Raw genomic sequence first — 71,752 nt, forward strand, 5'->3', positions numbered from 1 at the left:
TGTTTCAGGTACATGAATATGTTTTGGGCTTAAATACATCTTTTAGTCACTGGGCTTCCTGCACGTTTGCTTGTCATTCAGTGATGTCCAACCAAGATCAGTGGGATGTGGAGAGAAGCTAAAGCAGCTGATGTAGCTCCTTAATCCACAGGCCACCTGATCTGAAACTCACATGGCTAGTTTACAGAGCCAAAGCAGCTGTGGTGGCATCCAGCAGGGACTCTCCAGTCATGATTCAAGAAGATATTTTCTCCTTCCTCGCATGAAGAGAATACTTTCCTTCTTGTACCTTTCCTAATGCACCTCCCTGAGGTGCTGTATATTCAGGAGTTTGCATTCAGCTCCATTATAGAATGTAACCCTGGAGCTACTTCCTTTTGTTAAACATGCGCTGTACTTGTTTTCTTGTGAGAAAATGTGTGTGCAGATCACATCCATCTTACAGTTTCTATGTCCCATTTTCCTGGCTACATACTCATTTAACAGGCAGCTGAAAGAAGGAAAAGGCTATGGCTGAATATTGTCAAAACAAATTCTCCCTGGTTATCCAGATAGAGTTACAGAATAACAAATCAATGCTGCCTTTGTGTGATGCCGGCATGACTCTTAGTAATACAGGAGTCATAACTGTGGAATGGAGTCTGTGGAGATAGAAGATAATCCATCCATAATGTCAAGGGACCTTAATGTATATTGCCAATTGCCAAATACTTCAGCCTTTTCCCTCTACTTTTCTTTCTTTTTTTTTTTTTTTCAGTGCCTGAGCTTTTAAATGTGTCTGGCTCCAACTGAAGTAATACTATGTGTTTGCAATGTGATTAATGTAGGCTCAGTTTAATTGCCTGAGACTTTTTCTGAGAAACATCCCTGCTAGCTGGTTACTTTTATAATATTTGCAAACCTCCCAGTCCCCACATGACAACCTGATCCTTTTGTATTTGTATATTTAGGAAGCATCATTCTGTTGGCACAAGACACAAGTACTAGCTGAGGATACTTGGTGTCTCTGAGCCAAGCTCTTCCTTTTCCATGTATTTTATAAGACCTGGAGGCAGACAGCACCTCTGAGGTCAAAAATGAGGAATATTCAGAAACTGAATCAGAATCTAAAATCAATATTTTAATAACGAGTGAATATTTTCTTTAAAACTTTGTTTAAGTGACTGCTATGTTTACAAGCCCTTTAACAAAGATATTCCAGTTATACAAATAATTGAATTTAGCCTGCTTTTAAATCTGTTTTCTGCCAGAGAATATATTGAACTGTGTGGAAGTCTTTCCTTGCCATTGGTCAGCCTCTGCATTTGGTGCAGTCATGGCTAGTTTGGCTGCCAGGTTGATGGCAAAAGGGGGTCAGGCTGCACACCTGAGCATACAGCCAGGTGGAGCAGGGAAACGGAATAGTTGGGAGCACAATCACACACAAAGTGTAATCCACTGCTTGAGGCAGTGCAGCAGCCAGGTTGGTTGGAGTAAAAAGTGCAGAGTAAGGGCCATTTCCACACCTAAGTTTCATGGCAATTCTTCCTGTTGATTTTGTATTCAGTTCCTCACTTAAAAATTGGCAATGCTTGTGCCTTGTTGAATTTAACTTCCTCTGCCTCTGGCTGGAAGAGCCCCTGTTCCTTACCTCTGCTGGCGTTGAAGGGATGCTCTCAGCTGGGGGGATCATGGACCTGGCTCCCTGCAGTCCCACTGACCTGGCTCTGTGCACCTTAGTGCTTGCAGAGAGTTGGAAGCCTTGGAGAGAGCCAGCATGGACATGGCTGAGCTGAGTTGTTTTGCTTCTGCATTCTGCCTCCAGCATCTCTGATATGCTTGTGAACTTCTGAGAACTATTTTATCTAAGAGTCTGTCATGGAAAAGCAAGGCAAAAAGCAGCAGCACTTAGCCATTCCTGTTGCTACACATCATTGATGTGAGACCTGTTATGCAGAGAACCTAAAGCATCATGAGCCTGCTCAAGTTCCCTGCACCATGTAGGTGGAGGGGGTCTGGAGAGGGTCCTTGCTTGTTAGTTGTGCACTGGAAGATTGGTGGGAGCACATGGCTGTCCCTGCCATGGTGTGTGTGACTGCTTAGTGCTCCATGGACAGGGGGCAGCCCAGCTCTGCAGCAGGTGGAGCAGGATTGCCCATCCACCTTTCTGCTCTGTGGGAAGATCCTAATAGAAGCAGGTTTCAGCAGCTGCCTGTTTGTGGCTGGGAAAAGTGAGAAATGAGTAGCTTGCAGCAGATCTAGGAAGCCAAGACAGGATCTTGGCATGTAGTTTTCCTCTGTCTCCTGGAGTCTGTGAAAATGGGGTGGTGCCTGTTTATGCCAGATTTGTACTAGTGCTTTGGATAATTGATGGACAGCAGAACTTCAGAGTGCAGGTATTGCTGAGAACAAGCACGGTACAAAATAGCCTAGTCATGTGTTTGGCAGATCTCTCATTAGCAAGGAATTCTTAATAAGAATTATAGTACTAATGAGGGTTTATCTGCTAAATCCCTTTCACAGGAAGAAACGAATCAGAAATCTGACTCAAACGGTAAGGTGAGGACATTTGGCTGAAGGCATGAAAGAAGTGATGAGAGAATTAACACTGCAGTTCCTCTCTGGATTGTGTACAGCAGAGCAGGGCTGGAGGGAGAGACATTCTGACTCAACAAACTGGGGGAGAGGTGGAATTAGCACTTTGGTGAAGAATAAGAGAGCTTCACTCAAGCTGTTTGATGACTCATTTAGTTTATTTGTAATAAAAAGTTTAGCTGGTGAGAAACCTTGTTCAAATACAAAGGGTCTATCTTGTCATTAAGGTCACTAGAGCTGGGGGCAGTCACCACCCATAGCAGTGGTCACAGCCTAATGCAAAGACACCGTGGGATGGGGGTTTGTGGGTTGCAGTCAGCTTTTGCTGATGAGGATGGCGTCTGCACACTGGCTCTTGCCTCTGCAGTGTTTGCCTTACTGGAGTTCTGTTATTTGCGTAGATTTTGATGTGCTTCGTGTCTGGCCTCTGATGAGAATGTGCTGGCAGGAGAGGAGTGCTGGAGGGCCCAGCCCTGCTCTGCTCCTGGGTTGAGAGCAAAGCTGTCCTGACGTCCCATGACCACTCAGCTGCCGCCTCGGCACAAACACACACCTACACGTAAAGCAGCTGGACTTTCTAGTTCAGATTACTGCTGAATCCTCTCTTCCCTCTGTGCTCAGCTGCTGAGTAGGGGAAATGTAATTTTATGAGGTAAGACAGAGAGAGTAAGCCAAATTTTAAACTACACGTGTATAATCTTCAGAAAAAATACTGTGTAACTGTGAACTTTCATTTTCTTCTGATTATTTTGATGGCTGCCAAGGCACGATGAATGGGTATGTGGGAACTTACACTGGCTTGACTGTGTCAATTTGAAAATGTACAGGACCCAGAAATGTCAGTATCACACCTTTGGAAACCTGTAGTGTGGCAGTGAGGTCCCCAAAATAAGCCTGACTTTCCTCTGCAGTACTGTTGCTCCCTCTGACTGCTGCAGGTGCACACTGCAGCAGCACAGGGGATGGTATTTCACACAGGCTTCTTTCAGTCCTGGAGTCAGTAGTGCTAGGGCACAGGCCATGTGAGAGCTTCATCATAGTGACTTAACCTTGCCCCTGTCTTTTGGGACCAAGCTGATGCCTCACAAGTCCTTGCAGTTACGCAGTTCACCGGCCATGACTGTTAGCTAAGTTGTTTCAGCAGTTTTCAAAACAAAAGTAGACATCCAACAGGCTTCAAAAGGGTTATCTCACATACATTGTTCAGACTTTGGTAGTTGGAGAACCTCTGGGAGTTGCCCTGTAGGGTATGTTTCTGTTTAATACACTTAAAATGATCTGGATGCAGCAGTTGATGTCCTGTTGGCAGGTTTGCTGATAGCACTCAACTGGGAGGTGCTAATGACTCTGGGGGAGGAGAGGCCTTGCACAGGGATCTAGATAGATTGGAGTACTGGGCAATGATTCATGGGATGAAATTCAATAAATACAAATGCCAGATTCTGCACCTGGGCCAGAGTAACATCAGGTACCAGTACACATTGGGAGAGGAGAGTCTGGAGAGGGATCTGGGGGTGCTGCAGCTCAGTGTGGGTGAGCAGTGTGTGCCCAGATAGCCAGGAGGGGAAGCTGTATCCTGGGGTGCATCAGACACGGCATCACCAGCCTCATCCTGAGCACTGTGAGCAGTTCTGGGGCCCACAATTTAAGGAGGATGTGAAGGTCCTTGAGTGCATCCAGAAGAGGGCAACAAAGCCGGTGGAAGGGCTGGAAGGCATGTCTGGGGAGGAGTGGAGGAGGACTTTGGGCTTGTCTAGTTTGGAGAAAAAGGCTGAATTTTGACCTTGTTGCTCTTTGTAGGTGCCTGAGGAGGGGACATGGAGAGGGAGCTGCTGATCTCTCCTCACCGAAATCCAGTAACTGCATGCATAGGAATGGTCCAAAAAATGTGACAGGGACTGGGTATTAGAAAGGTTTGGTTTTTTTTTTTTAGCAAGAGGGTGGTCAAACTCTGGAACAAGCTTCCTAGAGGAGTGCTCGGTGGCACAAGACTGTCAGTATCTAAGAGGCATTTGGACAGTGCTGTTAACAAAGTGCTTCAATTTTTGGTCATCCCTGAAGTGGTCAGGCAGTTAGGCTGGATGATCATTGTAGGTCCCCTCCAACTGAACTCTTCTATTCTGTGCTACTCTACTCTAGTCTAAAGTGGCTCCTCAGTAACAGGCTGGTGCGACAAGACAAAATATCTTTACAAAACTGACTTAAGCTTCTTAACCTTTAAGGATTAGGAGACACTTTTGCTTGTTTTGCTTTCTCTGTTTGAACATAGCACGTGTGGGTGTGCTTTAACTAAGTTCTTGTGCTGCTGCATTTTTCTTCTTCTTGATCCTTGTAACATTTTGCTTGGCAAGCAGGAACAGTACGTGTGGAAAGTTCATACACCTGTGTAAATGTTATTGTTAACAATTACTGCTCTGCTGAGGACTCAGAAAGTTTTGACAAAACCTCAGGAGAAAATCTCTATCAAGCACAGGAGCCTGAGCCTGTGGGAATTAGTGCTCAAGTAGCTGTTGCTGTGCCACTCATCCTGTGGGAGCTGCAGCCACAGGGGGATGAGGATTTTGCATTCCCAATGGATCTGGATGAACCCACCCGTTGGCCAACAGTTTTTTCTCTGCTCATCCGGCACAGATGCCTACAAAGTCATCCCCTGAGCAAAGCCAATTCAAAATGATTTGGTTTGCTCGAGCATTTCCATAACAATCTAAAGCTGCCTGAGGCATTTTCAGCAGGTTGGGTTAGAAAATGATCACGTGAGCTGCCATGCTGGAAAAATAGGTGAGGGTTTTCACTGTGGTGGTGAGGTACTGGGAAGACTGGTGGATGAATGGGAAGTGGTGGCTGCTTTACTTGGATAGCAGCAGTGTGAACACTGCTGCAGTTAAATATGCATGTGGGTTCTCTTGCTATGAAATGAGAATGTCCCATGTCATCTCAAGGGCTGGTTTTCTCCATCCTGGAGAAGTCTCAGAGGGAATCTTAAACTAATGATGGGAGGCTATAGAGAAGACAGTGATGCATAATGGCAAGGAGAGAGGCCAAGGACATGGGCTGCACCAAGGAAGATTACATGGAAAGAAAAAAAATTCTCTGTGAAGAAAAATCAAACATGGGAACAAGTATCCAGAGACATGCAGTCTGTATCCTTGGAAATACTCAGAACTGAGGACCTGAGCAACCTGATGTAGTTTCAATATTGATCCTGCTTCTCTTAGGAAGGGGAGGTGATCTCTAAAGTTCCCAACCAATATAAGATATTACATGATTATAATTTTTAATGGCATCTTAAATTAGGTGAAAGCAATTAGTCTTACTGAGGAGTAAATGTTACTTGTACTCAAAATAATTCACAACCACATTCACTACCCATATTTTACAAGCAGCAATATGAGGCAGAAAGGTCATTGATTTGTGTGAGACACAGGGTCTCAAGAACAGAGATCACAGTGCAAACTTTGCAGGAGTTCAGGTGTACCACCACCACCTGGTGTCTGCATTCTACCCCCTGCTATCCACTGGTACCTGTGGGGTTCTCCAGGGTGCAGCAAGAAACCCAGGGCCTCTCTGGAGCAGAGGGGCACCAAGCAGAGCAGCAGTGTCCCTGCAGCTGTGCTGTTGCAAGGCTTACACCACTAAAATGTCTTACTACAGCTCTGCAGGTCTGTAACAAAACACCTGCACCATTTGATATGTTACATTAATACATGATTAGGATGTCAGTGTGGTATCTATCAATTCACCAGTAACTGTGGCTTAAGTTGGGCTTCATTAAGATTCTTTATTTTTATATGTGTAACAGAGACATAGATAACAGCAAACATAATAGACTAAAGATGGGGTGGGTGGGTTGTCAGCTGCTGTTCTGCAGGCACAAGGTCACTGTGATCTTTTACAGAAGTTCAATCTTCTTTTGTCCTAGCTTTGTCTGGAATAGGGTTAATTTTCTCCCTAGTAGCTGGTAGAGTGCTGTGTTTTGGATTCAGTATGAAAATAATGTCGATAATACAACGATGCTTTAGTTTTGCTCTCTAGTTCTTATTCTAAGTCAAGGAATTCTCAGTTTTCCATGCTCTGTCAGCGAGCAGGTGCACAAGAAGCCTGGAGGGACCATGGCCAGGACAGCTGACAAGAACTGACCAAAGGGTTATTTCACACCACAGAGTGAAATGTGCAGTATATGAACTGCGGGGAGCTGGCCAGGAGCTGCTGATTGCTGCTCAGGGACAGGCTGGGCATCAGTCAGTGAATGGTGAGCAACTGAATTGGGCATCTCTCATCTTTCTTCCGTTTTATTCCTCTCTCTCTCATTCTTTGTTATCTCCTGTTTCATCACTTTTATAATCATTATTTTTATTGTTATTGTTATTATTGTTGTTCTATTTTAATCTATCTCAGTTGTTAAACGGTTCTTATCTCAGCCCATGGGTTTTACCTTTTCTGATTTTCCTCTCCATCCCACTGTGGGGATGAGGGTAGTGAAGGAGGGGTTACATGGTATTTAATTGCCAGCTGGGGCTAAACCATGACACCTTTCTGAGGAGCCAGCTGAACATGCCATGCTGTTGTGAACCATGCTGGTAAACTGCAGTTATTTTCATCCAAAGTGTTATGGGTGTATTTAATGATGCAGGAAATGCCAGGGGAGATAAATGGGTTGACCAAGGCAGGTGAGAGACCTGCTTCTATGACATCTCTCATGGTGGCAGGTCCATCTCTTTCTGACTGTGTCAAGCTGCTATTTCTGTCATCAAGACTTTTCTGAACAGACTCTCTAGCTGTGCAGAACAGCACCAGCTAAAGGTGTGGGTTTGTGCAGTGGTCTGGCAGTCTAGCAATGGTCTAGAAGCACAAACTTAAAATCAAAACTGTCTTCAGTTGATGTAATTCAAATATGACCTTGGATTTCAGGAGGTAACACTGCATTACCAACCCACAAATAGAGGCTGCTTCTAGTAAAAATGACATGGACTTCTTCACTGTTTCTCTTCTTTCTGTGAAAAATGCCTCCTTTTTTGACATTACATTCAGCCTCCAGTGTAACAGAAGCAGAGTCATGTGGCCTGGGATGCTGTGGTTTATAAACTTTGATTTAATAACATTTTGTAGGAAAATAAGAAGAAAAGAGAGAGGAGAGGAGAGGAGAGGAGAGGAGAGGAGAGGAGAGGAGAGGAGAGGAGAGGAGAGGAGAGGAGAGGAGAGGAGAGGAGAGGAGAGGAGAGGAGAGGAGAGGAGAGGAGAGAAGAGAAGAGAAGAGAAGAGAAGAGAAGAGAAGAGAAGAGAAGAGAAGAGAAGAGAAGAGAAGAGAAGAGAAGAGAAGAGAAGAGAAGAGAAGAGAAGAGAAGAGAAGAGAAGAGAAGAGAAGAGAAGAAACTCAATGCATGTGTATTGCTGAGTCATTTTGCCAATTAGCCTCTACCACAGCAACTGGGACCCGAGACATGATCCCTGAAGTTTGAGTGATCACCCTGCTGCTGGCACTTGACCTGTTCTCCTGTTTGAGAAGCCAGGGTGTCTGTATGGGAGTGTGAGAGCTTTCTTTGTGTGCAGAAGATGTAACACACAGTTCCAAAGGCTGCAGCTGGTTGTTACCGATGTGCGTTGGACATTGTTCTTCCCTGTCTTTTGTGTGGGGGTCAGACTGAGATTTAAAATGCAACTTTCCAAATTCTGTATTTGCTCCTGGAGATGTCTGTTAAAATAGTCAATGGAAAGGCTACCATTAACTCTGAGAACAACATGATCCTCCAGAGTTAACATCCAAAAGTGTGGATTCCTTTATGAGCAAAGGATGGGTGGAGTTCAATTAGCAATTATGGTGACCATAATTGAGGTCATGTTTCCCTAGATACCATCAGAACAAAACCCCAGTGGGATCACTGCAATGATCTGAGTTAAAATTAGCTCTTCTTGGTGATTGTGGTGATGGATTTTTAACCTGAATTGTTTGAGTGACCCAATTCGAATGCAGCCATGCACGCTGGTGAGGGCAGCGGGTGCAGCATCCGAGTGGGAGTGATGCCTTGAATGGGGGCACGGGGGACAAGATGTAACTCAAATTTCTGCCAGAGATGGCATTTTATTTTTATTTCTCTGGAAACTGGTGTGGAACACATGGGAAGAGATAGCATAATGACTAGCAGCACTTGACACTTGCGACTTAAGGTTCTTTTCTGTGTGGGATTGGCTGTGACACTGGAGTGTGTTCAGCTTGCAACTTTGTTTTTCAGAACCTGAACTAGCTGGCAATGTGAGGGCTGAAACTTTCCAGTGTCAGCCATAGGGTACCTTGACCACCTAACCTGAGAAAACAGAAATTCCAGAAACCAAATGAATGTCAGCAGATGCTGATTTTAAAAAAGCTGTTGCTTCTTAGTGAGGAAGAAATAGCTGCCATCACCACCTCTCCTCTCCCCCAAATCTGTGCCTGGAGATAAGGGAATAACTGTGTGAAATAAAAGCAAGACTGAGGGAGGCAACCACAGAACACACCAGGACTGATGACACTGCCAGATTAGAATAATGATGATGACAATGGACACTGGGGAGGCACGTCTCACTGCCACTTGCTGCCTCCAAATGAGTGTGAAACCCACAGAAGCGTGGGTTTCTGTGCCTTGAGTGCAGAGGCACCTGAGGAAGAGCAGCAGAGCTGTTGTGCAGACTGCCATCCCAAAGGCTTTTCACTAGGATACTGTGCATAGTCAGTTTCATATTGGGTACCAGTGGAAGAAAAGAGCAAGGGAGGCCAGGAATTAATGTTGAAGAAGAATGAGAGAATCCAGGTTAGCACACAGAAATCTGTGATGGTGATTTAATCTTCTGGTCTGATGCAGTGGATGATAAAGAGGTGCTTGGTTAAATTTTACAGATTTTCCACTTCTAATGAGGGTACTCCAGCTTTCCACAGCTCTACAGGCCATGAGATTACATAAACCATCTCCATAGTTTGACTAAATACTCCATGGAGCCTGGGATCAGCCAGAATTTTCCCTGCAATTCTCATCTCTTTTAAACACATGAAGCCAAATCCTGAAACTAAAAGCTATGGAGGTCACTCTTCTGTGCTTTCAGTATTGTATGTGTGCATATACATACTGAAAATGAGGAGGAAACTGCTGGGATAAAATACAGTAGGTACATGAGAAAAGAAGAGAAGCAACAGGATGTGAGAGAAACTCATAGTAATAGGAGCTGCAAGTATTTGAGTATTAGAATTTTGCAGTGTTAGAATTTCAAGGGCAAAAATGAGGAAGGTGGAAGAGAGTGGGAGTAATTTTCCCAGAAGGCTGTGTATTTATTCATGAGGAATGATGCTGTAAGAATAAATCATAACTATGTAGGAAGTTTTTATATGCAGGATTCTTGTCTCCCTGCTTGCTGAAGCTGGAAGGTATGAGCCATGAATTACATAATTAAAGATGTGACCATAATGATTATGTAAAATGGAACCAACCTAAAGTTGTAAGGCCATTATTATTGCATTAAATATTCAAATGTATAAGAAAACATCAACATCTGAAGGCTATTTGAAGAAAAATAAGGGCATATTTAAAGAAAAAGGAGTTTGTTTCATGCAGGTGATTACTAAAATGGCAACAGAATCAAACAAGATCAAGAATTAAAACCCCCAACACATTAACAAGTATATAAATTGCATTAATTTTAAAAGTCACCCTGATAACAAACAAAACTTGTAACAGAAACTGTATTTCTACCAACTTAAGTCAATGGAAACTAAAAATAAGTTTATCAGGTGAGTATAACTGTTTATCTTAGGATACAGATTTGTTATACATTAATGTTTTCACAGGCACATAACTGGCTTGGTTTTCAGAGATGGCCATTCACTTAGGGCTTTGAATCTGAATATTTGATGGAATTCATGTTGCCTAATTTAGATACCTAACAATAGACGTATTAAATTTAAATTAGTTGTCTTAGGCTGGCTCTAGCATCTGAAGAGAAAGATCATCTTCAGAGAGAAAGTAATTCCTTCTGACTTGGATGCCAGTCTTATCATGGGATAATTTGTCCTCAAAAGATGCTTTTCCTTCTCCACTGTTTATAAAAGGAGCTTAAGATAACTAAGACTCAAATTATCTACTTTCACATGATTAAAGACATGAGATAAATCCTGTAGGTCTTGTTATCTAACATAAGGCATTCACAATTGAAAACTGTAGTAATGATAGCTACAGGCCATATCCAAAGACACATTTGCAGTTTGTGCTCTGTAAACTCCCAGGGTCAGCTCTGTAACCAAGCAGTTCACAGACATATTTAACCAGGGTATGGGCCACGTTGGCAGTAAGCAGAGATTCAAACCCCATTTTTGGAGGGTGGCATGCTGGAAGGACTCTGTGGCCACTGTTTCCCAGAGTGTGTCAAAGGTGATATCTTTCCTTTTGGTTCACCTGTGTTTCAACTTTGGCTTGAACAAGTTGCTTTGTCTTTGGGGTCTTCTTGGGATTTGTCTATAAACATGGGTTTCTTTGATTGTAAGATTTCTCTTTCCAACCTCTAAACATCTTGCTTAATTGCCCTTTTCAAATTCTTAAGCTGTCCAGCTAAGGCTCTGAAAGGCCTGGGTGGAATTCAGAGGAAAGAGATGAGAAACAAAGAATGTCCCCCAGGATTATTTTAACTGTCTTTAAGCCTACTTAGGCTTAAAGAATGTTAAAATAATCCTGGGGGACATTCCTGGGGGGACATTTCAACCTTCTATAAAGCCTACTTAGTCTCCTTGCTTGAGTCTGTAGAGCTGCCTGGGTAGGTATCCTCCCTTGCCTCCTTCCTTCATGGCTGTTCTTGGCACCAGAACAAACCAGTTTCAGACAAGGTGGCTGCATTGTTAAGCAATGGCTGTTGGCAGGCCGGTGGGAAGAGCCGGTTAGACAAGAAAGGGGAAGGGGATGTAGCCAGCCCCTGGAGGTGTCTGTGAGAGGGATTCCTGCTTTCCTGGTTCTTCTTTGCTTCTGGCTTATTGACTTGAGCTCTGCCTCCAGAATGGGGTGACAGGCGAGTCCTCATCCTTCTCCTGGGAGCATTGGCCCATGCAGCAGTGCCAGGAGGAAGCTGTGGTTCATGTGGCTGTAACTGGGAGCGACAGCACCATCCAGAAGCACGATCTCAGGATTATTCATATCTCTTCTTCTGGAATACATCCTGGTACCTTCCACTCTGCTTTCTGCTCCTTGCCTAGAAACTGGGGTCTGCAACCAGCTTCTCATCTTCTCACCTTGTTTGTGTGTTGGAAACAGGCATGATCTCCACTGCTGGCCTTGTGATTCCAAATAGTATGATAATGTAGCAATTTTCTGTTGGATGTAGAAAGAGAATTGTGACCCCCTACCTTGGAAATTGCCATCAATTTGGAAATTGCTGTTTTCAATTATTTTATGTGAATCTAGAAAAGATCTTTTCCCTTTCCCTGCAGTTCTGTTGAAAACAAAACCTATTCTAGAAGACTGAGCAGAAAAGATCAATGGAAGGTAAGGCTGAAAGCTTGTGGGTGTTTAGGTTACAGTGCTGAGTGGTGATTTCCTTGCCCAAAAATTCACCTCTGGCTGTTGCACCACTCCTTGGATATGGCTGACCACATTTATGGTTTCAGTATTTTACTTTGTAATTACAGATTCCTTTCACCTCATTTATTAAAATCATAGTGTGTCCAAGTAGGCCACCTTTTATGCAATATCAAAATAAATAGATAGAATTAATTATGAGTCTTTAAATATATGCATGAGAATTGCATTGGTTTTTGAAACATGGAAGTGCAACACTAAAATTATTTTCCTGAATGAGATGACTCATCATGCCTGGGAAAAAGAGATCCTGTGATTTCATTGTATTTCCATGTCATTAAGAAAGTATTATACTTCAAGCAGATGAAGGACTGCAAAATTTGCAGACCCATTATTACTGGATAGTGGTAGCAAAGAGAAGTGCATTACATTTGCATACAAATACACGAGTGTGTTTTAGGAAACAATTTTTGTTTCTTAAAAAAAAAAAAGTATCAATTTAGAGGACGAAGCAGAGCTCTGGTTTGCAGAAGACAAGCCTGGGCACATGGTGTCTTCAATCCACTGCTTCCATGTCTGTGTCCCCTGTTTGCTTCCCAGACTGCCCCTGGACAGATCTATCTGCTGGGCCATCCACACATTCTGCAGCTTTTGGTGGGCCCTGAATGGGTACTGGCATATTCCCAAGGGAGATGGGTGTGCTTTGGGCGGGGGTTGGCACGTTTTCAGGGGTTGCTGGCATGCTTTCAGTGGGCATTGGCATGTTCCCAGTGGGGACAAGCACACTCTCAGGAGGCACTGGCACACTTTCTGTGGGTGTTGGCACCCTGTCTGGAAGGGAGGGCGTGCTTTTGGTGGGCTTTGACCCATTCTCAGTGGGCACTGTCATACTTTCAGTGGGTGCTGCTGTGTGTTCAGTGGGTGCTGGTGTGCTCGTGCTGGGCTGCTCACAGGTTTTCCCAGCCTCTGAATGAGGAGTGAGAGGAGCAGGAGGTTCTGGCACCGGGATGGCATTACATGTTTGAGTGTCACAGGGCTCTGGATTGCTGCTGTTGCTTGGGAGGGACTCCTCTGCCCTGTGGGACACCCTGAAAGCTTCAGCCAGCTGCTTCAGCATCCTCTTGTCACTCTCATGCAGCTCAATGCTCTCCCGCTCAGAGGGGGAAGGCGTTGTTTTAGTATCATCTTCTTCATCATCTTCTTCTTCTTCTTCTAAGATGCCATTTCCATTCACCTCTTCTGGGAACTGTGCTTGCTTTATTTTTTTGTACAATTCATTTCTCTCTTCCTGCAGAGCACGGCAGAGGTTCTCTAGTCTCTGGATTTTCAGCACAAAGCACTCATATTCCTTGGACCTCATGGCTTTCTGTAGTCAAAGACATCAGGCAAAGGTACAGGCTCAGTTTGAGTGCATACAATTCATTAGTGGAACTGGCAATTAGGAAATTATTTGAGCGGCCTTCAGAGGATGCTGCCAGGTGGCTGGCTTTCACCAACTGCTCTTCAATAACTATGGTGTTTTGGACCAAAGATTCAAGAGGAAATTCATCCCTGTAACTACAATGTATTAACATTCTGGATACATATTCAGATCAATTTCACTCAAATATATTTGCAGGAGTACCTGCTGATGCTCTGGAGAAATGGAAAAGCATAGTGGATGTCCATGCAGACAAGCAACCCAAAGCCTGCTTAGACTTTTGGTTGCTGTGGGTGTGAATTTGGAAGCAAATGAGCTGCATTTTTTAAATTTGTTTATCTTGTTTCTGGGCTCTGTAAGAGCATCCTGAATTGGAACATTTTCTACACCCAGTGAGGAAACAAGAGATATAGAAATCCATAAAAATAGAAATAGCAATAGCACAGAGCTACAAAGCTAACCAGAAAGATCTAGTCCCAGTTCAGTTTATGTTTGGGCTGAAACTTCAGGCAGCCTCTTATCTTCTTTGAATGAGTTCCAATGTGCTTATGAACTTCCTTTGCAATCCCCTGGGACAGCACATTTAAAAGTATGGAGAGACACAGTACTTGCTTTTGACTCTTAGAGTCTGACTACACAGGAAGTTCATGAAAGGCATGATTTTAAAGTTCATTAGCTAGAACACGTTAATTCCCTGGGTGGATGCTCTTATGCAGAAAGTAGCATGAAGTGAACTAATGCCAATTTGCTTGTATGGGAGAGCATTGAGAATCACCCATTTTTAGAGCACTTAAAATTCAGAGTTACATAATTCAGTTTCTCATGGATGTAGTGGATGCCTGCACAATCTAAAAGCACTACCAGCTGGGATTGTCTTTTTCTCTAAAGACATCCAATTATCAAGGTAGCTTGAAAGAAAGACCCTTAGATTCAAGAAGAATTTTTTCACTGATTTCTGGGATTATCTCATCTCCTAATTAAAGTTTTACGTGGGGAAAAGGATGCATCTTGAGATGGGAAAGACTGCTCACCTCTTCAATCATGTCCAGTAATGCTCTGTTACAGTTCTCAAACCTGGATTTCCATGTAGCAGTATCTTTTTCTAACTTCTTCATTTTCTTTGTCATCTACAGAATTAGGAAGAAAAGCTACATCACAACAGAAATTCCAAGCTAAAGATGAAATTAGGGCAGCCCCTTTATTCAAGTCTTTGGCCCTGCTCAGAGCTCTGCTGCCAGCAGCTGTAGTGTCTGTGCTAAGTAATAATTTATGTTGAGGGATGGATTTCATTTGAAGTAGCTGCTATATCACTTTCAGCCTCTAGTCTGTAGTCCCAACAATAGGACCAGTTGATTATAGCCAACTTCCAGCATACAAACTACCACAAAAACAAAAGGCAAAGAATTTGGTGGATTCTGTTTGTCTCTTTACCAGACTACAGTGTTAGACTGCTGGGAAGTTAAAGAGGGGCTCTTCTGAGCCCTCAAGGCCAGGGAAATTCCCCCTGGACGACTCACCCCTCTATACTACCCCCAGAACACACCACTAGCTAAATAGCACCATTTTTCCTGATGATTTTGTGCAGGCAGGACTTTCTGTGAAGAATTATTAGGTGCTGCCTGGATCAAGGCATGAGGATTTTGAGCCTTGGTGGCAGAGCAGAACATTTTTTTATTACAAATATGTACAATATGTAGATGTGTTTGGTTTTTAACTCCCATTCATTACAGGAAATAAGAACCCCAGCTGCAAGGAAACAGTCTCTTGGATGGTTTCCACATGGTGTAAAGGGGTTGGTGGGCTTCAGCTCTGCCTACACACTCTAGTAAAAGTTATGTAGCCTATGTCAAACTGTCTGTACCAGTGTCAGTCACCCAGAAGGTTCTATGCACTCCTGGGAACATGGTCTGATAAATGTGGCTCCAGACTCCCCCTCTGGTATGTCTCAGGGATCTGTACCCAACCACCACAGTGTATTTTAAGTAAAATATTTATTCTTCCAGGCACTTTCAGTTTTAGATGAAATGGAGAGATTTCTACTCTCCTTTCTGCTGTTCAGCTTGCAAAGCTGAAATCCAACCTGCTGTCAGTCGTGGCTGAGTGTGTCCTAAATCTTATTTGAATGTTGATGAAATTATTCTTCAAAATGTGCAGAGATGGTCCCATCTCAGGTAGAATTATTAGAGTGAGAAATATCAAAATCTAAAAGGAACGTATCAATTACAGAGTTCAGGCATGAGCTCCTACTCACTTTTTCCATCTCCTGTTTGAATGTGGCAAACACTTCATTGCTTTTGGCCAAGGTTTTCTGAAATTCTTCAAATCTTTCAGAGTAGAGAGTGATCTGTATTAACAGAGAGAGAAAAAAAACCTCACTAATTTCAGTACATCCAGGATGGCAAACTTCTACTTTGGTAGAAGATAATAAAATAAATATTATGTTTGGGCATGGAAATTAGTTTCTGTTTGGAGACCATGAAAGCACAGAAACTCCTTGCAACTTTTTATGGTTGCAAACTATTATGATTCCTCCATTGCAGAAAGATGAGTAAGAATAGAAAGAGTCAGGCAAGTGATTTTAAGAAGACTTTGGAGTTATGGATGCCCTCCTCTCCTGAATGTTGCAGCTGTGGTATCCCTATATAGGGTGTCCAGAAGAAAAGTAATTCTGTAGATATCAAGACTTGTGAAAACATTCCCCTTGCTTTGATCCCTGGCCCATCTCCATGGGCAAGGACTAACCTGAGCTGGTGCAAGCACTGATGCTGTGCAGGACCATTCAGTGTGATTAACTCAAGGTGAGAGCCAGCATGAGCAGAGCTGTGCCTGAGCTCCAAGCCTTGCTTCACCTCACAGATGTCACCAAATCCCAGCTTTAACCTGGGGGTTTCAGCCCTGGCAGAGGAGGTCAATACTGCATGGCTGCCTGGCTGTTCACCTGCCTTGGGGATTTCTCTGAGCACTCTTCCAGCCAGGCTGGGACCTGGGTGCTGCCCTGGCTAGGATGCTTTGGATGTCCAAGTGAGCTGGGGGAGAGGCATCCCCACACCACGCTGCAGTCGTGGTTTCCCTTCTTCCATCTTTCCACCTGGTGGCTCAGGCTCGGCCAGGAGCTGCACAGGCAGTGCTTGATGTGCTTCACTGCACTCCCCTGCTGGAGAGGAGTGTCACTGCTCACTTTCTGTGTTACCTGGCATGCAAACAAAGCCCACCCTTCACTTTCACACTGCTGTGAATCTGCACTGAATTCCTTCAGGATGCATCCCTGCACCACAGCTTGAGCCAGCTGAGACCTTGTCAGCTCTGTTTTGGACTGCAGCTGTAGGCAAGGCCAGCAAAGACAGAGCAAGCCATCCCCAGCCAGCCTCTTTTGCCAGTTTCACTTCACTCTGAGGAGCAGAGCAGAATAAAATTCTCTTGCAGTGTGCCAGCATTTCAGACTACCAGGGCTCCATATTTTGCTATCAGTTTATACCTGGCCATGTCTAAGTTTATCTGTGGTTGTATTTTTTCATTATTACAATTTTTTGTATCTAAAATCGTCAGATGGTTTTGGAGGAACAAATGTTCTAAAGATCCGAGTTTAGTGTTTCTGTAAGATTTTCTCGTTTTCAGCTTTTCCTGCATGGTTTGGTTTTTGTTGTTGTACTTTTTTTTTTTTTTTTTTTTTTTGGTCGGTTTTTGTTTGTTTGTTTGTCTGTTTGTTTGTTTGCTGTTTTTTTTCCCTTTGGAAAAGAAGACCAGCTCCAGCTTGTTCCATTCCTTCTGGTGCCAGAACATCCCTAGAAATATTTAGGTCGTCAGACATTTCATCTGTCCACCCTGGCAGCTCTTAGGAAAAGTCTCACATGGTGTCACATGTGGTGGCTGAGGCAGGGTGGCTGCAGAGCTCTGGGAGGGTCAAGAGCAGCCTGCAGTATTCCAGTGTGTGGGTGGAAGCAGGTTGCCTTCTTTCTCCACACCAGCAGAGAGCTGGAAAATGGATTACCTAGGAAATGTTCTTTAGTGTAGAGGGGGTGTAGGCAACTCACCCCTGATACTTCTGTGAAGTCACTGAGGGAAAGAAGATTTAGGAAACGTTGCTAATAGCGGGGTGGGTTTCATTCTGACTTTGACATCAAGTACAGTTATGTTATGCATCATGCTTGTTCTAGCTGGTTGTTATGCTATGGTGCCCCTTGCCACAGCCACAAAAGCAGGGTTCCAGGCAGGTATAACCTGGGCTGGAAGGGCCTGGGAGGCTGAGAGGAGGGCACAGGCTGCAGCCCTTCCCCATGGAGCTGGGTGAAGATATGGGATGTTAACCCATACAGAGCACTCCGTGGTGCCACTGTCAGGGCTAGCTGACATGAAGCTTGCATGTTTGTGTTTATACAAGGCTGTAGCCAGAGCTGTGACCTAGGCACAAACAAAAACTCAGAGGGATTTGTTTTAGCAGCCCAAGTTCCACAGCCTAGGTGGGACACTGCTACCGGGTGTAGTAGTGGAATGTTGACATTTGGAAGAGATGTCACAGCTCTAAAGAGAAATGCCTGAGCTTCCCAAAGCCAGGTGATGGAGCAGAGGTGGGAGTCAGAGAACTGAGCCTCCTAGCCCAGATCTGTTTTAAGAAAGCTCACCTCAATTCTGTCTCTGCTTTTCCTTCCAATTTTTGCGAATTGTTTAATTAGGTCAAAAACATTTCCCATTTGCACAGGGCAAGCTCTGACCTCAGCGGGGTCCCTGAGGAGCACCACAGCACTAAGAATAGCATCTGCAATTTAAACTGAATAATAAATGAATGTTTTCACAGTGACTGGGTACAGGCTGTGAGAGATGTCACTCACTGGGAGCATGCACTTGTGCTCCAAGATCAGGGAGACGAGGATTGCCTTGCTGCATCCAGCAGTACTGTGTGGGAAGGGAGGACAGAGGCAGCACTGCTGTGCGTGCAAGGCTGTGGGAAGTGGGGGCTCCTCAGCACTGCCATGCTGAGAGGGTGCTACCATGGGGACACCTCTTTGGCCTTGTTGTGTTCTTCTTGGTTGCCACGGTTTAGTGGTTGCCCTGTGCTGGCTACCAAACATTAAAGGTCTTGGCCAGCTTCTATCTTTTTATTTGGTTTCAATGCGTGAAGCTAAAATACTCTGCCTAAGCATCATGCCTGGGGAGAGCATGCAGCATCTGGGAAGCACCACCACAGTTTGGGTGTGCCTCCTCAGCTGGTGCCAGACCCCTGTCACCATTTGGAGTCCCAGATTTGGCTGTCACTGCCACACTGGCCATCCAGAGACCGGCTGGCATGAATATGATGTCCCCAGTTCCTTCCAGCTCAAGGAAGAAGTGGGTGTTCATCTCCCTGTGAAGGTTATATTATGGCTTCTCCCTGTCTCACTGACCCAACATCTTCTCATAAATTTCCATGCAGCAGTTCCTCTGTTAATCACAGAATCATAGAAAGACTTGTGTTAGAAGGGACCCCAAAGACTGGCAGGGACACCTTCCACTAGACCAGGTTGCTCAAAGGCACATCCTTCCTCTCCTAGAACACTTCCAGGGATGGGACATAATATCTGTTTATTGCTTTGTGTTGTTTGTGTCAAGGAGCCCTTTATGCTCTTTCTGTTCTGCACTTGCACAACACCTTGCATTACAGCATCTGGCCCATGAGGGAGGTCCTTTGGTGCTACCATACTGGAAATAATAAAAAAATTTAAAAATAATATTAATAATGTTATTATCCCTGGTAATTCCAAATGAAGGCTGGTATGTAAGTGACAGAGCTCTCACACTTGAGCAACACACTTAACTGCATATTTCAATTCAGGAAGCAAATAAAATTTTTGTCTGCACAAGCCTGGGAGGAGCACATGTATTCTCAATGCTTTCACAGACTTGACTGGTGTTTTCTAAAAACACCTTTTCTCTTTCAGGTATTCTATTTTTTTATCAATAACTCCAGCTTCATTAAGATGGCTACCGAGGTCTGCCTGCATAATTTTTTTCTTCTGGTTGATCATAAAAGTTTAGTTAAAACCACTCTGAGAAAATTGGGAGCAGGTTTGCAGACAGGACAGACTCAGTCGGAGGCCTTGGAGGTTTCATTGCAGAACCTGTGAAACTATTGTCAGCAGCAGTTTATATGATGTTCTTTGGTGTGCCACTGGCTTATCTCAGCCTCTGAAAAAACACACTAAAAACTAAACCCCTCTTAGCAGGTGTCCAGGTGATCAGTTTAACACTGAAATTTCTTGATGGCTCAAGAGGCAGCAATTAGACCATCTGCAAAGAAAAAGCTGGGACAACTTGCCTGTATGATTAACTGTGAGCAAAGGCTGGGAGGCACTTCTGATGGAAGAGGAGATGGGCAGCTGCAAGAGGGACTGACAGACTGACAGCACCCCCCTCAAGGTTCTGCTTGGGGGAAATCTTTCTCACAGACAGGTCAAAGAATCTACGTAATTGTTTCTTAAATCTAGAAAAATTTACTGATACTCTCTGGTGTCATCTAGTGTTCTCACTCATTGATTCAAGGCCTCACTTGAATATTCAAGGTGATTATTGCATTGCTCCCAAATTGCTCCCATATTCTGCCTATGGCTTGGTTTTACTGCCTTTCACTCCAGCTTGACTCCTGGCGTAATTTTGGCAAGTAATTTTATTTTATTGAAAGTTTCAAATTACAGTTAAGCACTGAAATCCTAGAGACCCCTCTCTATAAGCCCTTAGTAGACAGAATTCCTGTTAAAGTTAATGAAAATGCTGCCTTTGCACCCCAGTTCAGAAAAGCATATGGGCACAGCAGCTCCAGTTTGGTAAACTTGTTTCCTGATGTGTATGTACTCCAGTGCTTTGCTGTAAGAGTGACCTGCCTGAAGGGTAGTTATGGTGAATAATCAAGGCACACACATTGTTCTGTGGTTGAGCGCTGTAAATACTCATAAATCAGCACTTTAGAATTATTAGAGTCAGAAGGAACCTTTAAAGATCAGCTAGTCCAATCCTTCTGCCTTAGGCAGGGACACTTCCCACTGACCAGGTTACTTCAAACCCCATCCAGCCAGTCTTGAACACTACCAGGCACAGGGCATCCACAACTTCTCTGGGCAACCTTTTCCAGTGTCCCACAATCCCACAACAAAGTATTTATTCCTCATATGTAAAAGAAGTCTCTTTCACTTTAAAACTGTTACCTTTTGTCCTATCACATGCCCTGGCAAAACATCTCTCTCCATCTTTGTAAGCTTCTTTTATACCAAAAGTTTGCAAAAAGGGCCTCTTCTCTTCTTTAGACTAAACAACCCACATGTCAGAGTATGATTTGCAGTATGGGCATTACCTTACAGTTGGCTCGAAAATAACCTGCTTCCTTTGCAATAGTCTATGAGATGTAGAATGAGGCTAGAAGGAATACACAGAAAGCAGTTTGGATACTTTACCTGGGATGTGCCTCATGGGTTAAAAACTGGCAAACAAAGGCACACCATGCAATCACCTCTCCTACGTCACCTGTGCCTGCAGGACAGTCTCTTGCTCCTTTAACATTTTGGCCTGGAGCTTCCATTCTGCAGCTTGGTTCAGGAGCTGTGTTTTGGGCAACAGAGAAAAAATTGTTAGGTCCCTAGATTATCAGTTGGAAATCCTCATGCTCCAGCTCCTCATGTTACTGTGATAAGGAGTGGCCTAACTTTCAGGTGAGTACAGTTAGAGCAGTTAGGTAAGGCAGACTATTTACTGTAATCCTGAGACATGGGACAGGCTATTTGCATTCCAAGGGCATATTTGAATAGGAGTTCAAAACCTACTTGGAATTAAGTGTGCAGTACAGTGGGCTATAAAAAGTGCAGTATTTAACCACATCTTCACCAGACTTCTAGAGAATGGTTATGGTACTTTCTGGCACATTCATTTCAGCACAGCTCCAGCCAAATTCCTGCTGTCCAGTGAATGGCAAACTTCCTGTCACATTAACGACCCTGAGTTACTATGTGGGGATGGTCACAGTCAGACCTGCATCAAAAAATCTGGGAGTTTTCAGCAATCCAGTGCATAGCAAATGTCATACATTTACTGCTGTCTGTTATCTTTGGGCTCTGTTTGCCCTGGCAAGTGGAGAATTCCAGCTCAGGGTGATAAATGTCTCAGGTTAAGTAGGCAGCCCAGGAGGAGCTTGACTGCAATTTCTTCCCTGGCTTCTCCTGGGAAGGTGTGCTTCCCTACTCCAAGGTGCTTGGCAAAATCACATTCTGATCTGCAGGCTGCAGATAAAACAGGTGGAGGATTGGTCAAGGCTGAACGAACCATAGGAATGAGGTTTGCAGAGACCTTTCCTGGCTACAGTTCTGAGTCAGCACTTCCAAAGAACACAGTAATATTTCAGCAAATGGTTTAATCTAAAAGCAGGAAACATTTACCAGGGTGTTAAAGAAATGTCCCTGTCGTCTACCAAACATTTATAAAGTGTTTTATTAGTCAGGCCAAATATATTTTAGAAAATGAATGCTAATGATAGCTTGAGAAATGAGACCTAAAGTTATTTTACCACAGGATTTTGCTCTGTTGGACTAAATTGAACTTAAATTGTACTATAAATTGTATTTAAAATAGCACAGCTGGGCTCTGAAAATATATTGATAATTAAAAGAACTGTGTATGTCAGGGGATCTTATACTGGAAGTGAAAGGCAAGTAGAAGCACATGCTGAAAATGTATTTGATCCCCAGTAAAAACTTTTATTCTAACCATTTTATTGGAAATAACACATGTAAACTATGCAAATACCACCTGGTAAAAGAGCTGAAGATGAACCCTAAAATGCTGATGGTCTCCAGCTGTTTGTGGCACAGAGACTATCTGAATTAGATTTGCTGCATATATAAACATTTGTATATTGGCTCTAGAAAAATATTTCATCAATTCAGCCCTTTAATTTGGACCCACTGAATTTTTAACATCTAAAGTTTCCTAGACAAGAATGTTTTACAGCTCAATTATGAAGAAATTGTGCTGTACTTATTTTATATCTGCCTCAATATTTATTTTGAGAATTTAATTTGATTCCATGGAGATAAATCAATTTCTTTAATTCAGGTCTTGTTGATTAAAATTTCAAATAGTATAAGCCCTGGCCAGTAAAAAGAGTTGGCATGGGTTAAATGAGCATCAGTTTGTGCATTTATTTTCTCAGAAGAGGGTATGCTTTTCATGTACAAAAACTGAAATAAATTTTTTAAAAGTCTGGATGAAATTTGGATTTTTAAATTTCACCTTTCTTTGATATCTAATTTTTAGAGTGTCTTTTAGAATTTATAGGGCTTGAATGATTTAATGAAATGTGCTTCAAAAACCTTCAGAGCTACTCAGTCCCTAGGCCAGTCATTACTTTCAAGGACTGGACTTTTATCTGAATTGCTTCAATCTCAGCTGGGGTTACCTCCATACCCAATGTGACTGGAATAATTAAAAGGTCCCACCTCCTGCACCATGTCTTCAGCCACAGCACAACAGATGGACAGAGAAGGCAAAGAAAAGTTGCTTCTTTTGCCTCTTAATGAAATCCCTCTTTCTTATTGACCCACATAACTTCTGCAGTCAACAAAAATCCAAGCGTTAATAAAGTCTTCTGTATTGGAAGCCACAGAGAGGTTTGCTCAAATTAGCACATGTTCTTATGCAGCCTGAGGTCATCTGCAAACACCAGGCTGGGAGAAAATGAATCAGAACTGATACATTTATTAATAGACTGTGAAGTGGTAACAAGGAGGCTGAAGTATTAAGAAACGAATAAATATTGCATGTGGTGTTTACAGAGCAGCACTTTAGTGAAGGGTGGTGATGCTACACTCTATTATTAGAGCTATGGTAGCTGCTGGAGGCCCAGACAGTCACAGGGGCTGGTTTAGTGAAAATTAAACTTCTCTTTTTGCTATCAGACTCTGTAAATTCCAATTATGTCATGCTGACCAGTTGTGGGATGGTGATAAAATAGCATCCTTAGGTCAAACTGTCCCTTTGTGAAAACCACACATTAGGAACCACTAGCTGCTTCAACAGGGAATTGCATTCTTTGGTGAATGTGTAGAGTGAACTGTGCAAGCAATGAGATGACCTCCTTCTGAGGTGCACACACCCTGCAAGAGGGAACACCTCTCATTGTCTGAGGTAAAGAAGTTTTGCACAGGGGCAAAGATTCCCACATGCAAGAAGTGCATGGGAAGGCATCAAAGTGAGCCTTCAAAGAGTGATCAGATATATAAAAGCATACAATAATTTTCATTTAAGAACACTTGCAAAATCCTGCAGCAAAGGTCATGCACAGGGATGAGAAAATTCTATGGAGAGAAACATTCTGAAAGCTGTTCTAACTTTGCACATTACTGAGCTGGAGAGAGTTACAGCTAAGTGAGAGAACTCCATCAAAGGCACCTTGGTTTCACACACACATGTATATACATTACTCCCACAGACACTAGCACAATGGCTGGGTGGGTGGGACTAAGAGCACATCAATAGGATGGAGGTGGGAGCCAAGTGTAGGCCAGCTCTCTGGTGCTGGGCTGCCCGTGATGCATCGTGACATGCCTAATTAAACCTTGACTCATTGCATGGCTTTTGGCCTTCATTTCTGCAGCTAAATCTACCTTGCTTGGAGGTGATGTTAGCCCCACATCACCAGCCTACCTCAGGGACAGGATTTTTAAGAATTCATTTGGACAATGGGAAAAATATTCTTTGTACACTGTGCATACCATTATACACCCACTGCGTAAAGGTTTTGTAGCTTGTTTTCAAACCTGTTAATTTTTGCACACAGCAAAGCCCAAAAGAAAATCTTCCACTTCCAATTGTAGACAGTGATGACTTTCAGTGCTTTAAAAGAAATGAAAATACCAAATCTGTGCATACCAGTTCTGGATAATACATGCAAAGAAGTTTTGGCTAAAACAGGGACAGTCACAGATGACAAGCAGCCCTAAAATTCATGTTCTGAGAGGTGCAGCATGAAAGCTCTTTGACACAAGGCTGTATATGCCAGTTTCCCACAGAGCCAATGCTTGGTCTTCTATATCTCCTGTTCTGAGGTCTTTTCCCCCTCAGTATTTGAAATCTGGTACTCATCAGCAGAACTCCCAGTGACTTCAGTAAAGTAAGCCCATATTTGCTTTGCCATTGTAAGTGATTTCTTGGACATCTGGAGATTTTTGGAGTTTAAATCTGCCAAGAATCGATGGTCATGAATGAAATTTTGGGGTTTGGCTTTATGTGGGTTTCAGAGTGAAGGAGAATAAGTCAGCTGGACTGCAGATTGTCATGCAGTGATATGCAGATTTGCACCGAGAAGCCCCAGCTCATTTTTATCCTCACTATTTAGCAGGGAGTAAACCTGAGCAGAAGTGGGTGTTCCAGCTGAGAGATAAGTTCAGAGAAAGAGGAAAAATGCTCTTATGGGCTGTTTTTGGTAAGGAGTGTATGCTGTGTTTCTCTTGGGCTCTAACAACAAGTCTTAGAGCCCCATATTTTCATCTATTTTGAGTATTTTAAGATACCCATAAAAGCCATGCTTGTGCTAATATATCTGTTTCCAGATATGGGGAAGGTATAAATGTTCTCTCTATAGAAATCTCTCATGCTGCTCCTGAGTTAGCTGGAGGACTGGTGAAAACTAAAGCTTTCTTGCAGCTGATGAGAGCCTGTCACTCCCTCTGAGAGCTGCTGCCTCCACTGAGAAGAGGGACCACGTGCCTGCGTTGAACTCTGATCCTTTGTGGATGTGAGGATTGCTGTGAAAATACCAGGCAGTCTGAGAAAATTAATTTTAGTCAGATTGAGTCACAAATGTGTCAGACTACAGATGGAGGAGTGTCCTCCTTCCATCCCAGCTGTGCCTGCAGAGGACATGTCTCCTACTTTTCCTTGTCCCCCTGCTAGAGATGTCCTTGCCTCCAGAAAGGGAGACAGAGCAGACAAAGCTGCTAAACTGATCCAGACCCTGCCTGACAGAGGCACTGGCAAACCAGTATAAGGAGGGAAGCAGTGAAGGGGAGGCTTTGTAAGAGCAAGTGGCTCCTGTGGATTCCTCCATGGCAAAAGCATGCCTGGGGAGCCTGGAACCTGGGGGAATAGCAGCCTTCAGCCATTTCACTTCAATCCCACGTTCTTGGTCTCCTCTCTGATGGTTTAGCTGCGTGCATTCATATTGTGTGGGGAGATGCAGTATCAAGTACCAGAGACAAATGGAAACCAATGGCATCACCTGACCCAACATCACCATGCACCAACTGCACAGTGACAGTGATTTAGCTGAAACAGTCTGGGCTCTAACCCACTGCTCTGTAGTGTGCCTCTAAAACTGTAAATTACAAAGAAAACAGCCTTTCAGAGGCTGTTCCTTTGCATTGAGCACTGATGGTAGCTAGAAAAACTTCTCTGCTACTGTACCCCAGATTGGACCTGATTATATTGAAATAGCATGCAGGGCTTGTTTTGGCCTAAAGCTAGATGAAAGACAGACAAATTAGAAGGATAGGCACATACATATTCCTTCTCTTTCTGGTGTCGCTCCTCGGCTTCCTTCATCATTTCCTGAGACTGTTCCAACTTGGCATCCACCAGTTTCTGTTGAAGTTCTCTGTGCTTAAATATTTTGTCAAGGTGCTGTAAAAAAAAAAAATCTGCTGAATGTGCAGGTTTAATTATCTACACAGACCTTCATGCTTATACATGTACTGAATTTACTGGAACACTTAAAAGACAAAATCATTGCAAAACAAGAAGACACTCCTATTGCAATTACTGAAACGTTACAGCTGTGATAAGAATAAACCGTGCCAGAATTAACATGGGAAGGGAAGCTGGTGTACATTATCAATTTTGATTTATTATATGAAAAAAAAAAAAGCCTTAGCATCTTTGCCAATTCTATAATCTACATATGCAGTGATCAGTACAATCTAGTATGATTGAAGATCAAATAATTGCTCACCAATAATAAAAGTGCTGAGGACACCCTTTTTTTAGCTGTTAAATGGCCACAGTGTGGATGATGGTGTAGACACCTTGCACCTGCAGTACTGGGAGCATGTGCACAGCCCATGACAGCCTCTGAGTAAATACAAGCCCAGCACATCCCCTTTGGTCTGGACACACCTGTGCAATGGAGGGCCTGGGTGACAGGACATGAGTGGGGATCTGGAGATAAGACCAAACAAACCAGAGGCCTCCTCCAGTCTGTAAATTGTCTGCCTCCATGGTGACTTTCAGGAGATAAATGTTGCTGATAGTCTTCTTCACTCTTCATTCACTTAGATAAAATTCATAGGAGCAATTATTCTGCGTGTGTCCCTCTGGTTTACATTTTCTTCTCATAGACACCACAAGAGAGGAGTGTACATTTCCTTCATTCAGTATAGAAATTCATACATGATTCAACAGATTTGGAAAAGCAGGTATTGTATCAGTCATTCCAGATTGTAAAGATAGATAACTTATGTTTTATTCAGTATGATAATGTTGTCTGATTGCACTGAGGCTCACAGTAAATGTATTTAGAAACTATAAAAAGACCCATTGTGATATTTGTTGATGTTTGTCATAAAATATGAAAAAAAAAGGTAGTTTGGGATTTTACTGGAGGATTTTTTTCTGGCGTCAAAATTAAAAAAAAAACCAATCTATTTAAATTCAAAGGGTCTCCTTTATCTGTCATCCTAATTTTCTGCTTTTGGGAAAGGGTCAAATAGTTTACATCAGAGCCCTTCTCAGCAACCTGCTTCTGGAGGGAACAAAATATCTTTGTTGTCACTGCAGAACACGCTGCTAAAGGAAAGGGAGCTGGGGTGTACCCAGAGGGAGCTTAGTGGGGAGGAGGAAAGGGATGCTGGGGGAGGTCCCCAGGGGTCTGGGGGAGCTGTGACGGGGCTGGGGCAGCTCAGCAGACAGCTGGCACCTCTGGCTCCTCAGCCCTCTCCCTCACAGCAAGGCAGCCGCGGCTCCACGGGCGGGGCGCTGTCCCACGCAGCCCCACACCGCAGAGGCCTTGCTGCAGGCCCGGCCCTGCTCGGAGGGCAAAGCACATGGGGGCCACCCCGTGAGACAGCCGAACGATGGCCAGGCTGCCGGCAGCGCTTCCTGGGCCCCCGGGACAGCCGGACAGCATGCTGCCATCCCCGGCAGCGGCCGGGGCGCCGCTCACCTCTTCCCGCAGCTCGTACTGGTCAATGATGCTCTTCAGCTTCTCGGCCAGCTCCGTGTTCTCCTGGCAGAGCTTCATGTTCCTCTCACTCTGCTGCTCGATCTGAGCCTGGATTTCACTCAGCGTGCCCTGGAAGTGATTAGTTATTTCTTTCCTCTTCTCATCTTCCTCCCGTGCCCGCTGGATTGTTTCCTCCTGTTGTTAAATGGGAGAGAACACAGTAAGTGAGAGGCATAATAAGCAGTTCCCAAAAAAATACTGTTTCAGAGTAGCATAAGGTTTCTCTTTGAAGGATTATACGTGTTTGCATTCGTCTTTGGAGATTTTCTTGCTTTCATCTGCTCCAGCATTAGGCAAGATTCTAAATTTACAGAGCCAATTACACAGCGGCCTTGAAAAAAATTAGGGAACTAAGAATTTGCATTTATAAAGATGGATGTAGAGCAGAGCTTCAGGTCAAAGCAAGCCTGAAGCAGAGGACATACATGCATGTCTTGATTCATGATACTGCATCACACCTTCTTCTTTAGAAAAAGATATTTAGTGGAAACAGTTGAAAGCTCTTTTATTGAAATTCTCTTTGACTGAATTAAAAAATCACCTTTTACAATGCCTCGATTTAACAAGGAATCTTCATATCAAAGTCACAGGCTTTGGGATTTAAATTTTTAAGAGAAATCCATCACTTGCTGAAGAATCCCTTCCAATCCCCTCCCAATTTTCCTTCCCTAATTTTTTAACTGACATAAATATTTGCACTAATTTACTAGCTAGTGAATTCAAGGAAAGCTTTTAAGTTGTTTCCTACGGAATTAAAGCAGACATTCAGATTTAATTTGTTTCCCTATTATTGAACTTCTGTTTTAGATTTGTTTATATAAAAGGCAATGCAGAAGGAATCTGGATTCATTGCTTTGGATCCAGTAATACAGACTATTTTTATTCCTTCCTCATTTTCTTCCAGGGCAGTCTGCCCTTCTGGGGAAGGTAATCCTGATATAGAATTGCTAGACCATGTCTGCTGTAGTTACAAATCAGGCCAGGACCATGCTAAAAACTCCCTCCACAGAATGCAAATGGCATACTCTAATAAGGTTTCAACTATCATAGTAATTTGCATAAAAATCTCTGGTAACACTGCATATGGATATTTTCTATAAATATATTTGAATAAAGCCTTGGCTGACTCTAATAAGGTATAATTTGTATCATGAATGTGACATAGCAGGCGTTGATTTGGGCCCTGCTCATAAAGTAAGGTGAATACCAAATGACCCAATTTCTGCTTAGCATGCACAGCACGAGCTTGATCTAGGACAGCTGCTGTTCAAGGTAGGGCATGTTTGTCCTTTTGCTCTCCAGGGAGCAATAGGGATGCCAACACCTTGGATGATGGGAGGAAAGCAATGGAGCCATTAATAATACCCATTAATAATACAGAAATTAAAAATACCCTGGTGCACAGAGCCCTGCTGTGCTCTGCAGTTCACCCAAGAACCTGTGTGTGTATTCATAAAGAGTAATACAAAGTGTGAACCCAGAGGACTCTCTCTACTAATAGGAAGGAAAAATTTCATGTGGAACTGGGCAAATGACCTGGGGGTTGGATCCTGGTTCAGTACCTGGCTTAGAAATGAAACATACAGAAAATTTGCGTCAAGATGAAAGAGAAGGTCTCCAATTTTTTTTTCTCTCAGTTGGTGAGAATTATTTTGAAACATTTTGCTTAACCAGCAATAGAGCTGTTTGTAGATATTTTTTGGTTCAATCCTTTTAGCAGAAGAATGACCTTCCAAAGCAGAGTTAAAAATGCTGCTCAAAAGATGTTTTAGATCTATTGATTTAGCATTCCCAAAAGGAAACATCTAATTTTCTTTTGATAGGGCATGTTTACAAACAATGTCATCCTTTTTATTTTTATTTGAAACTTTTTCCAAATTTGACTTGAATTCCTAGGTAGTTTTAATTAAGTTAGAATCCCGTTTTATCTCTGATAAACTGTTTAAAAAACTCCTCATGTCTTTTAGTTCTCCATTACATAGGTGCAGCCCTGAGCAGGCAGAAGAGGGAAGGTGCTTCACTTCCAGAAGTCAGAGTGAGAAATTGAACTTGCATGTCTGAAGTTGTCTCTCTGTGGCTTCAAAACATCCTTCCTCAAAAACACTTTATTGTTCTAATGCAGGTAGCCTTATAACATGTCACTGCTGTGATTTAAAGCTCTCCAGAGTAATAAGTCTATATGAATATAAACCAAAAAATGTGGATTGTTCATATGTCACACCAAACAGTTCTGTTACAAGGTGAAAGGAGACATCCTGAGACTACCAATCATGAAAATGTAAAAAAACCAACCCTCTGCATATGTGTTACTCAGAAGATCTTATTTCCTGCTCCTCTGGGGTAGAAAAATGATACAATACAAAGCACAGAGACAATACAAAGATTCATGGTTAAAAACACTGAGCCAGCAAGCATTTATTTGCAGGATGCAGGATTTCTCTGTATCTGTTCTGCTTTGGAGAAAAATATACTTGAGAAGGATATTTGCTGGGGGATGGGGGCTGGTGTGTGTCCTGGGGAGCTCCTCAGAGGCCCTCATTTGTTAAATCCTTGAGATCCCAGTCACAGATTAAAGGGAAGGTAATCCTGAGCTGAGCAGAAGGACAACAGTGTGGCTACAGCACTGAGCAGAGACCAGCCAGAAACTCTAGTTCTCTTTTCTCTGCCCTTTCTGAACCTTTGCACTCCCTGTTTACCCTTTCAAACATATGTTCTTGTCCTAGTGCAATACTGCTTTTGCTCTCATGTTTTGCTGCCAAGAATGTAAGAATGTAAAACCTTGTTAAAATTAAGACAGGATATTTTGCAGTTTGGGATTTAGCGCAGGAATGTGAGATCATTTGTGAACAGAAGAGTGTGATTGATACTGGAGTTGTTCTCGTGCCTCTCTGGGGCACTGTTGGTCTGCTGAAGCCATATCAGCCAAGATGATATGAGTGAGGAATCCTTTTTTCAATGAACTGTGCTCTTTATTCCCAGGCACCACGGTCTGAGCCAGTTTGGAGCTGAGCCCATAGCTAAAGCTGTTGACTTTTGTGACATTTCTATGAAAGTCATTGCTTAATGCCTGGTGGCAGGGAGGACGAGGGACCTGAGATGTTCATGTCACTACAAGATGCTAAGTAGCTACCAAACTGTCAGATAATTGGCAGAACATGAACTCCATGCAGAGAAATGAGTTGCTGTTGCTCTCAGCAGAGCTGCTCTTTATTGCAGTGGGAACACATTCCACTATTTCACAAACCTTTATTCTGCTTTTCTTGGAGGGAGAGTTAAACATCTGTGTAACTGCAAGGAAATAATCAGAGTAGCTGGACTATATGTAAGTGAAAATTTGAGGCTGGTATCCAATACTAAGCAGAAATTTTCTTTCTCTGATCTGCCCTATGGATTTTCAATGCAGCTCTGCATTGAATACATATTCATCACCACTTGGCTGCACGGATGTGCAGTTAATGGGAATTCCACACACCAGATGAGTGAAGATGACATTTACATGACATGATGTGCATATAATGTACCACATGGCAAGTCAGAGGGGGTTTCTGATCTGGGCAGGCCAGCTTTCTCCTTTGCTATTGAAATGACACAGCCTCCTAGCTTCTATTTTCCACGTTTTGAAACATAATCAAACTGCTAATCCCAAGCACTAAAAGTTATGAATCTCTGTCCTGCCAAAACCAAAATAAAAATATTTAAGCATAAGATTTTAAAAATACAGTTTGATAGATTTTCTGGTTCTGAGCCCTCTCATTACAGTCATGAGTGAAAGAAAATTGCACTCATTTAAATAAATAGAACATGAGTTTCTGGACATTCACAGATATCTAGGAGCTAAAGCATAATGGCAAATATTCCAAGAGCTATGCTAAAATTCTTAGAGAGACAAAATTGGATAAAGATAAGAAATGTTTTTGTTTATTACTTTACTTCTTATGCATTCTGTAAGTGTATTTTGTCTTACTGTCTTATTTAATTTTGGGTTTTTTTCTACGCTGATAGCATGGGAACCTGAGGAAAGATAGTATTCTGGGTTTCTTAAAAGGTCTCAAAATTCTTAGAAAGAAGTGATGAAAATACAAACACTTCTTCCTAATACCAGATCACCTCAGGCATATTCCCTGGCTCACCTGGCAAAGATACACAATAAAAATAAGAAATGAGCCTGAAATTGATAGCTTTATTTAGAGAACCTAGCCAGAAAGTAAAGCAGTCCAACAGGTAAAAAAATGTTGAAAAGAGACTTTCCTAATTGTAAAGATGAAATGTGCAAAGAGGTATTTGTATACAAAGAGAATGAAAAAATCATGCTTTCTAGTAGGAAGATTAATAAGCATAAAGTAGCTGTGAAACTGTATGAGGAATTCAACAGATTTGTTGCAAATATATTTTCCAAATAGAATTAGTTTTTCTCAATGCCCCAGTCTTCACTGATTTGTTCCGCTGATACGATTTGCTTAGGAACATCAGTTAAGGCTATGCAAAGCACTGTATCCTTAATTCACTTTAAAACTGGCTCGTATTTCTTTTGAGAGATTTTACCCACAGGTGGCCTGGTAAATCACTGTGGATCAATACTGAGGAATGGCTCAGGTCTACAACAAATGACAGGCACAAATTTAATTTTCACTAGCAGTTCTTTGCGACTATAACTGAGCACAGAGAGATTTGCTTCTAGCTTCCCTATGTGTTAAACTGCTTTTATCCTTCTACTAGGGCACACACTAGTTTGAGTGTATGAGTGACTATTCCCTCTCCCAGCTGTATTCTTACCAGACACAAGGAAAGCCAGAGCAAGACCCTGAAGGCCAACTCCTGAGCTGGTGGAAGTGAATGAAAATGCATTACCAGTAATAGAGGTTGTATCAGACGGAATTCTTGCTGCTGACAATTCCTATGTGTAATTCTATACATAACTGTATCCCCATAAAGAAAGGGCTTGAATAGATCAAAGCAGAGGCTTTTTGTATACTAATACCAACACTATCACTAACATGCACTCAGAAAAAAAAAGGATGATCACAACAGAAATATTCTTCTTGAACATACTTTTTTTCAAGGAGCATAATCATATTATAAATGTCACATTTAAATGGCGTGATGCACCAAGCAATTGGCAGACATGGTGTATGGATCCCAGCATTTTGACATTCCTAAAAATTTTCTCTTTTAACTGATTCTGGTAATCCAAACAACTTCCACAAATAATGTTGGCATTCTTCCTGTCTTGATGTTTTGTGTCTTTAGACAAATGTCCTGAATGACTGATCCTCACAAATCACTTGAAAAGTCCAAGTGCTTGAATTACATGAAAACGCCCACCAGCCTCCTGTGAGTCCACTGGAGCAAAGCTGGTGTTCCTGTGGTTCTGTCCATGCACATGCATTTGCATCTGCACTCTGAGGGACATGGCCTGTTAGTCCCACTGCTCTTCTCTGCACTGAGCTCCCTAGTAATGCAAGGAAGTCTTAGAGCCAGTGTGGGCAAACCCAATGTCCAAAAGTGCTGGGATATTTGCAAATGAGAAACAAAGCGATCTTGGTGTAAACGGACCTCAAGGTCAGAGTGTACATATAATTATTATTATTGCATGTGTAGATGCAAAAGTGCCTTTGATTTGGTACTAGAGGGAGATGGCAAGGTGTCAACATCACCTTTCCCTCCCTGCTGGGTACTGTGCTCAGGCTCCCGCTCACCTTGAGGTTCTTGTTGTGCCTCTGGAGCTCCCGGCACAGGCTCTCCAGCTTGCTGCGGGCGAGGATGGCTCGGCTGTGCTCACTCTGCAGCTGGTCCTTCTCCTTGGTGATCTGGGCCTGCCTCTTCTGTAGGTACTTCAGCTTCTTCTGCTCAGCACGATGTTCTTCAAGCTGGGCAAAACGGGCATTAAAACAGGGAAACATTGATTAAAATGAAACAAGTGGGATGGAAAAGAAAATAGGTTCTTTTGTTCTGGGGAAAGTCTTCGAACTTTTTTAACCTCTTAGGAAATCTTTTATATTTACCAGCACTAATGTGATAGGAGAGAAGAACCTGGAGATTCCCAAGCCTGCTTGCTGCGACAGTCTGAAGTGCGCTGTACTGCGGTTGGGTGAACATAATTTTTAACCATTTTAGCTCTTCCTTCTTTGGTTTGAATTTCTTTGAAGGACATCTGTGATTTTTTTTTTTTTTGTTTCAACATTTGGAACTAGAGCAATCAGTAGTGCTTTATGTGGTGAGATTTCTCCAGATCATGAGGTGATACAGTGGTTGCTAATTCTATTTTATTTTTCAGTTTCCTGAAAAAGAAGCAGTTTCCTAAATATGCAGGAACCTGCTGGACAAAACAACAGAGGAGGAGTTGGAGACCAGGAATGTTGTTCATGTGGGGGCTTTGTTGCTGATGGAGAAGAATTCTCTTCAGAGAAGAGTTTCCCAAAATGCGGCACCTCCTCTTGCCAGGCTCCTGTCAGTTGTGTTTCTGAAGGTCCTGCCATCACTGGGGATGGGTCATGGCACACCAAACCTCTTTTAGGCTCTTTGTCTCCGTATAATTCCTGGAGGAAACAGGGACAGTCCCTGCTGTTCCCTTGGGAGACTGCTGTTCTGTGGGTGCATGACTCCTGCCTTCCCTGGAAGGCTGGTAGGGAGCAGGGTGGATTTGGAGGGGGCAAAGAGGACCAGCAACCTAATTCCTAATAGTAACCCCTGCACAGTCTGGTTATTTCTTTAGATGCGTGTCCATCACTGGATGTTTTGAAAAAAATTCCTGTACCCTAAATTAACACCCTAACAGTGAGGTCAAAGAAGTCTTTCACCTCTGAAGCTTTTAATGATTTCATCTCCTGTTCCAACACACAATAACCCTCCTCACTGTATCACAGATGTGTATACATTGCAAGGTATTTCTGAAATCCAGACGTTTTCTGATTGAAAAACAGTAGCACATGAGCTTAAACATGCAAACCTTAATAATAACAGTTGCTGTTAGGACTACATTATCTAATAATATGGTATCACTTGTACTAATTAGCCCCAGTATGACTGGGAAAGTCTGTGAGCACTGGGGAATGATGTGCAGCTCAAACAAGACAGTCAACATTATCATATTTTACACTTTCATGTGTTTTCTGTAGATGTTCAGTAATTTATGCTTACAGTAGAGAGGTCTATGTATTATTAATCAAATCACAGCTAATTGTACCACAAAACAATGCTCTCACCAGCTTGGAGTATATTTACAGTTTATGTCCAACTTTTAACACATGTATTGTCTATTTTTGCTTCTGTAGATCACAATACAGGCTTTCTTTTGCATCTAGTCAAGCTGCACTAGCTGAAATAATTTTTCTAGTACTGTAGGAAAAGAAATTTCTGTAATTAAGGCTGAGATTTTTTCCTTCATAAGTTTGTTTTTGTCCCCTTCCCTTTGTGGAGGGATAGAATGTAAGAAAATAAAGATAGTGCAGAAGGTATCTCACCCCTGAGGAGTTGCAGCTGTACTAATCACCAAAGATTAGGAACAGGCCTGCCCTTAACAGGCCACAGCTGTGTCCAATGAGGAGCTGAGTGCTACAGCAGAGTGGGTTAGCTGGGTGAGAAGGGAGCTGTAGTTTGTTGGCTGTGCTGTGAAAAGAGTTGGAGTTTGTTGGTTGTGCTGTGAAGAAGGAGTCAGTGCTGTGAGGAGCTGCGTGCGAGAAGGTATGGGAGCTTGCAATAAGATGACAACATCCCTTTTCTGCTGAAAAACACAAAAAAGTGTTTTTTTTGCTTCACGTTTGGCATGCACACCCTGTGTTCAGTGGATACTGATTTATCCAAATTTCACAATTCACTCAAACTGTGCTTGAGTTAGGGGTCTCAGAATAAAGTTCGTATTAATCTCGACATGAGAAGTCTTCCATGTATTTTTTTTCTTTTTTCCCCCCATTAATATTACTTGCACTAGAAACTTATATCTCAAAGTTCTCAGGAATAGCTAAGACATGATGTTACTTTTGCAATGAAAAAGGCAATTCACTGCTAAATAGGAATGCCAAAATGGTCCCCAATTATAAATTTTTATGAATAATTAATGAAGTAGAAGCTAAAATTAACTGCAAATATAAGCAATTTTGACTTTTGAAAGCTGTCCTAGAGAAACAGTCAATTTAGGAAAGAGAAGTTTTATCTTGATCCCACTGCAGACAATGTCTGAGCTTGTATTTATTTTTTAGCATATTGTTCTTGCACCCAGCAGGACCTCTGAAAATAATCCAGTTATAAACAATTCTGTGACAGTTGTTTGTAAGCTAAAGTTGTTGTAAACCACAGTCTGCTTTGCTAACCCAACACACCGGATTTAGTGGATGAGATGTTCTCTGTTGGTGAGTAGAGGCAGAGCTTGTGCCCAAATGCCTGTCCTGCTTCCCCATCCCCTCTGGCATGGCTTCTACCTTCTCCAGCCCATGCTGCAGTGTGCCCACAGTTGTACAGACCGTGCCAGGGCATGGGCTGGCAGGGACATAACATTGCTGGGCGGCCTCTCCAGCTATTTGAAGCGAGGGAAGCACTGCCAAGCAGCCAGCTCCATCTATCACCTTCCCCTGAGCTGTGCTGCAACAAGTGCTTGTGTCACCACATGGCCCACCAGACCAGGGAGCTGATCTGGCTGGAAAACAGCTCAGCAAAAGCAAGACATGATCCCAAGTGTGTGATGGGGATGGACAAGAGGGAGCAGGGAGAGCGGTCACAGCTACAGCCAACTGCTGACAAGCCATTAATCACCACATGCCCCTCAGCCACTTCAAGTGAGCAGGGTGAGCCTGTCTCCAACAAGGTTTTTGTTGTATTTAAGGAATGATTTATTTCAGTGACATTGCACAGTATGTCAGAAACAAGTGTTCAGTACTTTTGTTTTAGCACCTTTCTCCTGAATGGGCTACTGGCAATCCAGCCCCTGTTTTATACAGTGCTGCAATGCCATTTGAATGCGGTGGAGAGTACTTTGTAGAGGAAGAAGACCTATTTCAGCTAATCTGAGAGCATGAAGTCCCTTTAAGCATGAGATAGGCTATAAACAGCCTGAACCCAATTTATGAAATCAGAGGATTTCGCATGAAAAATGGAAAGCTAAATTTCACTTGACATTATTATGAGACATGGACACATCTGTGCATAAAATCAATTAAAAAGTCAGTGTTCTGCTTCACACGTTTTTCAGCACTCCACAAAGTGTAAAATGCTGCAGCCTTGTCATTTGTAAGATTTCCACAGCTTATGGTCATGCAGTCCTTTGACTACAAAGGAAAATATCCCTTCATCTGAAAATAACCCATCTTAAGTGTGGAAAGAACAGTCAGGTATGTGGCACTGTTACAGGAGTGACATTATGGTGGCAGAGGCTTTGACTCTTCATTTCATTGTGCTTTGACTTCTCTTACAATTAGTCTCAGTTGTCTGTTGTCTGCTTCCTAATACAGGAGGCTTTATTCTAAATCCTGTATTATTTTCATTTGGATGAAATCACCAATGCATAATTTAAAGCAATACCTGGGACAGAAACATGCAAAACTCCTTGCAGGAGGTGAAGGCAGGAGCCTAGACACCAGTCTCCAGTGTGGGTCAGTTTGGTAGATTTGCTTTTAAGTACAAATATTCTGCCTCATCAACTTTCTGTCCCAAATCTTGTTTTCCTCACTTTTTACTTTTTTTCTCTTTTTTTACCCATAATTATCTGACTATGACAACTGTATTGGGACTCACTTATGAGTACAGACACTGCTGGTATGTGAGGTTTGACCATGCTGCATGTCATGTATTTTTTATACCTTCTTGTGTAGGCAGTTTGTACAGAAAAGAGCCAACACTGTACTCACCAGCTCAGCATACTTCTTAAACAACAGGTCCAGCTTCTCTTCTGGAGTACTCAGCTTATTCAAACTTTGCATCAGTAGGGTGGCTTCTTTTCCTTAGAAAAAGAGGAAGCAGAGATTTGATGCTATACAGTTTGTAGTTGATGTCCTGTTATGAAATTAGATGTTTGAAATTGGTTGGGCCTGTAAGAACACAGGCTGAAATGAGGCATTTTGGAAGGAAAGGAACAATTTTTACTGTAAATTTCTGAGTTTTTCTTTGCCCCATGAGAACAAACATGCTAGGAATTTCCTCCACTTCACACCTCAGTAATGGGCTTTTTTCTAACAAAAACATTGTCTGCGAGATGCTTTTGTCCTGTGTAATCCGATTTCCATTCAATGTCTTTGCAAGATGATTAGGTCAGACTTGTGGCACGTTTGACTGAAATAGGACAGAAAGGGCCTGGACCCCAGAGGCTCAGGAACAGCTCTCTTTGTAAGTGAAAATGGATCAAGTCTGGTGTATTCAGCTCCTTTGCTGATAGACCCACATAAGACATCAAGAATATTAAGTCAGATATAGAGACTATGTTGTGGAAGTAAACAATCAGAGGGTGGTAGGTGCTGCCAGCCAGGTCTGGGCTATGTGATACTTGTGTAAATCACTTCACTGACTTGGTGGAGAAAGTTTGTATTCCAGAGGGAGTCTAATAACTCCCTGGGCGTGCAAAGCCACATCACTGCACAGCCATTCAGGTATTGCTGCTCCTCTTACACCTCTTGGTTTTCATTTCAGCCCCAGGTATGAGCTGGGACTTGAACACTGCTGTCCATGAAATACAAAGTGTCTCTGACACCCCTGGAGATAAGGTTGCCTGTGGTCCCAGGGGCTTGGACATGCTTTTCCAAATGCTCCTCCTTCCTGAGACTGTTAGACAAAATCTGCTTTCTGCTTTGGCCTGGACATTTTCTACATTTTCAGTTCTAGTGCAGGCCAGGAGTACTGTCTCTGGAGAAAATCCTTTATTTCACACTAAATTCTCTCTACAGCATCAGCATAAATAAGTGGAGCTAAAATCAAATCCTGGTGTGAACCGTCACAAGGGCAGATGGAGCATTGTGTGTTGGTAGGGTTTTCACAGAGCTTGATGAAGTACAGTAACAGCACCAAAGCCAAGGCAGTAGAAACTGAGGAATTTTCTTCTGGACATTCAAAGTATTTCTGAGGGAAAAAAATCCATGCTGTGTCCTATGCTTAGTCCCTTGTCTGTGAGAATGTCTATGGTGATTAATTTACAGGCTTAGTCTGCATTTGGGTTTGGATTCTCATGCAAAGGGGAGGCTCGAAGATTGGCTGGAATTAAATGTAGGAAGGGAAATAATTTACATCTATATTAGATTAGAATGTAACTACATTGCTCTCTAGTGGCTGCCCAGCAGAAAGTACATGTATTCAAAAACTTGCTAAGACTTCTTTCTAGCTCAGCTGACAGCTCTGCCAGGGCTGCGGTGTTAGAGAACAAATGTATTGGCTTATTTCATCTATATTATATGATTAGTCAAGGGGTTCATTAGTAAATTTATTCTGCAGGTCCCCATGCCACACAGTAGCACCATTATTCCTGTTGTGACCAGTGAGTAGCCATATCTGAGCAGACAGGAGAAGAAAACATGCACCAAGGTACAGATGAGAGGCTAGGTTTTCCTTCATCTAAGTGCAGTGTGTCATTGGACTGACAGCTCTGGCTAACTAATGTGGGTGGCTCAGAAGTACATCAGTACTGTGTGATACAACCCTTTTCTTTAAAGAACTAATATCTGATATAGCCTACATGTTGGGTAGTGCCAAAAGTAATTATCAGTTACAGAAAAATTGTAATGATCACTATAATTTTCAGTGGTAGCTGGAGGCCCCTATCATCCATACCAGAAACTTAACATGGTAAAGAGCAAGGATCAGGGAGTTCTCACTTGTGTTTGCAGAAGGGCTGTGTGAGTATGTAAATACCTACCTAGTCCCTTCAGGATTTTCTTCTCCAGCTTCTGCTCCTTGTTGCCACTGGGCTCCTTTGCTTTGGAGGCATCCCCAGGAGCCAGCTTCTCTTTCTCACTCTCTTCATTTCCATCTTCATACTCTGCATCCTCCAAGCTGCCTGGCTCTCCCTTCTCAGGCCTGTCTGTTCCTGCAGCAGTGCTTTCCTTCTCCATCAGGCTGGTGGCAGACCCGTAGGTTTTGATGATGTCCTCCAGCTGCCGGCTCAGCTCCTCCGAGATGTCACACACGGCTGCTTGGGGCCAGCTGCCTGGCTGCTCCATGGGGGCTGGAGCAGGGGATGGCAGGCCAGGGGCAGGTCTGTCCCCGCTCTGCCCCTGGATGTCCTGCCCAGGTGAGGTGGAAGACTGGTCACTCTCCATGCTTAGTGCAGCACCTGACAGAAAAACACATGGAGGGTTAATTTAAAGGCATAGAACCAGCCATACAAAGAATTAGCCATCAAGCTGTTCTCAAAGCTTGGCCAGTGTGTGAGTGATTTAGTGTGAAATTTGGGATGGCAGCTTATCCATTGGTTCTGGCTTGACAAATATGTCACACTTAGATAAATAACCAAGGTAATTTGCCTGCAAGGAAAAAGGCAAATCATATACTTTCCAAGAGAAAAGCCTACCCAAATCTAACACTTAAAAATGAAAACCTCTTATTCCCACTGCCAGCAATGACACATGAAATGACACCCCAGTCACTTATACCATTTTCCTCCTTGAATAAAATATTTGCCACATGTTTACTTTTCTTGATCTGTTTACTTGCAACACTGGTTCCGATATAGGCAGCTTCACTTCAGAGCTGCATTAGTTTCATTTCCTGTTTCTCTCCTGTTGACACATCTTGAGTCAATAATCACAAAAAATATTTTAATATTTTTAATGTTTTACTATTTATATTTTCAGTGCAACTGAAAATTTCATTGTGCCCTTGGAAAGCCCAGCATGGTGCTTGATCTACAAGAGACATGGTTTGGTACCATCACAATAACAGCAAAGAATAAGATTAGCAGCTATAAACCACCCTTCTCTTGTACTTGCTGCATGCTGCTGACAGCTTCTTTGACAAAGTATAAACTGCAGAACAAATCACAATGAAATAAACCCAACCACACATAACACAGCTGGATAGTCCATGGTCTTTTGTGGAGTGAATTTCAGCTAATTTGTTCCCATTTTGCAAAGGGAAGCTTTTGTTTTCTCAGGTATTTGAGCAGCTGCACGCAGCCAGGCAAATACAGAGCCCCCAACATAGCTGTGCTCCTGCTCTGGCTTACCCAGGACCTGGTAATGAGGTTGTCAGCAAGAGCATCCTGGGCACCAGGAAAACTCAGAGTAGTGAAGGCCCCTTCCCCTTAGAGGGAGAGGCTGCTGGCACCTCTGCATTGCCCTCATGAAGTAATGCAGAGGTGTGGGATGCACAGCTGCACCTTGACCTGCAACTAGCCCCCACTACTGCTTGACTGCAGACTCTTGTACTCTTTCCAGCCACGACTCCTTCTCTCTCTTTTCCAGACTGTTGTTCCTCTCCTTAATAATATAATTTATAATGGTGCCAGTGGGGAAGAGGGGCAGAAACTTACTTGGTTGGTTCTTTCCAGCATGTGAAGTGATTGCTTTCTTATTTTTAATAGATTTTGAAAACATGGAGCTAACTGGAAATCATTTTATTCCCTGCTCAAACAGGCTGCAACATATGTTTTCTATAGTGTCTAAATTTCTACAGCTTTCAAAACTGTAAATAACATGACCAAAGGCATTATATGATAAGAGAGATGTCGTTTACTGTAATAAATGACTCAGTGTTCTTAAATTCCCCCCAGTCAAAGTGATGTTTGGAAGTGCAGTGATGGCCATCACTAAGGCAACATTTTTGAAGATTTGATTTTCTAGCTATATGACCAGGCTTGCAGATAAGATAGTCAAATGAGTTATCATCTCTCAAGCAAATAATTGAAAGCTTTGAGTGGGCTCAGGAAGTGCTTGAAAGCTGTTAGCTGTAAATCTATGCCCCTGCAGTGCACCCATAGATACAACTTGCCAGCAGAATTGGTTTAGGAATGCATCTGGACCTGGTCTCACAAATCTGTCACACAGTCATGTCCCATTCTTTCCTCACTCCTTGTGCCACATTCACTATATCAGTGCAAAATTACTGTAAAATTATAGTGATCTGATTTGATGTCATATCGAGTTTAATTGACGTTGAAAAATTAGACCCTATATGCGCAATTTAAGTAAATAATTCCTGATAGCACAAATGTTAGCCTCCTGTTTGTGATCTTTTTAAACTAGAGTTAATTGACTGCCAACTAATTCAAGGTCAGTAAGAGTATTGTAAAGGCTAAACTAGACACTCCACAAAATATGTGTTTATCTCTGACATGTTCAGGCTAGTGTTTACTGTTGCAATCATTAATTTGAGCTAATTGGCAGTTGGCAATCAATCAGCTAGAAAGTCCAGGACTACCAGCTCTTGTTTAGGCAGAATAAAACTCAGAAAGTTTTATTATATTTGTTATATTTATATATCCCATTTCAAAACAGCTATTTTTGTTATATGTTCATCACAGAGGGAGAGCAGGACTGCAAAATGCTCCATTTCCAAATATTAATTTCTTTTCTATCTCTCCCTCTTTGTATGAAGGCTCAAGCCGATGTTCTCTCTGTACTCCGACTCTCCCCTTGGCTGCCTCCCAACTTCATCACTCATGTTGTAGCACTCTCCGGCTAAAGGTTTCCTCTTATGTGAATCACAAAGCATGTCTCCAAATACTGTAGGCTTTAAATACACTGTGGCAATTGATCTGTCCATGATGTGTCTCAGTAACAATAGAAAAACATGGGTGAATGAAAGAGAAACTGGATTATTAGAATCAAGGACACAAGATGCTTACAAGCTGGCCTTGCAGGAAATCTTCCCTAACATACATTCCTGGCTAGAAAGGGATTAGCTATAATCAGTCTGAAACCATGGCAATTCACAACTGCTGAGTTTCCATCCACCACCCCAGAACGGCGAGCAGGCAGGAACCCCAGAAATACACAGCAATGAACTTCTAACCCAAAGGTGCCCACCCACTGGGTCGTACCAGCAGTTGCATTTACACACACAATAAATATCCTAATGTTTCATTTTGTTCTTCCTCAGACTAAACCAGAGGTCTGATAACTGCTTTCCAGCACAAACACAATGCCTGTGAAGACTTCTGTACCTTGTTTTGCACAACAGCTTCCACAGTGCTGCAGTTTATGTTGAGGGAGTCACAGCATCTGGGAGTTGCCTACTTACAGCCTTTGATGCTGGGAGTTTTTACTGCAGTTGGCCCCAGTTCTCCCTTGTACCCCAGCCTGCTTAACCTTGATGTACACAAGGAATTCTCCCTTATCAGGCCATAAAAGACTTTTGGTGCCAATTTCAGCAAGACCCAAAGTGTTTACATTATACTCTATCTTAAACACAGTAATGCCTAAAAATTAGGTGACAGAGTCCAGAAGAGGAATTCCTTGGTTTTTCAGACTTGCCCAATTTTAGACTGGCCACTTTTTCAGTTTTGCAACTCCTACTAGCATTACTGTTGCTTCCAGGCACTGAATTACCAACACAGCCTTATCATGTTTTATGGAAAGGGGGAGGACTGGCTACTCTGACTGAGTCTGAGCATTGCATCTTGTTTACTCTTTTTCTCCTGCATTCCCAAATCCTGGACCTGTTCCACAGCTGTGAGATCAGCACCTTTCTTGGCTCTGGTGTTTTGGATGGAAACTTGACACTTGTGGTTGCTGCCTACAAATAGTCACTGTGGTTCTCCTCTCCTTCAGTGGGGAACACCCCCAAGAGCCAGAGGGTGCTGCTGCCTCCCCACTGTGAGGAAGACTCTTCTCCCTTCTCCTTCATCTGTTAAGAACTTGAGAAGACTCAGGACAGAAATGGAGCTTTCAGCATAGCTGAGCACACAGCCTAGCCACAGCTGCATCCAGAGGCAGCAGCAAGAGATGCATGCCTCATATCAGTCTGGTTACATGCTGAGTTTGTTTGTCTGCAATTATATCCCTCAATATTTCACATTTACAGCACAATTTGCCTTCACTGTGCTTTGTATTTCCAAAGTAAAAGGTCAGTAGGCAAGGCCCAATGACTGACTTAGCAGAGCTGAAATAGCCATCCCACTGCTGCTGGGAAAACTGCTCCTGTGCTGGGGTGTGCCAGCCCACCTCTCACTGCTGGGAGCTGGCATTGCTGCCCAGGCACCCTCCTGGCATGACCAAAACACAAATTAAACATCTTCTTCTTAGCTTGTCTTACAGGCTGCCTTGAAGACTGTCGCAGAGTTTTGTTTATCTTTTATAAACAGTGTGCTTCCCCTTCCTTCTTATGGGATTTGCTTCCTGATTTCCTTCTTGCAGCTTTAACTTCTAGAGGGTTTACAGACTGGTCTATATTTAGCTTTTGCATCCCCCTATATTCAGCAGAAGGACACATGGCACCTGCTCTGCAGCCAGGAGCTATTTTAAGCTCTTCTAAAATGGGTGATGGTATTTAGCATTTTATGCTCAAAGTTCACATACACACACATTTCTCTAAAACAAAGCTTCACGTATATTTGCAGCAGCAAACACATGCTGATAAATTATGATTTTTTATCTTTATATAACACCAGATTGATCTGCAGTGACACCTCAAAGCAGCAAACATTAAACTCTGGAATTGCCCCTGCTACTGTAGCTCTGATCACCCTCCAGAAAAATACAAGTACCTTTTTACAGTCTAGATAGACAGTGCCCTATGTGTTACTTTAGAAAGCAGAGATAAAACCGGCTGTATCAGCTACCCACTGCATTTGAATAGCTTTATGGTTTATGTGCCATTTCCTAGTACAAAACTGAACAAAAGTTTGGAGGTTTTGTGGCAGTTTTCCATACAGGCTCAGAACCAGACTTGGAGGCTTTCTGAAGCCTCCTGCCTCACCTTTCACGTGGTACCTGAACCTTGACCACTGTTGTAGCCAACCACTCATGGCCCCCAATCTCAATTCAATACAGGCGCCACCAAAGTAATTTCTCTGATCACTCTTGAGACAAGAATTTCTTACTTCTTCTTTAACTAGCAGCCTTGGATACCCCCCTGTTTTCCTCAGATGTCACAGGGTGCCCAGACTTTCCCAGGGCTGTTCCTAGAAAATGCAGGTTGACGCTCCCAAAGGGAAGTACTTGCATTAAAGCCCTTGTGCCATGTCACCAAGCAGTGACAGCAAGGAAGCTGTTCATCAGACTTACCGCAGCAAAGAGAAGATCTGAGCAGAGGAAAAAAGCCAGGCAGAAACTCAGAGACAAGGGCACTCCAGCAACAGGTTCTGTAGTCCTGGCACTGAGGAAAGAGAGGAAGACGGAGTGAGGCGGGAAGGACAGAGTGACACAGGAGGAGCAAACAGTGCAGGGGCTGAGTGCGCACTGTGCAGGGACTGTCTCTGATAGGTGCAGGGGAAGCTGCCTGCTGGCTGGCAGCACGAGCCAGCTATGTTGGCTATTCCCTGCTCTGACAGAGGTAGCACGAGAGATTAGAGACTTGGGCCCTCAGAAAGAGGGCCCAAAAAGAAAGGAAGGATACTTACACAGCTGCTACCCTTCAAATTTAAGTCTTAACCCCTCAATGACTTGAGGCATTGTGCTGTGTGAAATTTGTATTGACAATGGATTGGTCGAACTTGGTTGAATTTTTCTGTGTCTACCACAAAGACTGGGATGGATTTCCATAATGTGAACTCCCAGCTGTGACTGCCCTTTGCAGCCTGGGATTTGGGCATTTAAAAAAAAAAAACAGACTGATTCTTAATCATAGACTCACTGGCTGGAAGAAACCACAGGATGTCTTTAGTTTAAGCTCTTGCTTGAAGGAAGTTCAGCTGTGATCTCAGACTAGGTTTCTCAGGGCTTTCAATTGCTCTTTAAAACCTCTGTGGATGGAGACTGCATGACCTCCCTGGGAAGCCTTTTATCTGGCTTGACTGTCATGGCACTGAAAAAGTTTCTCTTTCTACCTAGCCTTAAATTCCCTTGTTCTGACTTGTGCCTGTTACCTCTTGTCTTCCTGCTATACACTCCTATAAAGATCGTCTCTATATTCTTGATAATCTCCTCCAAAGCTGTCCCTTTTCCAGGCTGAACATCCAACCTCTCCTGACAGGACAAGTGCTCCAGTGCCAGCCACCATGGTGCTCCTCTGTTGAATTGATCAACTTTTCGATTAAGGCAGCGATGCTAAAAGAGGTTAGTGGTGTAGCTGCTCCCAGTCCCAGCAGCTCCCAAACAAATATTGTAGCCAAGATAACCTGCCTGACCCACTTTCTGCATGTGACTGTGCTGGATCACGTTGGCCCAAAGTTGTTGATACAAGCAAGCAGAATGCTCACCAGGGAACTCAGCTGCATGCTGCTTATGCAGCAACCAGCATTCCCCACTTCTGTGACCCACAAGCCACTCAAGCACCATCTTGAGATGCCATATCACCTAAGCACCATCTGCTACCCACTCCCTAGAAGGAGATGTAGGTCAGTTTAATGCACCGATATGCATTAACAATGGAGAAATGATAGGCTGGTACTGAAGTGGCAGCCAGGGCTGTGAGAAGAGAAATGGGACTTGGTCTCCATTTAAAAACAAAGAGGCTCAGAACAAAGGGTGGCAAAACTATAATGATTTGGAGTAAGCTTCAGACTGATCCATGGCAACAGAAGAACCAGAAATGCTTTGTGCCTGATTTACAGGGGATGTCAGAGAAAGCAGTACTGGGCAGCTCAGTATCAAGAACTACCAGCTCAGAAATAGTCTGTATGTTTGCAGCATCTCAGACTTTTACTGGAGAGGACTAAAGTCTTGCTATGTTTGTGGAGATGGTGGGGCAAAAAGTTCATGTTTGAGGTGGTTTCTCATTAGTCTTATTTCTCTACTTTGAAAAGGCAGCTCCTACAATCTGGGTATGCATGGGTGTTATGGCTTCAGGGAAAATCAGTTCTTCCAATTTTCTGCAGGCACTGGTGGTGGCTTGGTAGAATTCCTGAGGAAGTCACTGATTTAGGGGCAAAGAAAAGGCATGAGCTTGCAAGGTCAGGGGCTTCTGTAGAAAATATTTTGGAGAGGGTTGGAAACTGGCTGGATATATTTTGAGAGAAGATAAAACTCTGGGGATGTTTGTGACAGGGCAGTGTGAGAGATCAGAATACCAGTGAAAATAAGATTGTTTGTATGGACTCTTTGCGCTCCTGCTGATTTGACTGAAGAATTTTCCTGTTCCAGTCCCTGTTCATTTTTCTTTTGAAATAAAATCAGCTCTGAGATCAAAATGCACAACTGAGTACCAAGGAGCTAAGTAACAGCTGACTTGTAGAAACTCACTCTGGCATAGTCTCACTCCTTGGCAAACACAAGGCAAGACAGGTTCAGCTTTGCTCTCTTTCACTGGGGTTAAAGCTATGACAAAAACGAGTGTCAGCTCTTCTTTGCAACAGCCTCACAGCATGTATGGGAACCCTTATCATGGGTCAAATGAAATTATGGGATTCACTGGGCACTGGGAACTTGGTCATGTCCCTGAGACATCAGAGTGCGCTGATAACGGGAAATTAGTTGGGGCCATCATTATAAAAATCAGCTGCAAGTAGTACAAAGCCACACATTCTGAGTTGTTCCTAAATATGCAAGTAAATAAAGCAGTTTGTGGTAGAGTCAGGAAATAGAAAAACACAGATAAAATCAGTATTACTTAGTTTGTGGGGAGTATGTGGGTGTAGCTTCAGAAGATTAAAACGGATCTGCTGGATTCTGGGTTGTGAACTGAAATAACTGTCTTGGAAATGGAAAGGAAAACTCAGAGAGAAAAAATTAGAGGAGTGTGTTGAAACTGCCACGCAGGCAATTTACATGCTGAGGACAACCAACTGACTGGCACTTGGATTCTGCATGCTAGGATGGTTACATCTGACAAGCTCAGGAGAGAGTGGACTGAAAGTGCTTTCTGTGGAGTCTGCACAGTGTGTGAGGTCTCAGCTTTTGCAATGTTTTAGGCATTTCATGTCCCTGTTTTGGGGAAGAGAAAGAAATCATTCCCTAATACATGAGAAAGAGGAGAAATGTACCTTCCTCACATTAAAGCTAGATGACTCCTTGAGAATTTGCAGGAACAAAACTGAGTTTATTTTACAGATATGTTCAGCTATGAGCTGGATTGCATATCAATGGTGATTTTTGTTGCACAGTGGCATTTCCACGGGGGTCATGGGGAATATCATAAACAAACTGTCTATTTCTGGATTAAACATAATCATCAGCAGCATAAATCTATTGAAGGATAGACTTCCTAGGGGAGGAAAAAACTTCTACCTGTATTGGTCATTTGCTCTATATAATAGAGAACGTGTTCAGCCTTACCAAATGGAAGGACAAGTTCACCATTAAGTCAATGTTATCGAAGCTTTTGGGTTTCCTTCCTATCTACCTCTGACATACCTTTTCCCTTCTTTGCCTAGGCCATTTTCCACAGCTTCAACATTCACCTCTCACCTGCTCCCTCCTCTCCTCACTCCCTCCAGTGCTAATATTGCTTTTGAGAGTTTTGTGTGTTCCTTCTGTGTTCCGTGGGATAGTTTAGGTGAAAGACTGATGGTTCCTGTTTAGAGTCTCTCTCTCAAATACTCAAAGGCTTTTAAAAATGCCGACAATGAAGGCAGTACTGTGTTGGATAAAACTACTTGAAAAGGTTTTGAGGGTTTATTTTTCACCACAAGCAATGGCAAGCCTTAGTTGTTCTACCACCTAAACAAACACTTAGTTTCTGCAGAAGCCCTAATATCCCGTGGAAGCCATAGAGACTGATTTGTCCTGCAGGCCAGTCTTTTGACAGAAGGCAAAGAGGCTGCAGAGGTTCTCCTGCCTTCTGCACTGGCAAGGAAAGGGCTGTCTGCACCCCTCTGCAACTTCTAGCTGCTCTTCTCCATGACCCTGCTAGCCAGCAGCAGAAGGAAATTTGGAGACTAGCATTTACAGTCCTGTCACACACAGGGATGCAGACGTCAGTGGACTGCCATGGTCTGCTACTTCAGTGCCAGTTCTGTATTGGTGAGAGTATCATTTTTTATTCTTGTGCAGGAACTTCTCTAAGAATTTGAATGAGTTTTTCATGGCTTTCCTCCTGAACAGTTTTTGGTTTATTTTTTGACAGATACAGGTTTTTCAAATTATAGTGTGCAGTGACAGAACCACTTGCTGTAATACCACAATTTCAGTCAGTTATTTTATAAACATCATTAGAAGGCCAAACACATCCTGGGCTGCATCAAAAGCAGCATGGCCAGCAGGTCAAGGAAGGTGATTCTTCTCTATTCTGCCCTTGTTAGACCTCACCTCCCCAGCTCAGCACAAAAAAGGTGTGGACCTGTTGGAGCAAGTCCAGAGCAGGGCCACAAAAAGTAGGAGGACCTCTCATACGAAAAAATATTAAGAGAATTGGGGTTGTTCAGCTTGGAGAAGGGAAGATCTGGGGAAACCTTATAGCAACCTTCCAGTACTTATAGGGAGCTTATAAATGAGAAAGAACGACTTTTTACATGGACAGATAATGATAGGACAAGGGGCAATTACTTCAAACTGAGAGATGGTAGATCTAGATAAGATATGAGGAAGAAATTCTTTACTGTGAGGTTGGTGAGGCATTGGAACAGGTTGCCCAGAGAAGCTGTAAATGCCCCATTCCTGGAAGTGTTCAAGGCCAGTCTGGATGGGGTTTCCAGCAACCTAGTCTAGTGGAAGGAGTCCCTGCCTGTGCCAGGGAGGTTGGAACTAGATGGTCCCTTCCAACATAAACCATTCTATGATTCTATGATTCTGTGATTCTATGAAATAACAATGATCTGTTCTGTTTAAATATGACCATAATATACTTTTGTCATAACATAATAATTTAATATACTTATAACATGATAATATACAGTAACAAGCAGGTATGTAAAATACATAATGAAAGTATAGTGTTGATGAAAAATTTAGAAATGCCTATAAACATAAAACATATAATTTGAATTTAGAAAGAGCCCTCATAATGGCTCTTGAGACACAGAAGCACAGTGACATGTGAAGAATGGTCTAAAAGTCAGAAGGCTGCTCAGTCTGGCAGTCTTTTCTGCCATTGGCACCAACAACTAAACCAGTATAGGGAGAGTTCTATGATTTTCCAATAAAAAGCCAAGACCAATCTCCACTGGGTTTAATTTACTTGCATAGAAACGTTGTGAACACCAGGACCAATAGGGCATTTTCTATAGTGGTCTCTTGGGAATAATTTCTCTCCTGTTTAGTCCTCTGTTAATACGAAAAAAAAGGAGGGGAGGGGGAATAATATATTTGCATTCCACACTGTATCAATTTTCTACAGATTTCCTAGCTCCACATCAATCTCAAAAAGGTTGGAAGGTTGTGATTTGCCTTCTAATAAGATTTTATGGCCTGAAGAGTTTGCCATATACCTAATGTTTGCCATGTTTTTTTCTTCCAGAGCTTAAAGATCCTGACTACCAATGGCACTTAATAATGCAGCCAAATTAGCTGACACAGAAAACCCCAACAGGCAACAGACTTAACTATTTTAAGCAAATAATTTAATTCTTAATCTACATCAGTAAGAATATAATTTCTGCAGTGTAGCAAGGAAACCACTCTAAGAATCTGGAGGGAATACCCATGGTCTGCTACTGAACAGTTTTTGATTTATTCTTGGAAAGATTCAAGTCTTTTGAAACTTTAAGAGCTAGCAAAATCAATTATCAGGGTTTCAATTTTCTCCAGGCAATTTCCACCGCTTCAGCTTGCCCAGGAGACAGACTCTACATACATACATTATGCTATGTGCTACTTGGAGAATTTGGCATAGTCAAGAATAGCTCCACTTGAAAAATCACACAAAAGGTAAAGAAAACCCTCAGGTGAGGCATGCAGTCACACCTGAATGCATATTAGCAGTTTGAAAATAACTCTTCTCCATATATAAAGGAAATTTATTGGGAAAGGAAAGAGCAGTATTAGCTGTTTCTAGTGAAACAGCTAATACTGCTCTTATTCTGGTACTGCAGTGAAGTTACTGCTGATTTACACCATTATAAGTGAGCACAAATCTAGCATGAAACTTCAAAAAAGGTACTGAATCCTGAAACAATATATTTTTGTCATGTAATTTCATTTTTAAATTATACTCCTCCAGCTTAAAATCATCTTCTATCAAGACACAACGGAAACAGAGTTGGGCCAAGTCAACCATCAACCCCAGACATTTTCTGAGCCTGCCAGGGGAAATCTCTGGGCCCAATTCAGATGTGATCATGCTGTAAATCACATATCAAATGTAATTGGGAAGTCTTTTAAATGCCAGTGGTATGTCGGTCAAAGGTGAGTTATAGAGAAGAAATTATTATTACGGCATGATAATGTAGACAATTATTTTGTAAAAGGTACTTGTCTTTGTCTTTTCCTCCCTTTTCTAAATCCTCCCATTTGCTAGTAATGTTCACTTGCATCAGTTTCATTATCAATATGTATAGTTTATTTTAGATTGCTGCTAGAACTGGCTTATAAAAATCAGAAATGGGAAAGACTCATTAAAGGCTCAGTCCTGCAGCTGCTTCATGTGTGGAGCTCTCATTGATTTCCCAAACAGCACCTGCTTGTGAGCAGCAGAGAGAATAAAGCAAATTAGAAATTGAAGGCTTGAATCTCTCAGCTGTATGAGCTGTATATGGGCAGGAAAGCATCTCATAATTGGAGCCAAGCATCTTTCTCTGGAAAAGTCCAAATTCTGCTGATAATCATAAGGAAGCTGAGAGGGGCAGGGGGCTGAACAACACTGAGGTTATGACTAGCCTGTCTAGGAATACTGGAGGAAAGATTAGGGCCTGACACAATGAAAATGACAGATTGAGATAAATGATGCTTGGAAATCAGGGAACATTTGTAGTGAAAGATAAAGATCTGTAGAAAGAAGTGGGAAAATAAGAGACACTGATGGTGAAATAAGTCCTAATAAGGATCTTATTTTATAGGATAATGACAGGGTGGACAATGGACTGTTAGTTCAGAAGGAATGATCCTGTGATCAGCAGAACTGGCAGCACAAGCCTGTGATGGCTAAAACTGCTGCTGATGTAAACACCAATGACCTATTTTAGGGCATGCATGGAAGGAGAATCACTACATGGAGAATGCAAAAGGATGCAAGAGGTATATTGGCACTGGCAGACCAGAACTGTGAAATGGTGTCAACTGGATTTTTTATAAGGGTTCTCTAGCTATGCAGAAGCACCTTATTAATCATAACATTTGTGGGACCAAATTAATACAGAAGAAAAGAGAACCCGAGAGATGAAAGGATGAATAAAGAAAAGATCAGTGAGAGTGAGCTTCATATTTTACTAAGCTGAAAGACAAATACAGGAGGTGGCACCAATGTCCCCAACTTGTTAGAATATAGTAAATCTTCATTCTGTGTACATAAAAAGCCTATGCAAGTCATATTTATTGGGAAAGGCAATTTGGTCTCTAATTTAGATCCTGGACTTGAATAGGAGTATACAGAGAGATACATACATAATATTTAGCCTTAGGTATCTTCAGATGTGTCTCCAAAACTCTATTACTATGAATTTAAAGAGTTGTTTTTCCTCTAACAGCATGCTAAAGGAGAGGATGGGTCAGATCTCACTGCTTTTCAATAGCCTCAGAGCAGTTATGTAATTTGAGACTCTCAAACTATTTGGAGTATGGGGAATTGCTGAACTAAGGCAAGAAAATTAACTATTTAGCCCCCCACCTGGAATCAGAGAGAACAATTCTAGTTTGCTTGGAAACTCATCAGCAGGCAATCTGTAATATTGTCCATGCTTCTATAGCATTGCAAGATATATCACTAATTACTGTTTGCTTCTGTGGTTTCCAGTGTTTTCCAGTTGTGTAGTAGCTTGCATGCAAGATTGTAATATAACCTATTCAGTAACTTCAAGATCAAGCAGCAGTGAACTGCAAAAAGCACACTGTACTCATTATTTGAAAGGGTAAACTGACACACAAAGCATTACATGTTAATGCACAATAAATAAGGACCTACCCAAGGTCATGCAGATGGGAACAAGATGTGCTCAGATCTTTTCTACTTTAATTGTGGCATGCTTGCTTAATACAGGAGGATCAGAGTTGCATACTTAGAGTGAAAGGGAAGTCCTCCTCACAAAAATGTTCTGTGTATTTGTGTGCTTTATGTGCCTTCACTTTCTGCAAAGGGTTCACATAGGTTGAAAAATTCATATGACCAGCCCAGCCAGCTTGAGCAAAGACGGTCTAAAACCCACATTGCTTTTAACAAAGGAGGGCTGTTAGGTAAATATAGGACTGCAGGGCCTAAATGTTAACCAATCAAATCTATTCCTGTACAAAGGAACTGTAGTCCACATGATCAGGGAAATGAGTAATTTTGATTTTCATTAAATTAAAAAAAAAAAAAAATCTGTGAGATCTCAGAGAAATTTCAGAGGTTATGACAGCGACAACCCACACAGGAGAATGCAAATAAAATCACAGGACTCTAATATCATTATTCTAATGACTAATAAATATTACCTTTTTTCGGTTTGTTTTCCTTCCCCCCATCATTTGATCTTTCATCTGTCTTCCCTGTCTTGTAAGATAGACAGTGAGTAAATCACCAGAGCCACCATTCTGTTATATGATTGTGCTTTCTTGGTGCAGCAGGCTTCTACTGTCTGGTTGCACCTCCAGGCTTCTCAGTGCTGGCTTCTGTGCCATAATCTTTTCTCTCTAGATCCACTAGCAGAGCAGGCAAGAAGGACAGTCACAATTCATATGACTGTGGACTGTTTTACCAACCACAAAATAGGAAAAAAAAAAAAATCAGTCTTTAGTCCTGTCCTTTCTCACTTATTTGCCAGTTACAAAGAGGAAAAGCTTTTGAAGGGCACACCAGTCATTAAGGCCCTCAGAAACATCCTGTGTGCCAGCCAACAGCAAGCAAGGAGAAAATACAATTCTTGTGAGTCTCGTTTTCTCTGTATTCTCTTTCCTTTTATGTCACCAACTAAGGTTTGACTAGCTGGGTCCTTGTGAGGCTCTATCAATTTCTAAGTCCTGTTCCATGACCCAGTTCCTTCATAGACCATCAGGTGTCAAGGATACCCAGAGATCATCAATCTTCTACATAACTTTCATCAACAAAGCGGAAGAAGAAAGTGGTGCAGCATTTCAGCATGATCACCCGCCTCAGGCAACAAACACTGAGGAGTCATGAATCTGGTAACTCTTGGCACAAGCAGGCCTAAGCTGGCAACTTGCCTTTCTAAAGGAAAGTACAAAATCTCCCTGATAACAACGGATACTTTACTCGCAGTGGGTATTGGTTTGGATGTTAAATATTATATACACCTATGTCTTTACTTTTTTAGCAGAACCACCAAAAACCAGAAGTTTCTATACCCCATAGCTGTGACATACACGAAAGTGATTCATGAATGTTGTTAAGCTTCCTTAAAGAGCAACATGCAATTTCCTCACAATGAAAGAGGCTGACCAAAGCCACTGACAAGCACTTAGGACCTGCTCATTTTTGTGAGGGAGGAAAAAATTTAGGAAAATATTAGTCAATCACATTTCCATCTACTTTCCTTTCCTTCTCAGCAGTTAAAGACCACCTGCTACCAGGGTGATACAAAACCCTCAAAACTAAGAAAGAAGGCATTTTCAAGTTTTTTTCACTTTAGGCTGAGGAAAAAGGTCATAAGTTAAAAAACTGCTGTCATAAGGCCACAGCAGTTCTTTATCAGAATGATTTTAACAGTAATAAACCCCAGTAAGTTAATGTCAGAGCAAAATATGGATCAGAACATTCTCTAATCCATTCTTGACCCAAACACTTTAAGGTTATACTCAAATATGTGACACCATATTTGAATTAAGTTAATGAGAATATCAGATAGACTCTCAGTCATCACACTGATTGTGAATTCTGATGTAATCCAATCTGAAATTACCACTGTTACATGAGGTGTTGGAGTTAGAGAGGATGGTTCCTGTCTGCATCTGCAGTGCTGTGCTCAATCCACACTTTAATTGATCCAGCAGTATCTCCAGCAACGCCACTCCAGACTCTCAAGATGGACTGAAAAGACCCAAGACTAATTTACACCACTATGGTATAACCTGACCAAGCAACATATAGTCCTCCTAAAATAATTAATGTGCTCTGAGCACTTTTAGGCCCACTGATTCTGGTGGGGTGACTTTGGGGGAGCTGAAGTAGCTAAGAATAGACTAAGAATATGCTGTGTAGTTTTGGCATAAAGTACTGCCTGCTCTCCAAAAAGGATCCCAAGTCTGTGGCTATACTGGATAAGCCATTAGTCAGGCCTTGGTTTTTGACTTGGACTTCACTGACCAAGCAGTTGCCTAGGTCAGAACTGGACCCAAAGATCACTGATCTAGATTTTGGTTATAAAGCGTATCTGGAAAAAAATCATAGGTGAATAATAAAGTTAAGTCATGTTAATCTTTACAATTCAAGACCACTGTCTTTTGAAAGCTAAGCATAAAAACCTAAAACCAAAATCAACTACAAACAAAAAAACCCCACAAAAAACCCAAAACAAACAAACAAAAAACAACAAAAAGCCCCCCCCAAAAACAAGGAAACCCCAAACAAACATAGAAAAAAAACCCTAAGAGAGAGAGAATAGAATGTAACTCTTGTAACTCCTGAACTTTGCCTTATCTACAATCACAGTTATAAGAATGCCATTCAGGGCAAAGCTGTTATGTACAGTAAGAGCTGGAGAGATCTGAAAGAGAGGCAAGGAAGAAAAGTAGTCTCTGTTTCTTCCTCAGGCCAAAATACTGAGAGCTCAGCTTTGGAATTTAGAAGTGCTGTGCTTCACTGATTCCTGTGGACCCAATCTCGCCCTTTAAACACACACCTTGGTAACAGAGCTTGGGGGAAAACAACACAGTCCTCTAATAAAGGACTTAATTGCTTGCAATATTTACGTGTAAAACCATGTCAAAAAGACCCCTGGACTAAGAGATTTGGGCTAAAGGAATCAGTCTAGTAGAGTTGCTGTGTGTATTAATCTAATTTTTGTGAAGGCATTGTGGGATTGCCAAGAAGCAATTCTCGCAGTAGGTAAAGGCTCTGCTCCATGAGCATCCATCACTACTCATTCTGACTACATTCATTCAGTTAAAATGTATACAATAAATCAAATTAAAAGACTGCTCTTTTAAATACTTTAATCAATAAGAAAGGCAGGGCTTCAGCTACACCTAGCTACAAGCTCCCAGTACTGCAGCCTCTCCCGCAGCACTGTGACAGCAAGGCTTTATCTGTCGTGGTAAATGACTGACTCTACTTCAATACAGAAACTGTGAATTGAAACTAGGCACCTCCAAGTAAGTATCAACAATTTAAACAACTCCTGTTTGTAAAATCTGTCTGATTATCTGTACATTGGCATCTTTCACATAAAATGCTTAATTAAAAATGTCAGGCAAGGTCTCAAAGGCAACAGCTCAGATGGAGACCGAGAAGTGACACGATGGGATGGTGGGCTGCCCTGCAGCAGGTCCCTCTCTGTGGAGCCAGGGGCAGGGCAAGATCCCTGTCAGAGGCTGCTCTGTTCCTTATAGGGCAAAGTCACACGGTGACTTGTGACAGACCAGTTGTCCCCCCACCACCATCCCAGGGCACTGTTGCACTGCACGGCTGGCTGTGCATCCCAAAGCAAACATGCTGCTGCCCCAAGAACTTCCAGTGGTTACATTTGCCCTGATTAAACTGGGGTGAGGACATGAGGAAGCACAAGGCCTGTGGTGTTTCCTGGCCCCTGAAAGAGCCCCACCAGACAAAGCTGAGATAGTGTATTACAGGGGATTTAGGAAGAGAGGAGGTGGTTTTTAGAAGCAGCACTGAGCACAGGCTTCAAGCCCATCCTTTGGCTACAACAGTTTCCAGTGTGACAACTGATGGGAACAGGACTGCTCCCTGCTCACAGTCCAGCAGCAGGGACATGCATCCTGTGTCCACCCTCAAGAGCAGAGAAGCTGGTGCTCAAAACTGCAGGCTTCATTGGCTCCATCCAGCAGCAGCTTTGCTCACTTATATTCACCTAAGAAAATTCAGGTTTTTCTTGTAAATAATGGTCTGTGAAGAAGGTTAATATGTCAATGCCTCAGGTTTTCCCAAATTTTCCACTTTTCTGGCATACAGTGTTATGCCCCATCAGACATGATGAGCAAAACCAGCCTGTCCTGACCACTCCACTGATAGGCACCAGTTCATAGCATGTGGTTAAGGCTTTACTGGTCTTCAGACCTTTTCTCTAAAACTTTCTGTGTTGTGGTCACTAATTTTTTTCAGCCTGCTACTTAGAAAGACTTTGGATTTGAACATTACCCTTCATCTCCTCGTTGGATCACACACTAGCCTTAGTGCAGCCTGCTGATAAGCAACCCAAAATATAGCTATATAACCCTTCTAATCCTATAAGGAACCTAAATATAGCTATTTAGTTTCTGTACAAAGCAGATGTGTGCAAAAGCTTGGTGTCTTTCCCCATCATTGGGAAATCCTAGGAATTCATTTCTGTCTTCAAATACATACTCTACTTCATGTAAAGTTGATGGAGGGCATATAAGTGTATGAGGTTTGTAGACAGAGATAATATCACTTATTAGACCAAATAATGTAACTTGAAGTAAATGGAAAAGATTTCGACTATCAAGCCTTTAAATACATATCCTGGCAGAGAGAGTGAGTGAAATCTGAAATACCCTGTGTTACTTGTGTTTGAATAGCAGCAGATAAGACATTTTATATACTCTCAGAAATGTCCCCATCTCCTGCACAGTACACTATTGCTAGCAAAGCAGCCTGCAGCAGAAAACTCATGAGGCAATTCTTAGGAGGCTCTTGGTCAAAACTGCCCTTAGCATCTTATGGTCATCTTACAATGAGCATCTGCTCAATAATTAGCTTTTGAGCTTAGGAAAGGCTGTGTAGTGGCACTAATAACTTCAGACACAGTTTTAGGAACTTCACAATTCTGAAAGTTTCTTTTATTTTACTTCACTGCTTATAAAATGGGCAATATGTTGCCAAATGAACACTCCAATAGAGACAGATAACAAAATGGTCCAGTGAAAGAGAAAGGTGTGAAAAGCGGTTAGCATTTCATGAAGACTGATAAGGCGGAAAATGTTTTGCTTGGTTTTTATATGGTAAATAAGTCTTTCAAAATCTGTTTCAGGCCTGTGATCTAATTGGCTCTCTGTAGTTTTTTAAGAGGGGGAAAGGCACAGCAGATGGAAAGGGACTGAACCAACTCTATTAAAAACCTGGTGTTGCAATTTTTTTCTAAAATGAGGCAAAGAGAGTAACGGGGAACCTACCATAACAGCAGCTCATCTCTTCAGTCACTTGATGTATCTCTTTATTGTTGCAGTTACTGAGACTCAGCTTTATCTTGTGCGTGAGCACAATAGTGACACCATATTGAAATGTGTAAATATATTTTCATAAACTATGTAAAACACCTCCTCTTTACTGACAAAATGATGCACTTAGAATACATGAAATCCTGAGAAAATGCTGCTGCCTCGGGTTCCAGATTCCTCTGATTCCTCATCTGAGTTTTATTGCACGTGCACTGTTATCTGACAAATATATCTGCCAGACTATTTAAAAAATACTTTGTCTTATCATTTAAACAGCTCCTGTCAATGTTACCTAGTCCTTGTTCACACTGCTATCCCTGTGAGTGATGATACAGAAATAGATCTGGCTAAGGTCGGTGTGTGTAGCCCAGATCCAAAACATTGGCATTTCTTATTCCTGTCTGCAGTAAAGCCAAAGTATTTTTGAAGAAATGAAGGCTTCAAAAGGGACAGCAGTAGGGTCAGGGACAAGAACTGCCTTTTCTGACTTCATTTCCCTCTGCTCAGTGCTTGTGACCCACAATTTTGCTGGGGTTTCTGATACAAGGGTGTATTGTCCCTTTGGGTACCAGCCCTGGTGTCCCACACAGTCGGGAGAAAAGAGAGGCAGAGGGCAGGAGGAAGAGGGCAGGAACAAGGTCGGAATAGGACGACTCCTATAGCCAGATGTTGATGCAGAAGTCACCTATGCCCTGATGAACTACTTCTGTGGGGCTCCACAGACACAAGCCTTTGGCTAAACACCAGCGGTGCACAGGGCTTTGTATCCAACTGAGTGCGGAAAACATCTCCCTGGGGAAAAAGTGAAAAAGAAAAAAAAAGAGTGACTAAAAAATGAAACAAATGAAAGGAACTCCGCAAATCCAGATGTTGGAATTTTCCAATCCCCCTCGCAAGACAAGATAAGCAGGGGATAATCCTTGTTTATATAACTTTTCTCTTTTTTTCTTTTAAATTTTTTTTTTTTAATAAAACCTGAGACCAACAGGCATGCTTTCACCAGGTTTGTGTGATTCTTTTCCAAATCCGCACCGAGAAGTTTCGCTAGGGCCCGCACCCCCCTCGGGCCGGGTGCTGGGGAGGCTCCCCTTGGGAGGGCACGGCTCCCCGGGGGTCCCTCGGGCAGGGCAGTGACGAGCACTGGGCCGGCTGCCCTGGCTGAGAGCCGGGCCCCTCCTGAGTCCCGGCAGGCCTCGTTGCGGGCCGCTGGCCCCGCACAGCCCCTGCCCGCGGCTCGGACGAACATTCCCGGCTCGGAGGCGGCCCTCGGCCCCCCGCCCGCCCTCAGCGGGCCGGCGCAGAGCGCGCTGCCGCCGCCGGGGGGCGCGCTGGCGCCGCGGCCGCCCCGCGCAGGTGGCTGAGGGACCGGGCCGGGCCGGGCCGGGGCTGCCGCGGCGCCCGCGGCCCTGGCGGGCAGCGCCCCAGGCCTTCGGTGAGCGGGCAGCCGCCCCTCCTGCGGCCTCCAGCCCAGCGCCCACCCGTGAATTCTTGACTCCGGGGAGCAAGGACGAGGACGGCGTCAGTCTGTGCCTAATTTCCCACCGAGCGCGTGTTGCGTGGCGGGCCGGCTTAGGGCTGATCTGCCGTCCAAATAAAGCAGCGCGTCTATTTCTGGCCGTGGCTTAAAGAGGAGCAGATCTCATGTACCATGTTGGAAGTTCTTGAAAAACAGCCAACGTACAGAGGTCAAGTTTCCTGTACTGACAGCAACTTAGCGGGATGTGAGACGGCAGTGTCCTTCGTGAGGAGCTGGAGAACTGGGTCACTGTGCATCCTTCACTAATCGCTGGGTTCCAATTATAAATTACTTTAGTCTCTTTGGAAGCGCATGGAGAGGAGAGAGAGGATCTACTTGAAAGCCTGTAACTGCCTCAGCCATGGGAGCCAGTGGGAGCATTGCCAAGGGGTTCATGTCGGCAAGATGAGGGTCAGGCCCCCAATATTGCTCAGTAGATGATATAATGAATAAAAAAAATACACACTTGTGGTATCCACTGGGATCTGACTCTTCATTAAAAATTAAGGGACAAGGCAGACAATATGATTGTTTGGCAAATTTCCCCAGGGTCTACTTTTAAGAAATCATAAAACCCCTTAGCGATGCCTTGCCCAAAGCCAGTGCTTTCTGTAGCTGCTGTTACTCAGGGGCCGCAGCCCTCAGTTTTACATAGAGTTGTACACAAATACACTCTACCAGTATGCCCATGGAAGTGCCTACTCTTGGAAAATCTTGCATGGAAGGATTTAATGTTGACAGACTTAAGTAGTGATGTCTCAACTGTGAAGAATCTGTTGTTTAACCAACTTTATGAAGCAAAAGTGCCTATCATTAAAGTGAGAGTATTCCCTTTGGTTTTAGAAGATCATTGAGGCTTTAAACATCTATGCAATTTGGTATGCACATAATTTGATAGTCTGTTTTACAAGAAGTTGATTAGAATCAGAAGAATCACCCTAACTCCCGCAGAAGAGGGCAATGAAATGTGCGCAGATCAAACAGCCTTAAAATGGAAAAAGGATTTATATAGTGGCAAATTGGGCAATGGCTCTTAAAACTACAGCTGTAGTCTTCTAAACACTCTTTTACGTTATTGGTGAGTTGGTAAGTTATGATTTACTGTCATTTGATGTAAAATTAACTGTCACAAAACATTAGCAATCACTGGCTGAAACCACAAGGCTGCTTTTTTAAAATTCTTGGTATTGAGTTTTCTAGGAATGGACTGTCACGGCCTGCACAGAGTGCGTTTTTGTCATCTCAGTTTTTCCCAGAAGCATACACTTCCTTCTTTTTACCTTTGCTAATACTTTAATATTTACCTTTTTTTCATCCCTAAACATGTTAGCTGCTTTGTGTCTGTAAGGCAAAGAAGGACAAGTATCACTTTCTCACCAGCTGGGGCAATCTTAGAAATAGTAATCACTTTAATTTCCCAGCTTGATTCAAAACACTGCTATTTACACTTCCATTGTGTGGTGATATCCTCCTGTTTACGTGACCAGGTTTAAAATTTAACTACATCCACCGTGCTGTTTTTCTTGCTAATTCAGAAGACAAGGATTAAAAAGTAAGCAAAAAGAAGGCTCAGTGGTTCTGCTCCTCTGTGGAACTCAGGAAGCATGGCTAAACAGGATTACATGTATTATTAGGGTCCCGATCCCACAGCCCTCACCAAACTAATAACTTGTGCAGGAGCTTTGCCAAAGGCCGAGTGAGGGCAGAAGGCAGCAACAGTTGGCACTTAATGTCAGCTGCCTTAAAATAATGGGCATTTTTCTCCAAAATATTTTAAGTAGACCTGTATGTATTTGTGTCAGTGGCTTCAGGTGGCAGCAATTCCTGGGGGAGGGGGGTCAGAGATGTCCCACTGTGGACTACTTCAATCATATATTCTCCTTCTCCTAAGCCACTGGAAATGAAATGAAACTGGTTCCAGTGTCATGCAGACCTGGATTGATGCAGCAATATCCTGTGTTACCCTGTGAGGTAAGAGAGAGGCAGAGGGTGACACCCACCACCCTCCCTCCCCACCTTACAAGCACTTTTTACATAGCTCTTCCAGGTGAGATAAAAAATATACAAAAGAACAAAGTCTACTATATAAATGAAAGCAGATTTATAAAATTACAAGTTTAATAGATAAATATAATAAATACTTTATGCATCATAACTCTGGACAACTACATTTAAAGCAAGTATGTTGGCAAGTCACAAAAAAAAGTTGCGCCCTCGGCAACTTTATTTTTCAGAAAACCACACTGACAGGCATATTACAATGTAACGCATGAGGCTTTATGCTGTATGTTCAAATCCCGCTCACCTACCGAGTTCACCATGACATATATATGGGTGTAGTGTACTTTCTATCTTGGAATGTCTTTTTGCACACCAACACGGTTGTACAGATAAGATGTTATGTTCTACTTACCAGGGACAGTGGGGAAGAGTTTTGAAGAAAAATACTGGTAAATGACTTCTAGAAAAACTAAAGCATTTCTTAACTTTTTATTGACATTGGCAAATTAAAATAGAATAAATTAACAATATTTTCTCAAAAAAATGTTTTGTACAAAAATACTGTCAAAATTTCCTGAAAAGCTTTCAACACAGTAGTATCTTTTCATGTACTGAATAAACTATATTAGCACAGTGTCAAAACGCTGAAGACAGAAACAAAATTAAAAAAAAAAAAAAATCTGTGAAATGTTTGCCACTAGTCAACATTCCATCCACACCATATTATTGTCTGTACATATGGGGGAGGGGGACTGGGTAGCAGACTTTTTAAGTAAGAGTATTACTTTTCCTGATCTGGAAAGGTTTGGCCCACATCTGTTAAGCTTCCAGTTTAGCGTATTCAGAAAAGAAAAAAAAAAATTAGTCTGCACTGCAATGCATAGTTAAAAATTAAGCAAGATGGCAGCTTTTGTGCAGTAGTATCTGCCCTTCAAAGTTCATGCAACCAACTAATGCAATTTTTTTCCCTGTTCACTCAGAATTTGAATGCAGTTCAAGTCACTGGAAATCATAGTTTACAAAATCCACAAGATTAAGCAATTTGCCAAGATTAATATCTAACAGTCCGGCACTGTGGGAATTCTGGGCATGTTACTGTGAGGAAATTAAGAGTGGGAGGTCGGGAGGGGGGCAACCAACATAAAAAGGCAGAGTTCGCTAGATATTATTACTACAGGAGGGGACGTGAGTGACAAAGCTACAAAAAGAAAAAAAAAAGTGGCACCGATTAAAAAAAAAAAAAAATTATACAAGCGCATAGTTGACTCTGCTTTCCAGATTCTCACCTTTTCAAGCCCTGAAAAGTGAGACACCGTGTCTAGGGGAATGTTTTCATTCGCACCGATAAAAGTCCTTTGTTTGTTTTAAATGAATCAGCAGCTCACCCTGCTGGGCTGCTGTTTGCAAACGAAGTCTGTCATGAAGTCAAACTCGTTCTGTCCCAACCACAGCTCGGGAAGCTCCTTGATGCGATCCAGCCCCATTTCGATGACTAAGGACATGAGGACCTCCTCGTCGATGAAGTCCGTGTCTATGACATTGGGCGGCAGCATTGCCGCGGGGACGTGGGGGACGGCGGGCGGCAAGCCGCTGCCGCCGCCGCCGCCGTGCTTGGGGTTGCAGTCCCTGAAATGCTGCTGGCTGCCGCCGTTCAGCTGGTGGCTACCGGCGTGCAAGTCCGGCATGTAGTGGCTGTGCGGGTACGGGTGGTGGCTGAAGTACTGGTTGTTCAGCTTCTGGAGCTGCATGCTGGCGCTCAGCTGCCCTCCCGGGCTGGCGACGGGGGGGGCCATGAACTGGGAGCCGCTGAAGCGGGCGGGGGGCGGCATGCTGCCGGCCGGGTGCCCTCCGCTCACGCTGCCCGGCCCCATGGCGTGCCTCACCCCGCTGCTCGCGTTCATACTCCCAGCTCCGTAATGTATATGGTCGCCCATCAGGGCGCTGAAGGCGTGCTGCTGCGGCGGCTGCTGCTGCTGGTGGTGGTGATGGGGAGTGGGAAACTGCCCCATGCCCATCCGATGCGCAGGGTGGTGGTGGAGCCCGCCGGATCCGTCGGGGAATCGCCCGTGGTTCATGGCCATCATGTGGTCTGCCATGGCTCACCTGGAAAGTTAGCGTGTGAATATATTAGGAAAATACACCCTCCTCGGACATCCAGCCGCCCTCTCCCGGACCAGCTGCATCTGCCTGGCCCTGGCAGAAATTACTTCGCTGGTCCTGCAGTCCTCTCTCTCTCCTTCCCGGTGGAGGGAATAATAATAATAAAAAAAATCTCCCAAAAATCTGCAGCGGCTCCACCGTGGAGTACAAAAGGAAAAATAAAAGGAGAGCCCGCGGAATGAGAATCCCGGTCCCCTCCGCTAATCCGGCGGGCAGCACGCATTCCCACTCCAAGTCGCGCGTACCTATCGGCGGGGAGCGTCGCATTCGGCCGCCGCCGCCGCCTCCCCGCACGCTCCGGAGCCGCCCAAGCCCCCCGGCTTCTCCCTCGAAGGCAGCGGATTCCCACGGCACTCTCGCTAACTTGAGCGGAACAAGCAAAGAATTGGCAAGTCCCACCTAGCCGCTGTCAGCAACTTTTGGAATCAAGTCCCAATTATTTTGGTGAAAACACGGTCATGAGCAGATAAGGACATGAAGCCAAGCAGCTGAAAAGCACCTTTCCTCGCGTGTTTATACAGTCACGTTTTTCCTGTTGCACACAAAAGGGACACCCGGCACCAGCCACGAGAACCGCCGCACTCACCTCCCGGCTTCTTTCTTCCTCTCCTTCAAAGGTGGCGGTGGAATCAGTCAGCGAGAGTCACCCAGCATAGAGAGGGCTGCTCCGGCTCCCTCTCCCCGGCGCTGACGTGACCGGCGCCGCGATCGCTGCCGCAGCCCCGGAGCTGGTTCTCGCCCCTCCGCGAGGCGCATCGGCACTTGCCAACAATGAGCTGTGTTCCTTACACGGCTTTGGCCGCGGCTAATATAGGATTTCAGAAGGGAGGAGCAAAACCCTTACAGGCAACCAGAAGTAAAACCTGGAGCAAGCGGGGCGGGGGGGGGGAGGGAAAAGGGGGGGAAGAAAAGGAAAAAAAAAAAAACCGAGCACCCAACACCCAGCGCGCGGGCGCAGGCAGCGGGGCACACGCGTGTTCGGCGACACGCGGGAAGGGGACACCGGCTCGGGAAGCACCGCGCACCCCTCGATCAGCGCCTCCCCCGGGAACAAAGCGGGGCTCCGCGGCGGGGCGGCGGGAGCGGCGCCCCGCGCACCCCCCGCACCCCGCCGCCGCTCTCCCGCCGCCCACGGCCCCGTCCGGCCCCGCGCCCCGGCATCGCCGCTGCCCCTTGCGCCCCGTCCGGTCGTGTCGCTGCAGCGCCGCGGCCGCCGACACGCGTGGGACCGAGCGCTCCGGGCAGGGCGAGTCCGTCCCTCCGGCGCCGCCGTGGTGCAGGTGCCCCGATCCGCCGGCGTGAGGCCCCAGAACCCGCGTGGGCGTCCACGGGGCCGGCCCCTCCCCCGGAGCCGAGATCCGAAATCCACCTTTTTCCACAAACGGGAGCCGTATGCGGGAGGTGTATGTGGGGATACCGGCACGCTCCCCACTTCCCACGTCCCTCCATCTCCTGTTTTTTGCCCGCTGCCACCCGGGCTATGCAGGGCGAGTGCCCACCCACTCTTGCCCTTGGCCGGGGTTGTGGGGTTTATTACAGTAATTTACGATTGTTTCCATCGTATGGCAAAAACCTCCAGAACATGCGGGTTTCGGGTGGGCACACGCTTTGCACGGGCAATCGCCCTGGCTGGGCAGGTCCCCTGTCTGTCCCCCTGCCCGGCAGAGCCATGCCTCGCTGCACAGCCCCGGCAAGGACCACGCTGCCCCCCAAGCTGCCCCCCCACCCCCGAGGCCGTCGCTGCTGCCTTTTGCTCCAGATGCAGCTCCTTTCTGAAGGGCAGCCATGCTGTCCTTCAAGTAGAGGGAAGAGCTGAGGGGCTGGGGGAGGCATGCCACAGGGAAGTGCTGGATGGTGGCCCACTTTTCCACAGTGCCTTTGCCTGGCCTTCTGCTTCCATGTTTGTTTTTCTTCGTGGAGCCGTCTACGGGCACACAGAGAGGACAGTGATAGGCAGGACACTCCCCTGGCACAAAGAATTGTGAATATGAGGTCAAGACGGCCGTCATGTAGGCTGAGATGGGTTTTCTGCTCCTCCACGTGCTTTGCAAGGATGCAGCACAGTGCAGGAGGGCCTCCCTGGGGAGGCGCAGGTTAGACAAATGGGATGCTTCAAGAGGCTCTCCATGTGGCAGTGTCTTGCCCCCTTTTGGGTGGGCCAGCTTCTTACTTGGCTGCAGTGACTTACAAAACCCAAAGGATGGTTAGCTCTGCCTCCATCTCAAGGAGAGACAAGGCGGATCTGGGCTCCTGGATGCACTGAGGTGATGGATGAGCGTCTTTGTGTGGCTGGTGCAATCCTATGGCAAAGCCACATGGGCAGATGGCAGTGGTTGGGCAGACATGGGATACCAGGAAAATACCTGGCTGACGTCTCAGCTGTGAGGGACAAAAGGGGTGAAATCAAAGCGCTGGGAGGACAGAAAGCTTTAAAAGTGTGAGTTACTGCAAGGAAGTTACCTTATCCTGGAGCTCCCTTTCCTGCAGCAGCTAAGTAGGGTGCCCACCATGATTTCACCGTTTGGTCTCCAAATGCATGGCAGTAGATGAATGGAGTAATTGCCACTGAACAAGGATCTCCAACACAGCCAGAGATGGTCAGAAAAATGACAGTACTTTTCTGGAGTTTTTTTCTTCTCATTGGTGTGCAAGTTTAGCAGGACAAAACAATGAATAATATGGAGATCCTGTTCCATTTGGCAAGTAGTCAGCTGTGTATCATGACAAGTGGTTTGTTTAATGTCACATATCCATGGTGATACTGGTATGCCTTTTTGCTCTCCGCTGCTTTAAATTTGTGATCCTTTTTAAAGCCAAGCACACATCGTATCACTACCCTGCAAATGCCCTGTCCTATTTTCAGCTTTCAGGTGCTGGAAGCTGCCAGCTTGCCAAAGTGAGTTATGAACAATTGGTGCAAGACTGCCAGAAGCAATAGTAGGGAAGTCACAGCCTCCATGACACTTCACTCATACAAAACATATCTTCAGGTGTTTACAGCCCACATACAAAGAATTAGGTGGGATGGTGCTTTCTCCATCGGGGGCTGCAGTGGGATCCAGATAAAGCTCAGCAGAGCAGTGCCAGACAAGGCAAGTCTGTCATTGTTTATGGCCATAGCAAAGTGGGAACACAGTCAGTTGGTTGCTTTCCAGGAATTGGCTGGAAGAGTTGTGACTGGCAGCTAAGGGAATGCAGGACAAAGCATGAGCCCATCACCACTGAGCTCTCAGGAAACTCTGAATCTCATTTGTTTGCTACTCCTGATCTAAGCCATGGTTATTTAAAGAAATCTTCTCACTCATACTCTTCAAAGTCTTTTGCATAAGAGTTGGTTCCTCAGCCAGACAGCAAGAAAGCAGGGCACTGCATATCAGGAGAGAGCTGGAGATGGCCAGGGGTGGGAATGAAACCAGCAGGATTCGGAGTTCCTTCTCAAGTGAAGAATCGGAGTAGAGTTGAAAGCAGAATGTGACTGAAGGGCCCATCTAGGACAAATCACTGAGAAATATCAAACACGACAATGGAAAAGAAAGACAAAAGTGGATCCTTGGTTGAATGTTAACATTTTGGATTGGAAGGCTGGTTTGCAGATGTGGCTGTGCTTACTCCTTCCAGAGTGGAATGTCTGCTGTTCGTGGTGAAAGGAAGGAAAGGAAAATCACAAAGGAGAATCCCAGATGGTGTGTTTTTAGATATCTACTGGAAATGTTTAAGCTTGCTCAGTGTTGTAATATATCCCTGGAACAAGATACCCAGGACAACAAATTTCGGACAACAAGTTGCCTTTCTTTTGCAACTTTGAAAATGTAATCCCCAACTCTCTGTAACTTGTCTGTCCTAGATGATGCTGGAGGTAAGTTTCTATGTGTTCCCTCCCACGCTGACACAAGGCAGTCAGGAAAATCCAGGTCAGGACAGCTACTATGGTTATCTGATAGGAAATTTTATATTAGAATGATATCCTGGAAGAAATGCCCTTTCTGTAGAAATGACACTCTGCTATTGAGAAGACAAGCCATGATTTTCTTGCTGCTCTCACATTGGACCTCTCAAAGCTACCTTCACCTAAGCTACCCACCCTTCTCAGAGGTACCTGGCAGCTGGGATGGAGGAGGGAACTGTGGTGCAGGATGTCCTCCCTCTTTGCTGGATGGCTGTCCCTAGTTTCACTGCCCACCCCGAGGAAAAATGATGAGTTTGTTCCAGATGGGCATCCAGGAAGCAGAGAATTCTATTTTGGTCTCTCAGCATGCCTGTGTATTGCCCCCTGGAATTCCCTTTGAGAGAAGGGCAGTTATGGTTTTTCTGCTGTTGGAGTTTTGGTTATCAGGGAACTCTGTTTTCTGGGTTTCTGAGAGAGCTGTTATTCTTATGGGATTGAGGGGAAAGACTGGACACAAGATTAACCATGGGTCTAGTTATGAGAACCTCTGTGTATCCAGGTGGGAAGGAATTACCATGGCCTGTTTGGCCTTTGGAACAGCCCCAAGGTTCAGACTATGGCAGAACATATAGGATTACCTCAGTTTACTTAGTTAGTATCAGACATGAGTTCCCTAAATCCATCACTGCTCCCCTCTGTTGGTCCAGACACTGGCCAGGCATTCCCCAGAGCTCAGCATCTATCCTCCTGTTTCAACAATCTGATGTCCCAGGGAAGGCCACTGTTCAGAGTGGTGCTGCACCTGACATACAGGTGGGCAGCCCAAGTGTGGATGAGATGACCCACTGAGGATTGTTTTCAGTGGTGGCCTGTGTCAGCAGGAGTTACTGGAGTGATGTCAAAGCACATCTGTATGGTGTTCATAAAAGTGGCTAGTAGGAGAAAGTCAGTGAAAATGCAGAAAGAGACATAGAATGTACTATTTCAATTAGTCTGTATGGGATTAATTTTTTCTTTGACAGGTTTGACAGGATAAACCATCTCTGTGCTGGTTGCAAGTGGTTACAATGCTGAGAATTGGGGTTACAGGTGTGCTTTATTAGCAGTAAATCATTCTGAAAGGAGTAACCCAGGGTAAGGAACTTCCTTGAAGCATTAGGGGATATGTTAGAGGGTTTTATGTGTTTGCATCTCTTCTAGATATGCCAGGAACCAAAGATGTACACATAAAATTGGCGGTCAAAATTAAGGAACACAGGCTATGCAAAGTGTGTTACTCTCTTCTCACACACATTTTTTTGTTTTTTGTTAGATGGATCAAGATACTAATGTGCCAGTATATTTTACTTTGATAACAATGAATGTGGCTTTGCACCCTTTATCTTCATGATCTTATTCATGTGAGAATGTCTTGGCAAGCTCCATTTTTTACCCTTATATGCCCTTTTTGTGCAGTCTTTCAAACTTGTGTAATCACAACTGAGAGTATTCCTTAAGTGTAATTTCACTGCAAGGTGTCTTTTTTGAAAAAGTAACTGCAAAAATGGGAAAATGTATTAAAAACATTATTTCCTGAAGAGGCACAAGAGGATGTAAATATACTAAAATAAACACACACATAAGCAAATAATGAATCAAGCATCATTCCATTTGTACTTTGTCACACAGAACCCCAACACAGACCTTTTCAGTACTCTTTATGTTTTGGTATCAGTGGGAACCAGAAATAACAAAAGGAAACATTCAGGTGCTTTTGACAAAGCAGTGGCATCTTCTGTAGTAAACTGAATAACACAAGCTTCAAATAGAGCACAGAGGTGGAAAGCGGTCACCAGGGCTAGGCTGTATGAACAAATATTTTTTTCATTTGGAGACCAAGCCCCGTACTAATACTACTCATTTGGGTAAAGAAAGACTTCAAATTTTTTTTTAGAATGAGAAGCTTTATTTAATTAAAAATTACTAGAAAGCAGGGTGCGTACTTCTAAGTATGTATTAGGCCTGGATGAGTACACATAAAGCATTTGTTGCATACATTCTGTAATTAATTGAACTGGTGGTTGACAAGTAATTTATTTGAAGTCCACTGAATAATTGAAATTTATTATTAGAATGAACTGCAATGCTAAAAAAAAAGATTTATGATTACAAATATAGGACTCAGTACAGATACATTTATATACATGATTAACAGTCATGTTTTTTGGACAGAGCACTTCACACAGTACCCTGCTCTCTTGTATCTGCATACAAACATTCTATTTTAAGTGGGTGAGGCTATGCAGGAAGTAAGATTCTTCTTACTATGAATAAGGCTGACAAAATCTTAACTTGTCAGACCACCAACCGATCAAATTGACACATCTTATATCCAGCAACTGTCTGTACTTGGGACTGGATTTTCAGGTGATCACATCTTCATAGCACAACAGTCCACTTGAGACACTGATCTGTGTGAGTGTCTGGCCTCAAATTTAATAATACCTAATTAAAAATATAATTATATTATTCCATTGATTAAGTCCAGATTGTGGCTTTGCAATTTCAATATTTCTGACTTCAAGAAAATGTTAGTAAAGTTAGCATAATGGTTATTATAGAAGAGAAATGTTCTTCTGCAACCCTGAACACCAATTTAGATATGGATAAGCACGTACTTTGGATGTGCTTATTGGACCTAATGGTATAAGCTTATTGGACCTAACATGCAGCAGAATCTCTCTAAATCACATGAGAAATACTGACTTTTGTGGGACTACAAGATTTCTGTGCACAGCAAACAAGTGTGTGCAAATATGTGATGTAGTATGTAGGAAAGTAGTTGTTTCATGTAACCACTATGGTCGTTTAGGCTTCTCCAGCAACTTTGCCTCTTCAAATTTTTATTTAAAGAAATAGGGAAGTAGTTTAGTCCTCCTGTTGATGATAAAGGGTTACAAGCAGCTGTGGTGTTGGTGTCACGTGTCATACATTGTCAGCAGACATTTGCAGTTTCAGTTACATTTTCTCCTTTGATTTGATTATGTTCTTCTCCTAAATTAAATAATTATAATGTGTGTACTGTGTGGTAATGGCAGCACTATTTATTCCAGGCCTTTAGAAATATGCTGCGGGTTCAGGAGAATTTGTAAGCAATAAACCTTCTCATCTAGTTTGTCATTTTAGGCAACTTACTTTCCATACACCTTCTCCAGTGGTTTGTTTTTTACAAGGATGAAGAATCTGGGAATCATTCTAGTCTGACCTGTCACATCAATGGATTTTCACTGCCTTTCTTTAGTTGAGAACCTTTTTACTGCAAAGCTGAATTTTGAGGCTTTATATTCCAAATTTGGTCTCATCTCAGTCCAGCACTTCACATTGTCTGTTCTCTGTAACACCAATAGGTTATCTTTGTTTTCTGTGGCAAGGGTTAATCTTGCTCAGACAGGCCATTCTCAGTGTAGAAGATGCCTATCTGTGCTTCTCCCTTCCTGAGAGCTTGCTGCAGAGGAGCCTTGCTGCTATCCCTCTCAAGATTAGTTACACACTTTCTATGTGGATTACTTCCTGCTTTCCTTCAGCCTTTCATTTTAGTTGGCACCAGCAAATGTTGTTTCCATTTGTGTAAGTAGCTGTTTTGTGGGCCCTAGGATTTGGAAATGACAGACTCAATTCTAGTATGTTTTAAGTTTTGCTCTGAAATATGTGCAGTAAGTCTGTCAAACCCATGAAAAATAATGAAATATAAACAAATAAATGTAAATATTCAAAATAGTTTCTATTTCCTAAAACTACTCAAAACTCAAGTTTGGTAGCTCCTTATTTGGAAACACACACCCTGTTTTCTTATCAGACATATCTTTATGAGTGTTGCAAACTATACCATCAATTTTTTTCCCAATTGATTATTTTTGGTTTCGGTTGTTTTTAGGAAAGCAGAGCAGATGTATGTAATTTTTCACACTTTGCTGTTCTTATGCGTCAGCCTGATGATATCATACTCAAGCACTAATAACACTACTACTCGCCTTTTACATAAATTACCACTTCACAGCTTCAGAGCATAATACCAA

The 71,752-nt window shown here is 43.3% G+C and overlaps 2 protein-coding genes across 2 annotated transcripts; both read right to left on the reverse strand.

Annotated features, from left to right (window-relative positions):
- Positions 1–12,478: 12,478 nt before the first annotated feature.
- TXLNB (taxilin beta) lies at positions 12,479–39,978 on the reverse strand. Its single transcript, XM_058020591.1, has 9 exons — positions 39,576–39,978; positions 37,585–37,676; positions 33,445–33,615; positions 27,689–27,883; positions 26,032–26,151; positions 21,007–21,081; positions 15,770–15,862; positions 14,550–14,645; positions 12,479–13,464 (listed from the first exon to the last, which is right to left on the reverse strand). Exons 1-9 carry the CDS (start codon positions 39,976–39,978, stop codon positions 12,655–12,657), a joined length of 2,055 nt encoding a protein of 684 aa, XP_057876574.1. The 3' UTR covers positions 12,479–12,654.
- A 22,147-nt stretch (positions 39,979–62,125) lies between these two features.
- CITED2 (Cbp/p300 interacting transactivator with Glu/Asp rich carboxy-terminal domain 2) lies at positions 62,126–64,622 on the reverse strand. Its single transcript, XM_058020587.1, has 2 exons — positions 64,398–64,622; positions 62,126–63,754 (listed from the first exon to the last, which is right to left on the reverse strand). Exon 2 carries the CDS (start codon positions 63,745–63,747, stop codon positions 63,025–63,027), a length of 723 nt encoding a protein of 240 aa, XP_057876570.1. The 5' UTR covers positions 63,748–63,754; positions 64,398–64,622; the 3' UTR covers positions 62,126–63,024.
- Positions 64,623–71,752: the final 7,130 nt, after the last annotated feature.

Source organism: Melospiza georgiana, chromosome 3 (genome assembly GCF_028018845.1).
Source record: "Melospiza georgiana isolate bMelGeo1 chromosome 3, bMelGeo1.pri, whole genome shotgun sequence".
NCBI lineage: Eukaryota > Metazoa > Chordata > Aves > Passeriformes > Passerellidae > Melospiza > Melospiza georgiana.

Excerpts from the sequence above, each read along its gene's own strand:
- TXLNB (XM_058020591.1), bottom strand. The coding sequence starts at position 39,978 with ATGGAGAGTGACCAGTCTTCCACCTCACCTGGGCAGGACATCCAGGGG. Across the intron at positions 26,152-27,688 it reads AGTACGAGCTGCGGGAAGAG|CACCTTGACAAAATATTTAA; the intron begins GTGAGCGGCGCC and ends TTTTTTTTACAG. Across the intron at positions 21,082-26,031 it reads ACCAGAAAGAGAAGGAATAT|CTCCTGAACCAAGCTGCAGA; the intron begins GTATGTGCCTAT and ends CCCAAAACACAG.
- CITED2 (XM_058020587.1), bottom strand. The coding sequence starts at position 63,747 with ATGGCAGACCACATGATGGCCATGAACCACGGGCGATTCCCCGACGGA.